Raw genomic sequence first — 72,089 nt, forward strand, 5'->3', positions numbered from 1 at the left:
TCTGAAATTGCCCCCAGCCGAGCAGCGACTGGTGGGTATGTATATGATTCAGCACCTCATTATTCTGTATGAGGGTCAGCACTCTGATCCAGGTCCGTTACATGATATCCTGAACGAGTTACTCCAGTATAGATGGAGAGGTCTAGGTACCGATTTAATTAGTGTAATTCTAGAACAGCGCCACAAATATAGAACATTCTTGAACCCGCATTTTGTTCATGTCTCACCCCCAGAAAGTAAATCATTCTACATAGACAGACAGAATCCGTTACGAGAAGTCCACCCAGTCAGAGGAGCGGGTGGCGAAATGCAACGAGTGTTTGTTTACACCCCGATCACAAAGATGGAACTTCTCGAGATGAAGAAATTAATTCCCTGTCATGACAAAGATCCAGCAGGGTTCCATAGAGAATTAAAAGACATGCTCCGTATGGGAGAATACACATACCCAGATATCATTAAAATGTTAAAGGTCCTGTTGCCCGTAGGGGTGTATGAAAAGCTTAAAGAAAAAGAATGGGAGGTGGGAGAGAAAAAGATAGATTGGGCAGTTCTAGAAGCTGAAGACAAGTCACGTGTACCAGGTACTGGTCTCGGAGATAAATGTAAAGAATTACCAGAATTATTGATTCAAGTTTTACCCAGATTATTAACAACGAAAAAGGAAGACTGGGATGCAATCTCAGCCTGTAAACAGAAACAAGAAGAAGATATTAGTGATTTTTATTCTAGGTTTGAAAAGTGCTTCAGTATCAACAGTGGTCTCAAGACAAGTAGTGAGTCATATCCTCACCTTTTCGTTACTAAATTAGTCGAGAATTCAAGCCCACAAGTTAGAAACCGAGTTCTGAAAGTCGAAAGTACCTGGCAAGCTAATACCCCGTCCCAGATGCTCCAGATGCTCCAGTATCACCAGAATAGAATCAGGGAAGAGCAAGAACACGAGAGAAAACGTATGAAAGACACGAAAATGAAAGTGCTAGTTGCACAATCTGTTCCTCAAGACAGTCAGAAGAGGGGTCCGAATCAAGCCAGTCATCCTGCAGCACCCGTTAAAGGGAACTGCAATTATTGTAAACAGCCAGGTCATTTTATAAATGAGTGTGCAGTTCTGAAACATAACATAGCTACTGGTAAGACTAAAGAAAGACCACGTCCGCCTAGACAGGAACAAGTTTCACAGATTCCTCAGCCACAGAATGCACCACAGACAGTTACAGTACCGCAGCCTATTGCTGCAACACAGCATGTCACATCGCAGATGTACCAGTATGCACAGTCTGAGTATCCAGAGTACCAGCCATATTCATGAAACAGCCTAGAGAGGGAGGTAGGCTTGCCTCTCATCGAGATACCTGTAGATCAAGAAGGTCCCTATGTTCACAGTCAAGTATTAGGGAAAGACAGAAAGTTTTTGATTGATACAGGGGCAAGTAGGACCACAATTAGTCACGCCGAAGTTCCAGGGGCTCCGCTCTCAGGCTCTAGAAATGTTTCCCTTGGATTTTCAGGAAAGCCTATCGTTAATGAGATTTCAAAGCCAGTCACTCTAGAAGTAGGTCCATTGTCCCGCACTACTGATCTGTTACTTACTAAGTCATGTCCAGAAAATCTATTGGGCATTAAAACACTGAAAGAGTTAGGTGCAGTTATATGTTGTTCCCCGGAGGGAATACGTCTGTTCCTACGTGACTTTAAGGGTCACTATGTATTACGAGATTTTGATCCCAGACTGTCTAAAGTTCCGCAGCATTTATGGGCGCAAGGTCCAACTGATGTAGGTTACATGCAAATCACACCCCATCGTGTGACTCTCAAACCAGGTGTAGTGTTACCACGAATCAGACAGTACAGATTGCCACCCGAGGCTGTAGCAGCCTTATCCAAAATTATTGACGAGCTCATGGCTCAAGGAGTAGTTGTAGAAACTGACTCCAACGTATGTAACTCTCCGATCATTCCAGTCATGAAACGTACTGATCCAAATGCACCCCCAGTATATCGATTAGTGATTGATTTACGAGAACTTAACAAATGTATTATTCCTCAGTACCCAGTTGTCCCAGATATCTCTTCCCTGTTAACTGCTATTGATTCCGAAGCCACGTTCTTCACTGTCATAGACCTCAAGAACGCATTTTTTAGTGTTCCCATTCATCCAGACAGCCAGTTTCTTTTCGGATTCTGTTTAAATGGAAGGAGCTATATGTTTACACGCGCTCCTCAAGGTTTCACAGAAAGCCCTAGTATTTACAGTCAAGCACTCAAGAGACAACTAGACAATGTTCACATGCCAACTGACACTGCCCTGCTCCAGTATGTCGATGATCTACTGATCACAGCCCGTTCTGAACGTGACTGCGAGCGAGCGTCACTCACGGTTTTGTATTTCCTAGCCGAGATGGGGCACAAGGTGTCACCTTCGAAGCTTCAATTCTGTGTCCAGCAAGTGGTCTACTTAGGACACTTACTGTCCAAGAGGGGTAGGCAGTTGACACCAGACCGTATCCAGTTGATAGCGAGTCTTCCCCAGCCCAGAACCCAGAAGGAGGTACGTGCCTTTATTGGCCTTACTTCTTATTGCAGACAATGGATTCCTCAGTATGCATTTCTAGCCAAGCCACTGATACAGTTAACGACACAGGAGGCAGCCGTACCGACTGTCCTCCCTTGGACATCTGAACATACACTTAGTTTCAACGAGTTAAAGAAAGCTTTATGTCAAGCTCCAGTTCTAGCAACACCGAACTACAGTAAGCCTTTTACACTTTTCGTTACTGAACGTGAAGGTACAGCATTATCTGTTCTCACACAAGACCAAGCAGGACAATACAAGCCCTGTGCTTATTTTTCTAGCACATTAGATCCAGTGGCCCAGGCTCTGCCTGCGTGCCTCAAGTCAGTTGCAGCCACAGCACTAGCTATCAGACAAAGTGATTCCATAGTCTTAGGACATACCTTGACAGTACAAGTCCCACACTCCGTGGAAGTTCTTTTAAACCGAACACAAACTCAGCACTTGACAATTGCACGTTTAACAGGTTATGAATTGACACTGTTCCAGCCACACATAGAAATCAGACGCTGCAACGTTCTGAATCCTGCTACACTGTTACCATCAGTTAATTCAAATTCTGCCACACACGACTGTGTGGAAGTAGTTAACATTACAACAAAGCCAAGACAAGACCTGACAGACATTCCGTTACCAGATCCCGACCTGACACTTTATGTGGATGGTTCATGTATGAGAACTAGTACAGGAGATCTAGTCGCCGCGTATGCAGTGACTACTGACACCGAAGTTATTAAGACACACCGCATTGATACCCTGTCCGCTCAAGCAGCAGAGCTAGTTGCTCTGACACAAGCCTGCATACACGCCAAGAACCTGAAAGTTAATGTTTACACAGATTCACGTTACGCATTTGGAGTTGTACACGACTTTGGAGTGCTCTGGCAGGAGAGAGGTTTCATGACTTCTCATGGAACCAAGATTCAGCATGGTCTCCTTATTCAAGCTCTGTTAGATGCCATACACTTACCGACATCTATTGCTATTATGAAATGCAAAGCACATACGAAAGTTACTGACACTATTTCTCAAGGTAATGATCTAGCAGATCGCACAGCCAAGCTTACAGCACAGACTCCAGACACTCAAGTTAATCTAACACAGACACATACTCCAGATCTGACTACATGTATGATAGTTAAGGACCCCACCCAGGATGTCATAGATATCCAGTTACATGCTACTCCCGATGAAATCAAGAAATGGTCTGAACAAGGAGGGGTCCCGACAGATCAAGGATGGTTAACAAAGGGTAGAGCCAGAGGAGCCAAGATGGCGACCGGAGCGGACGCGTAGGCTCCCGGCTCCGCCAGCCCTTGAGCCCCGTCAAGCTATCCTGCCTACTATCCTGCCCGACCCGTCGACTGCTTTGACGGGGGCGAAGTGCTGCAATCGCCCGTGTTCCGCCGGACTCTCAGCTCGTCCGGAAGGCTTAGATAGCCGGGTGCCCGTCCCGACGCCATTGCCCCAGCGCTCCTCGCCGCTCACTACCGGACCTCGGCGTGGTGGGGACGAGAAACCTGCCTGCAGAGCGCCCGCATCCTGACAGAGGCAGCTCTCCCTGGAACGTGGTCGACAGCGTTTCGGATGCCGCAGAGTGCCACACATTGTGATCGACAAGCACTACAGGGATGACCGCACGGCACTCCGGCTCCTTTGTTTCGTGCTGAGAGGGGATGACTCGAATCCATTGCGGGACTCTCCCGAATCTGGCTGACCGCCCGTTTGCCCTAACTGCCTGAATCTGCTGACGGGGGCTCCTCATTGGCGACGCTATATTTTAACTCGCAGCGGTGGGAGACGGAGTAATTGCTGCCCCGTGTCGCACCCCCCAGGCTCCTGCTACTGGCTTGTGGGCGCCATGTATGTCCCCGCTGACTTGTGGGACGGGGATGGCCGTCCGCCATTGCCCCTTGCTCGTAATATCGTGGCTGTGCCGGGGATCGCCTTGCCTGCTTCAACCGGTGTTGTGGGCAGTGGGGGCGTGCTGCCTACTCTGTCTTATGGAGATATCCTGTCGGCCCTGTGTGACCTGCGGGCGACGCTACTGCGAGGCTCCCAGGGGTTAAGTGACACGCTCGACGACATTGCCTTGGACCTGGCGCAGATTCGGAGGGGCTGCTCTCGTCAATCACTGATCGCTCCCTTGATGATTCCTGCTAATGACACTGTGTTGCCGAGTGTTTCCAGTTGGACTGAGTTTAGTTCTGCCGTGACTGGCGTTTGCGGACGATCGCACATCGACTCTGCCTTTGATACATTGTTCCCACAGTCTGCTGCGGTTTCATCACCTTCGCTGCTATTACCGGAGATGGGACTGCTATCTATTCTACTCCTGGCCCCCTTGAATACTATCTCTTCAGAGCCTCCGCCTTTCCCCCTGTTGTATTTGCTTTCTCTGAGTACTTTTGTGACTCCTTTTATTGTGACCGATACATTCGTGGATGTGTGGCGCCTTCCATTTTGTATTCGTGAGTCTACCCCCTCCTTTTTGTTTCCATCTTATTCCTTTGTTGTGGAGGGGATCGACACTCATGGAGGGTTATGTACTGGAGGGCGTCTGAAGTCGGGCCAGGGTTAGACGGTCTCTCTGCTGTACTGTTCTCTTACCTGATGGGGGTTGGGTTTGAGATGTTGTACGGGGGGCTGTGTGACCACACGCAGAGTGCGACTTGATTTTCCAGCTGGTTGGATGTTATTGTTTATGGCTCAGCTCTCGCTCGCAGTGCATCCATTCTACCATAGCACTCTTGTCTGCGGCGTAGTCGGCACTACAACAGGCTATCCTGTACCTAGCGAGCCGTCGGCTCTGTTGAAATAATTTTGGGTGCCTGACTTGCCAGCAATGTTCCGTGGGACGGGGGATTGCCTGTACAGGGTGGCGTCCATTTTATTTCTTTTTGTCTCTGCCCTGCCTGGGGCGGCCATCTTAATCTTTGTTCTGGCTGGGGCGGGTTTCGGGCGGGTACCATGATGTAGTTATCGTTTGCGACTGATGTAGAGCTAGGGGGTTCCGACTGTTCACTTGCAATGGCCTATTTTCTGTGGTTCATAACTGTGGCGCCTTTTTGGCGCGTATCAACGCTTCAGCTCCTCACATTTAATTTGCTTCTTGTCTATCCTGACACCTCGACTGTGGTTTGGAGCGGCCCATGTCCTGTTGTCTACTCTACACTTGGGGTGGTGTTTCATGGGTCCGGTTTGTGCTCTTGTGTACCGCATTTGTAACCCCCTTGTTTTTCGGCCTTTGTCCTTTTTCGATTCTACTGGCGTATGGGTCCTTTTTGGCTGGGTGTCCGGGAGTTCTGTTGTTGTATTGGCTCCTCCCCCCCCTTCTTTAATGGGAGTTCTGGGACTGTCCTTCCTTGCTCCCTTTATCACTTGTGAGAGTTTTTTCTTTACCTTTTCTCCTCTTCATGAGTGAGAATCTTTATTTCTTTTCGTTTCTTTCTTTCTCTTCTCTATATTTCGGGTTCTTTAGAGGGCGACAGGCACTTTACCGGGGGGGGGTAGGCCGTAGCCTCCGGATTGTTGTAGGGTGGGGGGATGGATTTAGTTTTTCTTTTTAGTTTCTATGGGCCTTGTTTTTCTATCGTTTCTGCGCTTTCTTGTTCTTTTTCTGCTCTGGGTCTGACATGGGATTAGTGGGGAGTGGGTGGCGCTGTAGGTGGTGCATAAATGTGTACTGATACTCCTGTTGTTTGCATTGTACTGCCATACCATGGGGTGTTTATCTCTATTGTTGATCCTAATTATGCTGCCTACCCGTGTTGTGAAGCTACTGTACGGACTCAGCTCTTCTTGAATCTATTCTTCACTGACTACTATTTAGATCATATTTAAAAAACTTAAACCTCATTGCTCCTATCCTTGGCGACCTGCTCCCGTATAGTGTAACTGCTGCTAATTGATGCTGTATTGTCTGATGCCGCTGGGGAATTGCATTGCTTACATCTGTGCCTACAGTATCGTGGCCGGCCTGCTGGTTGTAGGCCCGTATTTGTTCTCCTTCTCAAGCACAATAAAGGTTTTTGAAAAAAAAAAAAAAAACAAAAAAAAAAAAACAAAGGGTAGAGCCACATGGTTTCTCCCCGACTCTATGGTTCAAGTCCTCATTAATACCGCACATAGTCCAGCACATTTAGGAGAAAAAGCAATGTTAGACAGTATCCAGAACATTTGGTTCAACAAGCATTTACGAGCTGCAGCCAAGCAGAAAGTCCGTACCTGTATGATATGTTGTCAGTTTAATCCAGGTAAAAGTGTCCCCGTGGAACAAGGGGGATTCCAGCCTCCTGACCACCCTTTTGAGGTCCTCCAGATGGATTATATTCAGATGGAGCGATGTCGAGGTTTCAAGTATGTTCTTGTAGTTGTATGCGCTTTGTCCAGGTGGACAGAAGCATATCCAGTTCCAGATTACACAGCCGCGACCACTGCCAAGCAGTTGGTTCGTGAATTTTTCCCTCGATATGGACTCCCTAGAGTCGTATATTCTGATAACGGTCAGCCATTCTCATCTGAGTTGATGAAGCACGTTTCCCTTTTGCTAGGGTACCAGTGGAAGTTCCATTGTGTACGCCATCCTGAAGCAGCCGGTCTCGTTGAGAGACATAATCAGACTCTGAAAATCCGAATTGCCAAAATATGTAAAGATAAGGGTGTGGACTGGCTAGTAGCTCTGCCAGTTGCTTTGTTTTATATGCGCATGGTCGCACATTCCAGATCAGGTCTGTCCCCGTATGAGGTCGTATTCGGCCGCCCCCCTAACATGTGGGGTACTCCTAGACCCCGAAGTATTACTGATGTTTCAAGTAATATGCTGACAGATTACCTAGCTTCCTTGATGTCTGCCCTCAACTCATGTCGTTCACAGGTTGCCGCCGCATTTCCAGACAATACCGAGGTGGCACCGCATGAGATCGTTCCAGGTTCGATGGTGCTCGTACGTAACTTCGACAGATCAAGTCCGCTGGAGCCACGTTGGAAGGAGCCCCGTCAGGTCCTCCTCACCACCCGTACAGCCGTGAAATTGGAAGGACGCCGCGGCTGGGTGCATCTTTCGCACGTCAAGAAATTCTACGGATTAAAGCCGGTCTCCAAGAACATTTCCCAGGATATCAAGACTTGTCAAAACATTGTTCCTAAGGACTGTCCCGCAAATGACATTGACACAACCCCTCCCCTGTTAGAGAAAACTCCGCAGCAGGAGTATAAACAAAAACTCCGGTCTAGTAAAATAAGTCAGTCAGTTTGATTGTCTAAGTCCTCCCCTAGGTGAAACGGTTAGACTGTTTCTGACATGTATAAAATGGACCCCCATAGTGAGAGAGTCAGTCAAAACTCAAACCGATGTATCGTTTTTCTAAGTTTCATATTATTCATCAGCATAATGATTTCCTGCACTAGTTACGCATTTTTCCTGTGTTTTCCAGTTTCACATGTAAATAAGCCTTCTAATGTTACAGTAGAGCACACGTTTAGTGATCTGCCTCCTCACGAATATTCATACCGCCTCGCTATGCGTAACAATACTTTTATCCGCATGTTGCATTATTCACACCAGACCAGCAATGCCACTAATTGTTGGGTGTGTGGTCGACTCCCCCCTTTCCAGACACCGAAGGGAGTTCTGCCACTCTTTCCTTATCCTTTTTCACATAATGGTTCGTGTGGAGCATGGTCCACGTTAACGTCATCCTCAACAGATATGTCTTTTCTTAACAGCACATGTTTCCCAGACAAGCAAGGTTTCCCCCACAGAACAGGTTTAGATCTAGAAAATGAAGTGTACAATTTAGGTAACTATTCGTCGGATTTTATGGTCCTGAATGTTCAGTCTGATACTACTCCAGACTCACCTGCTATTTCAGTACTACCAGTCAAAGGCGAATTATGTGTCCGTAATTATGGTTCTGTACACGTAGGACATAGTGATTGTATTACTATTATCAAGTATAGTGACAGTGGGAAATCTATTTTTAAAGCTTCACGTCATTCTTATTTTGTTTGTGGTCAAACTGCATATGTTCGTCTGCCCCTCGATTGGGAGGGAACCTGTTACATTGCCTTCCTACTGCCACCTGTTTTTCTAGCCCCACCTGATTATCATAGAAATACACATCTAGTACATACTAGACACAAAAGAAACCTACCGATTGTCGATTATACTGAAACTGCTGCAGAGCAATTCATTGATATTGATAAAGGTGTGTTCCCTTATTTAGGTACAGTTGTAAACAGTAAGCTAATTCGTAGGTTAACAAGAACCCTTGAAGCTGTAGTAGATGAGACTGCCTCCGCTCTAGGTAACTTAACCGAAGAACAATCCTTTATGAGAATTGTCGTGCTCCAGAATCGTCTCGTCCTTGACGTCATACTGGCCGATAGGGGTGGGGCCTGTAGACTCATCGGATCTAGTTGCTGCATTTTCATTCCAAATAACGCGCCGTCTGTTTATTTAGCTATAACCAGACTTCATAAAATTGCCCATCTGTTACACCAAGATCCAGGCACCTGGACATGGTCCGGTTGGTTCTGGAACATAATTTCCGCCTGGGGATGGAAAATCCTGTCCTTTCTAGGTATTGCAGTAGCGATCATATTCAGCTGCTGCCTCTGTATACAATGTGGCCCTGCGATTTGCGGCATGTGTGCTACCTCTTGTATTCCTAGTCCCAAGCCCCGTTCTAAATCTCGTTCCAAGACAATTCGAGATGAACAAATGGTACTGTATGAAATGATAGATGGTATCATGAATATTGATGTTTCCTGATGGAAACGTAGTGACAAGGAGGGAATGTGGAAAAGTAAATTTTGCCATGTTCTGTGTCCCTACGTGTCATCCATCATATATTATGTGTGCATGATCAATATGCATATGTTATTCCCTATGTCCGATTCAAGACGCAATTATAGTTGTGTCCACCTCTGGTATGTCATTTCCCAGTCCCCATGAGTAATATGAGTATCAGGCCTATGTAAAGTAATGTTGCTACGTTTCTCAGTGTGCACGTTATTCTATTATAAAGTCCCCGTTTCCAGGCCTCAACAGGGCCCGGACATCAGATTCAGTTCCTGTCTCCTGAAGCCTCGCTGAGGAGCGATACAGCCCCCACCTGTATCCTCGACCTTTCCCTTACTTCCTGCCTCGCAGTGCCCGGTGCAGCTTGGCTCTGCCTCTGAGTCTGCCAAGACTATGTTGTGATTCCAGCTATCAGTTCAGTCCTCCTTCTCTGCATTCCTAAACTACTGAACTGCATCAATAGTTTCCGTCATTGTCTAGCCTATTCGGCTCCATGTTAAGAGAAATACTGTATTTAATGGTCATTTAATATTCTTCATCACGCACTACATGTAAAATAAATGCATGCTCCAGTCTTAGAGTCAGTTAGCTTTTTCCCTCATGACTTCTAGTTTATATCAACATGTTCCCTAAACATTAGATACTAGATAGGGTTTAGGTACATGTCGCTCCGACCCTCCAGACTTTAGTCTCTGCTCCTAGCACAGAGTTCATAGCCCCCAGCTTCTCCTAGTAACACGTCATCCCAGCAGTTTGCGCGCACCACCAGGTTAGAGGTCCCGGCTCCTTAGGTAGCCCCCTCCATGGTTTCCGCCCCATTCAAGACATATTCTGTTACGTTTGCATCACATGTCTATGTATACTCCCAGTTACACCTCCTTCTCACCCTATCTTTCGCGACTGCTACGCGTCACGCCTTCTGTTCCACCCACTGCTACGCCTACTGCAATGTAATGCTATGTGTTTGCGTTATGTATATATGCTCATGTATTGTTATTAAGAGGCGGCGCGCTCATCCCAAACCCAGCCCCAGCAGCTGCTGGGCCCTGTCATCCTATTCCTATGCAGGTTGTCCTGTTCCTGTCCTTATGCTGTATTAAACCTGCAAAACTCCTTCTACCTCGAATCTTGACTCTTATTTTATTGAGCTATCTGTTATTCATTCATTCATTCAAAAATAGATCCGGTATTATTTATTTATATACCACACCTCAAAGAATTCACGACATTCAGGAGATGATTCCTTTATTCTACAATGGAGCGGTTGTTCCGGTCCTGAAGGTCCTTCGTCTGCTCGGTCTGATGGCTTCTTGCATTCTGTTGGTCAGTCATGCACGCTGGCACATGAGGGCACTCCAGTGGTGCCTCCGCAGGCAGTGGTATCAGCACAACGGAGATCTCAGGGAGTCAGTGAAGATCTCCGGAGAAGCTGCAGCGGATCTGTCTTGGTGGAGCGTGGAAGGCAATCTGTCACAAGGAAAGCCTTTTCAACTACCTCCATCCGTGGCCACAGTGATTTCGGATGCATCCACTCTCGGGTGGGGTGCTCATCTGGGAGACCTGGAGGTCAAAGGTCTTTGGTCTCCGGAAGAAAGGTTATCTCACATCAACCTTCTGGAATTAAGGGCGATACGTTTGGCACTCAAGGCCTTCCTCCCTTCCCTTCGCGGTCGTTCGGTTCAAGTCCTAACGGACAACACGACTGCGATGTGGTACATCAACAAGCAGGGAGGAGTAGGGTCGCAGTGTCTCTGCAGAGAGGCTCTGCGTCTCTGGTCCTGGGTTCAGGACCATCAGATTTGTCTGGTGGCAAATCATCTGGCCGGAGTTCTGAACGTTCGTGCAGACAGTCTCAGTCGGCAGTTCTCTGCCGACCACGAGTGGAGGCTTCACCCGGAGGTTGTTCACGACATCTTTCGGATGTGGGGGACTCCTCGGGTGGATCTATTCGCCACTCGCGAGAATGCTCACTGCCTTTCGTTCTGCAGTCTCCAGTATCCGATGCAAGGAGCATTGGGGGACGCGTTTCAGCTGAGTTGGGGAGATCAACTCCTTTACGCGTTTCCTCCCATACCTTTGATTCCTCGGGTTCTGAGGAAGATTCGTCAAGACCGGGCCCAAGTCATATTGGTCGCCCCGGATTGGCCAAGAAGGGTGTGGTACTCAGACCTTCTCCGCCTCTCCTCTCACCCGCCGCTCCGTCTCCCTCACAGGGCAGACCTCCTCTCTCAGATGGAGGGGCAGGTTTTACACCCCCACCTCCAGACATTACACCTTCATGCCTGGAGATTGAACGGGGCAACTTGAGTTCTTTTTCTCTCCCTCACGAGGTGGTGGATGTCATTCTTTCTGCCAGGCGTGACACCACTAAGTCCATTTACTCCTATAGGTGGTCAAAATGTGTTTCTTGGTGCAGGGAGAGAGATGTTGACCCTTTGAAGGCTCATTTGTCTAATATTTTACAATTTGCCCTTTATCTGGCGCAGCAAGGTTTGGCTGTGGCCACGGTCAAGGGGTATCTTTCTGCCTTATCGGCATTTCTATGTTTGCCGGATCAGCCATCTCTCTTTAAATCTCCGGTGGTTTTGAGATTCTTGAGGGGTCTCATAAATATGTTCCCTCCTACTCCTTTTGTTGTTCCTCATTGGGATTTGAATCTTGTGCTGACCTTTTTAATGGGTTCTCCCTTCGAGCCCTTGCATAAGTGTCCATTGAGGCTTCTCTCTTTTAAAACGATCTTCCTCGTTGCAATCACCTCGGCAAGGAGGGTAAGTGAGCTTCAAGCTCTAATTTCCAAACCCCCATTCCTGACCATTCATGCTGAAAGGATGGTTCTCAGGACCAGGGCTGCTTTTCTGCCTAAGGTGGTGACTCCTTTCCATCTTGGGCAGTCCATTACCCTTCCTACCTTCTATCCTCCCCCTCACCCGTCTAAGAGGAAGAGAGACTGCACCGTCTGGACCCTAAGAGGGCGGTGTCGTTCTATCTGGACAGGACTAAAGACTTCCGGATGGATGACCAGCTGTTTGTTGGTTTTGCTGGCTGCAAGAAGGGCAGAGCGGTGCACAAGCGCACACTTTCCAGGTGGATAATCCTGTGCATCAAGATCTGCTACTCTCTTGCTGGTAAGGACCCTCCTGAGGGTATTAGAGCACATTCTACTAGAGCAAAGTCTGCAACATCTGCTTTGTCTAGGGGTGTACCTGTTGAGGATATTTGCAAGGCCGCGACTTGGGCCTCCCTCCACACTTTCGCGAAGCATTACTGCTTGGATACCGAGGTGAGGAGGGATGGCCACTTCGCGCGCTCTGTCCTCCAAGACTTCCTGGTGTAGCAGAGTGGGCACCCTCCTCCGGGAGTGGGGACTGCTGTGGGAATCTATTCACAAGGTGAGGAATCCACACGGCAGATGTATCTATCAGAAGAACAAGTTACTTACCTTCGGTAACGCTTTTTCTGGTAGATACTATATCTGCCTGTGGATTCCTCACTGACCCACCCGCCTCCCCGTTGTCCACTCTGCTATACCTGGTCTTTCTGTATATATGTTTATACTATTGATTTAGTTCTATATGTACTGTGTACATTGTATATTTGCACATTTGCTGTCGTTGGTCCGTCCGTGTGCCTCGAAGGCACGGAAAAAAGGGCGGAACTGACGTCATCACGCCGGCGTGGGCCTGATATGGGGTCGGTGACGTCAGACGGAGTCGCGCGCGATGCAGTGCTCCTGTGACGTCGCCCACGTCGGCGTACTACGAAGAAAATTTCCGAACGTTGCTGGCGCAAGGGGGATATTCACAAGGTGAGGAATCCACAGGCAGATATAGTATCTACCAGAAAAAGCGTTACCGAAGGTAAGTAACTTGTTCGTCATGTCTTTACCATCATTTCCCATGGGGGTCCCTGCTTGTAGTCAATCAACCTCTGCTAGGGTACTCAAAGGGTCAAAACGATTTACGTGATACCATGGTGGAAACTGTGATTGCTGATTTATTTTATTTTGACACTCTATTCCTGTTAAGTTGGATTGCCATATAGGAGGGCGATAAAAGAACCCCAATGGTAGAATCAAGTCTTTTGACTTATCCACGATTTGATTGAACATCCTATCGTTTATAGCTCTCACCTGCCCTGGGGACCTAAAGGTTAAAACTATACAGTCCCCCTCCAATGATTTCTCACCTGGTCCAACCCATCTGACCCTTCGTGCCATCTTGAGTTCCGAAAACAAGACATTAGGTTTTATACCTGTCTAGGCATTTACAAGATACAGTGATTTATTCCTCAAAGACGGCCAGTCTTCCCTTTCCCCTGGGGTTAATGGACGCACATTTACTAAGACAATAATATAAGGTGTAGTTTGAGGTGGTAAATTTAAAATGGAATCTGGACTGTTAACAGGCAAATGGCCTGGGGAACGTTCCGCAGCAGTGATCTTTTGTGGTATACCTTCATTTTGAGGGATTCCTGCCCCTGAGGGTTTGTTCGTATTCATGGGATTTGTTGCTTGATTACCATCCTGGGTCAGGCCATCTACATCCACAGGAGGACTTGTATGACTCTTAGAAATCCCAACCTGTGTCATACTTTGCCCCGGGCAATCTGATATAGCAGCTTCCCCACTTCTGTTTTTACCCATTTGCTTGTTTAAGCTAGATCTTAATTCAGCTTGTGGTACACAGGTGTTTGAGTGTTGGCTCTCTATGCGTGATAACCTATTTTCAATGTCAACCAATTTAAGTAAAATAGGTTGTAAATGAACGTTCATCACTGCTTCCAACTTAGTCCAGAAATTTTCCTCCATACCCTGGTGTGTAATCGGTGCCATCTGTGTGGGTGCTATATCTATCGAGGAAGAATCACAACTTAACTCAGGTACTAGTTCAGATATTATCTCAATGGTCTCTTGCATGCCCTTCTTTACTGGGGGTTTAGATGGATACTGTTTACGTGGTCTTTTAGTTATCTGTCCCTTTCGATTTTTACCCAATGGTGCGGGACAACTTCCATTTATCTGTTTGGATATCTGTGCCCTCGTTACTACAGTGGGTTTATCTCTAATAGTAGGAGAATCTAGGATTTCTTGAAGTTCTTGGGTACTGGGAGAGTCTGGCAGCAACGGGGAGCACCCGTTAAATTGTGACCACCTGACCCTCATCTGAATTTGTACTGGTAATAGCATAGCGACTCTGAAGTAATTGTGAATCTAGAGACAACCTGCGTTCAGTTAGCTTAATTTCATTTATATTTACAGATTCGGCTCTTACTAAAAAAGCGTCCAGGGTACCTACTACCCCTTTCCCTTTGCCTTCCTTTGGTTTTGTCATTGCTAACATTACTTCACAAGACACTATCAGAAAACAGTTCAAAGCTAAAATAAAAGACTCCTACGTATAAAACAATATACGCAAATGTCACTCAACAGACAATAACCAGCACCCAATACAATACAGATGAAAAATATTATCCAGTCCACTATACAATTTAGGGCCAAAGTCTTACTTCATCCGGACAGTCAGATGTTAAAGCCGTGGCCCAGGGCGGGGCGGGAAGGGCTAATTGCTTTTAAACCTTCCAATTACAGGGGGAGGGGTGAGTTGTCTAGTGCCCCACAGCATCCTGGGCCCTGTAGTCCTGCTCTTGCCCCCACGGAGACGCGAGAAGTAAATGTAGCCCCCGATTACAGGGGGCGAGTTGTCCGGTGCCCCACAGCGTCCTGGGCCCTGTAGTCCTGCTCTTGCCCCTACCGGCACAGCAGCAGCAGTGCGAAGCGTCTCCCCTGGTATCAATTTATAGAACAATCCACCCCAGTTTCTGCAGAAGGCTTGTAGCGTGCCAACAGCATCACCAAATGACATACAAACTCCCTCTGCTAGCTTCCTCACCCAGTCTCAACACTCCTTGTCCTGCTCATAGCCTTTCAGCTCCGCTCCCCCAGTCATAGACCGTCATAGACCACTCCAAAGGGTCTCTTACACGGGGCAGCCGCCTCCTGAAACTCCCACTGCTATCATTTGGCAGTGGATCCTTACTACTGAATAGTCCCGGTTATGCCTTAGTTTTTAAGCACATGTACGGTGCTGGGCATCAAAGGGGCATATTGCGCCTCATGAGATTGTGTCAATCAAAGCAGTCGGGATAGAGGCAGCTCACTCCTCGGCCCCCCTCCTCGTTCAGGTATTGCGCTGCCTCAATTTTTAATTTTAATGCCTCGTTTCGTGACGTCTCGATTCCACGGTACCTTTCTTGGTGCCTCTCTGCCTTTCCTCCGCGTTCTGTCTTCAAAGCGGCACAGCCATCTGAGCACAGTCTCTCTCCATCACGGGTGCTTTGGGGGAGTCTCAGTTTGGCGTTCTGCGTACTGCCGCCATTCCTCACCACACGCCACTGCGAAGTTTACTCTGGTGGGCGGGGCCTGGGTCACATCATTCCGAGGGGATGACTGGACGCCTCAAAAGATTGTCTTCCTAGGAGCTCATTTGGACACAGTCTCCTTAAAAGCGAGTCCTGCGGAAGAACGTCAACAGCGACTTCTCAGTCTGGCAAATTCCATCAGAAGAAAAGTCTCTTTCAGTCCGACTTTACAAATCCCTTTTGGGAATTAAGTTGTCATGTATACCACTGGTTCCTTTCTGCTGTCTCAAGATGTGCCCAATTCAAGAAGAGCTGGAGAAGCAGCGGGTACAATCAACAGGATTCTTCGACATCAGCGTAACTCAGCCCGGTGAAAGCCCTAGGGTGGTGGATAGAGAACCATCCGTCAGTGGGACTATTCTTGCAACAAGGAGCAGCACCGCTAGTGGTTACAACGGATGCCTCTGTAGAGGGATGGGAAGCTTACCTCCAGGAACTCCAAGTAAGTGGCAAATGGACTCACTCAACCCTACATAAACGTGCTGGAACTGAAAGCAGTGAATCTAGCCTTACAGGCATTTCTGCTCAGAATTAAAAAATCTGTGCTTGTCCGGATGGACAATACCAATATGATGCACTATATAAACACGCAAGGCGGCACAAAATTTCGTCATCTCCTCAGAGAGGCTCAGGTCTTATGGGAGTGGGCCATAGCTCGCGGAATCAGCTTACGAGCAGAGCATGTCCCGGGACGTCAACACGATTGCAGACACTCTAAGCAGGTTGACAACACCGTGTCCCGAATGGGAGATTCACTACCAATCGCTGCAGGACATATGTCTGATCTGGGGCAGGCCGGACTTGGACCTGTTCGCAGCTCACCAGAACCGCAAATGCCGGTACTATGCAAGATGGCATCCCCAACAGGGGTCATGGGGGAATGCCTTTTCGATTGCATGGTCCGGCATCTTTGTCTATGCCTTTACACCCATTCCTCTTCTCCCAAGAGTTCTGAGGAAGATAAGGACCGAACCATGCAAGTTGATACTCATCCCTCCGGTGTGGCCACGTCAGCACTTGTATACAGAACTGCTGCTTCTATCGCAGGTTCCACACCTTCGACTTCCAGTATTCCCCAATCTTCTGACCAGGGCCAGATCCTTCACCCAGATCTCAAGAACCTGCATTTGTCGGCATGGCTCCTGAATACAATAAGTTCGAACACCTGGGCATTTCTAGTGAGTGTGGAGATGTACTAGCCAAGGCATGGGCAGATAGTACCAACAAGACTTACCGCCTCAAATGGAAGCGCTTCTGCATCTGGTGTCATCAAGAAGGCTTACACCCACTGACCTCTCCAGAGTGAGTCTTATCTTACCTCTTACAACTAGCAATATCTGGTTTGGCTCATAGTTCGATGAAGGTTCATTTAGCGGGCGTTTCCTGATATAGAAGATCACCTTCCTCTCCACCATTGTGGTCCTCTAGAGTTAAAAGAGAATTCCTCAAAGGACTGTTTCGGATGTTTCCTCCGGTAAGGCCTCCACCTCTCAATATGGCAGTTGAACACTGTCCTCTTGCAATTAAGGAAACACCTTTTCGAACCAATTCACACAGCAGATATAAAGGCTCTGTCTTGCAAATTTGCTTTGCTCCTTGCCTTGACATCTTCCAGAAGGGTCCGTGAGATTCAGGCCTTTGTAATAGAGGAACCCTTTTTGCAATTCAAAACGGACGGAGTTCTGCTCTGCACAAATCAGAAGTTCATTCCCAAGCTTCCCTCTGATTTCCACCTAAACGAACCGGTGATACTAAAAACGTTCTTTCCGAATCCAATGACATCAGCAGACAGGGCTCTGCATTCACTGGATGTCTGGCGTTGCTTAAAATTTTATCTACATAGCACACAAGCTTCCCGTAAGACATCTCAATTATTTGTCGCATACAGTACACCAAGGAAATGTTCGCAGCTCTCCAGAGTATATCTAGATGGATTGCAAGTGCCATAAACTTTTGTCATCACAAAGCAGGAAGAACTCTATCTGCAAGAGTCCGAGCCCATTCCACAAGGGTGGTGTCGACGTCTGCAGCTTTATTTGCAGGAATGTCGCTTCCAGAGATTTACGGGGCTGCAACGCGGAAGAGTAGACCCACATTCACCAGGCACTACTGCCTGGACTCAGCAATACTAAATGAGACAGCAATGGGCCAAGCAGTACTTCATTATGTTCCACTAAGGTGAGCCACCCCTGTCTACCCTCCTACCTCTTCTGTATCACATTTCCACCTGTTTAGCTTTTACTATGCTGCAGTTTACATGAATTTTTGTATTAATGATTTTTGTTATTGTATTCTCGTATTTTATTTGCTTACAGGTCTTACTGATGCATATTTCGGTTAAGCTTTAAAGACTATGGTAAATGTGCTACCAACTGCATGCTATTCTGATTCAAGCATGTAAATCTATGAAAGTTCCAATACTGGAGTAGGAAACAAATTACTTACCTGTAACTATAGTTCTTCAGTATTGGAAGCTTTCATAGATTCACATGCGACCCACCCTTCTCCCTGGGGGGAGTCTCATCTCTTTTCTGTGGGCATGATTGTGTTAGCACTTGTGTTAGAAAATCTGAGGTGCTGACCTTCTCTCTGGAGGGCTCTAGGGGTAACTGGTGCTGATTGGTTGAGGCAGAACTTTAGTTCTTCTTTAATAATGACCATGATAGGCTAATAAACTAAGAGATCCAAAAAACTATCGAGGAAGTGTAGAGGCAGTGGTGATAGAAACACCCTCCTAAATTGAATACATAACCAATGAGATTCTATCAACGTGAAGGGAGTGAATAATTTATTGTTTTTTCAATTATTGGTGAAGGTCTTGTATCTAAAGGTGGTGGAAAAGGCTCTTTGCAAATGGCAAAGGGGGAGCACTATGTGCTTTTAAAATACCCCTCACACACTAAGAATCCCTTAGTGTCATGCTTCATCATAGGGGTCTTCCCGTCCCTCTTCGGGGCGGGGCGGGGCGTGCTACGACCTACGAGCTACGCGGGAGCACTTAATTTTTGACAATAGGCTATGTGTGATGTGTAGGACAGTGAAAAGTGATTAGGATAAAGTGTAGGGACCTATATAAGTGAAAGATAGAAAATTAAAAATTCCCTGGCTAGTAGAAAAAATTTAATTTAATGACTTCTCTGGCTGGGAACAGTAAAAAAGGGGAATTTTTAAGTAGGGCGAATTACGCTATCTACTTGGTCGACATGACATGTTTCGTAAGCAGTCCCCTCCTGCTTACTCCTCAGGACCTCTGTTGGTCCCTACTAACAGCACTCAATTCTAATTAAATGTAGTATGCCTAAAGTCCTAAAACCTAAAAGCAAAAATCGGCTTCTTGGTTTTGCTTCTGGGTTTGAGTGGGCCCTCTGTGAAGCGGAATAAAATGAAAGAAAAGACCTAGTATGGTCCCTGTGGAGAGAAAAAAGAAAGAAAATACAGTTTGCAATTTCACTTTAGAAAACATTGCACATAGTTCTCATAGTCCACTTGTTGCGTGAGTCACACTGTGGCATTGTATCCATTAAGTCTGAGATACATGGCATTGTATCCATTGAGTTTTTTAAAAAAAAATTGGTTATTCATAATCACTCTAGAGAATCAACCAGTGATATATTTTTCTCCATAATTTTGGTTTCATGGGTATATTGGCTCTCCAAAATCTCACACACACAATAGGACCCACCTCAATACATTCCACGCACACATCCAGCCAGGATCATATACAATGTCAGTTTTGATCGCAAGAGGAGAGTCGGTTAATAAGGTTCCATTTTAGAGTAAAGAGACGTGATGTTATTAAAAAATGAGTAAAGTCAAGAGTCCGTTTTTTGGAAAAAACGGCAGAAAAACACGTGTTGCACACATAATCATTAGTAGATGCATAGGACATATACATACAGTTATTTCATATATAGTTTGCCCCATGAGCCTGCATCTTAGGGTTTTGTCAGGCGGTATACTGAAAAGAAAAAAATGCATGGTAAAGTCACTCTGGATGCTCGTCTTCCGAGTGTGGTCCATTTTTAACGTCTGACCAGGTTTTTAAAGACCCATGATCGAGGTCTTACTTACATGACCGCTGGCAGAAGTCCGCCTTAATCCTACCCCTCAGCAGCTCCGTGGGATCTGGAGGGGCTGACCGGGACCATCTATTTATCCTAAGTTTGCATCTGCGCTGGAAAAAGTTCGTCATCCTCGCCTCCTCTGTCAGTGGTAGAAAGACTGGTACGCTAACAAAAATGCCCGCTTATTGTGGCAAAAAAGGTGGAAAAAGACGCGGTCATGTAGTCTTTCCACTATTACTATTTCAGATTTTTGGAGGAACAATGTTGACTCCGTAATATTGTTAAATTGTCCTTTGACCATTGGGTGAGTTCCTTATTAGTCTTAACTGCGATAAACTCGTGAATCAGAGATAGATGTATGATTCCTTTCAGGAGAACGAATCATGACAGTGGAACGTTACTTGCCAGGCACTGATGATATGTGTTTGCCATAGGATAGGGCACTTGATAACCTAATTTCACATGAGCGTTGTGGTGGTGTTGTGAGTTACAACTGCAATAATCTCATGAGACAAAGATGAAATAGGAAAAACCATTTTTGTTATAAGGAGAGCAAAACATGGCAAAGGTGCCGTCACTATCCAGGCGCTAATGATATGTATTTTCCTTAGGGCACATTCGGGCCAAATTTTTATAACAACGGTGTGGTAGTATTCTGAGTTCTGATAGTTTGTGTTTGACAAGAGGGACATTTAGCATGACAGCGCTGTGGTAGTGTCATGAGCGTATTGTTCTCAGATGCATGTACAGGCGTTTTTACGCCACTCCTCAGACCTCCAGCTCTGATAGGTGCATTGCTCATGTTGGATAACAGCTCATATCCACATGTTGACCATACTGTTCCCGTGGTGTAGGACATGCCTTTTGTAGCCAGTCACAACTGTCCCCAAGGTATCATCGTTTAAGCCAGTGTTGTTGGTATCCAAACGGAACACCCACCTCTGTTCCTTCTCGAGGAGGTGTTCTTCTCTTGCCACTTGCTCAGTTATGGTCCAAGAGATATCTTCGGGTTTGTTGTCACTTTCCAAGAAATGCGTCATTAATTTGGTACTGGCTCTGCGGCATTTGAAGAGACTCTTGTGTTCCCCTATTCTGGTCTTTATGGCCCTGCTGGTCATGCCTACATACTCAAGGAGGCATGGGCATGTGATTAAATATACCACATTGTGGCTGTTGCATGTTGTAAAACATCTATGTTCCCAGCTTGTGCCATTCCGGAAAGTCAAATTCTTGCCCTTTTTTTTGTTAGACAACAGACTTTGCACTTACCACAAGGGTGGTGACCTTGGACAAAGTTGATATTTTTACTGGGGTTGTTGCTCGAGATTTACGGTCTGGTGTGTACCAGTATGTCTCGTATGCTCCTCCCCTTTCTATGAGAAAACATGGGTCTTGGTATCTGCAGGCCCCCACTGTTCAGAATCCTCTAATGCTTGTTAACAATTTTGGTAACTTGGTTGGAACTCGTGTTATATGTGGTGATACATATTGGTCTCCTTTCCTCATCTTTGGGTATTCTTTCTTCCAAGAGGCTCTCTCTGCAGTTGTTGCGAGCCCTCTTGAAAGCTTGATTTATTATTCTCTCTGGGTACTGGCGGATTTCCAGTTTTCTACGCAGATCTTTGGATTGAAGTTTAAATTTTAAATTTCCGTGCAATTTCGCCTCAAGCGGAGAAATTGCCCATACGGTGGATTGTCCCGTAGATGTTTAGGGTGGAAGCTTCTGTACATAAGTAAACAGTTTTTGGATGTGCTTTTGAAGTGGGTGGTTGTCATTAGTCTCCCATCCTTTGGGAAAATGTTCAGGTCGAGGAATACAAGATTGCTGTTGGAACAGGTACTTGTGAATTTTAAGAAGTCGTCCTGTATATTCAACCACGTCCGAAATTGTTGTGAGGTTTGTTCATCTCCATCCCAGATGATAAGGATATCATCGATGTACCTCTTCCAAGTCCTTATGTTCTTTCTAAAGGGGTTACTTGGATGGAGTATTCTGGTAGTTTCCAGATTGTGCACGTAGAGACCAGCTATGCTGGGAGCAAAGGTGCTCCCCATGCTGGTCCCGTGCTTCTGTAAGTAGAGAGTGCCATCGTATTCGAAAAAATTCTCCTTCAGGGCCAGTGAACAACATTCCATGATCACGTTCCTTGGTGTTTGATATTCCCAATTGTCTTCGAATAAGACGTCTTCGATGATATTGAGGGTCTCATTATGTGGGAGACTGGTATATAGACTCTCCAGGTCGCAGCTCATCAGTAGCTGGGAGTCTGGGTCAAATGTTAAATCCTCTAATAGATTCAGTACGTCCTTGGTGTCTCTGAGGTAGGTAGACGTCCGTTGAACCATAGGTCTTAGGAAAGCGTCAGCAAATTTGGAAACTGGTTCCAAAACTAACCCAATTCCGGATACAATCGGACGTCCCGGGGGGTTATCCAGCTGTTTGTGTATCTTTGGCAGAGTGTACATATAGGGAGTTCTTGGGTTTTTCTGGCACAGGAATTCTCCTTCCTTCTTCGTGATCCAATTATGGGCTAATGCTTCCTCCACCATTGTGTTGATTTTCACTTGAACTCTTTCCGTGGGGTCAGTGTGGAGTACTTCATAGTTGTGCTGGTCCTGTAGGAGTCTTACACACTCGTTGTCATATTGTTGCTTGGTTTGTATCACCATCACACCGCCCTTGTCCGCTGGTTTTATTACTAGTTCACTGTTGCCACTCAGTTCTTGTAGTGCTTTTCGTTCTTCACTGGAGACATTCTGAAACACCCTTCTGCTTGGTGGGTCCAGATTGTTCAAGTCCCTCATGACCGCTTTCTCAAAGGTGAGAAGCTCGATTGGTAGAGTGTTGTCCATTGGAGTAAAATTGGACTTCGGTCTCAGTCCAGTGTCGCCCTGCTGGGTCTCTTTTTCTTTGTCCTTGAAAAAGTCTTGAATCTTCAAGCGTCTCATAAATTCCTGCACTTCCTTGCAGAGTAAGAATTTATCCATATTGGCTGTAGGAACGTAACCTAAGCCTTTTTCTAGTACTGTTTTCTGTGCCTCAGAGAGGTTGAAGTCAGTGAGGTTCACTATGAGGCTCACTTCCGGTTCTTCGATGCCCCCGTCATGCTTCTTGTTGCCATTCTTAGTGGTTCCTCTTCTCCTGTAGTCCAATGGACGGTCGTACCCCTCCGGTTGCGTCCCTTGTTCCTCCCCTGGCGCGACCCTAAAAAAGAGGTCTGGTCAAAGTAGTCGTAATCTTGTTGTTGATATGCCCAGGGAGGATAGGGTCCTTGTGGGTGCTGGAATGGTGGGGGGTCATACTGTTGAGGAGGATACATCGTCGGTAGAGGATGGTTGTTCCATCCTCTTGTTCCATGGTAATTAGGCCGCCGATAGTTCTGGCGTGTGCCCTGGTACCTCGGGTTTCTGCCTCTGCTGGAGTTCGAGCTATTGGATCCAGTGTCGGATGACTCATCATCTGTGATGTTGTTTCTTGAGGATCTGTAGTCATCTTTGATGTAAAGATATGTTTTTTCTTGTGTCCACCGGCCGGTGTCCTTCTTAAATTTAACGTACTTGCTTAATTTTAACGATGTCTCAAAATCATTGAGTGTTTTGTTAAGTTCCTCGAGGTGTTTCTTCAAGCTGGCGGGAGATTCATAGCTCTTTAGTCGTACTTCGATCGCTTGAATCTCTACCTTCAGTTCTGACGCTAGTCTACTGGCGGTTTTTATTATAAGCACAATCCAGTCTCGTGTGCATCGCCAGGAAATCTGAGACCAGTCGATTTTGAATGTTTTATCCTCAAGAAAAATATACGGTTCGTTCCGAACCACCAAACCCGGTGGGGCTGTGTTAACTCTCAGATACTCAGACATGAATAGTCCATGAAGGGCAGTTTTTATCTGTGTCCTCCTTAGTTCTTCTAGTTCGTCCCAATCGTTATTGCTGGTGGATGGTACAGCGGAATTCAGGCCCTCAAAGGTGCCTAGTGATACCATGAGGTTGGAGATCTCATCTACAGTAAAGGCAAGGCCCAGATTGGCCATTTCAAGCTAGTCTCTTTTTGGAACTCCAAGGGATAATGTTTAATGAAATGTAGAGATACAGAACGTACTGTGAAGAGATTGGTTCAGCTCAACTTCCGCAGCTACGCGCTGCCAGTAAAGACCCAAAAAACAATCGAGGAAGTGTAGAGGCAGTGGTGATAGAATCACCCTCCTAAATTAAATACATAACCAATGAGATTCTATCAATGTGAAGGGAGTGAATAATTTATTGGTTTTTCAATAATTGGTGAAGGTCTTATATCTAAAGGTGGTGGAAAAGGCTCTCTTTGCAAATGGCAAAGTGGGAGCACTATGTGCTTTTAAAATACCCCTCACACACTAAGAATCCCTTAGTGTCATGCTTCATCATAGGGGTCTTCCCGTCCCTCTACGGGGCGGGGCGTGGCGTGCTACGACCTACGAACTACGCGGGAGCACTTAATTTTTGACAATAGGCTATGTGTGATGTGTAGGACAGTGAAAAGTGATTAGGATAAAGTGTAGGGACCTATATAAGTGAAAGGTAGAACATTAAAATTAAAAATTCCCTGGCTAGTAGAAAACATTTAATTTAATGACTTCTCTGGCTGGGAACAGTAAAAAACGGACTCTTGACTTTACTCATCTTTTAATAACATCACGTCTCTTTACTCTAAAATAGAACCTTATTAACCGACTCTCCTCTTGCGATCAAAACTGACATTGTATATGATCCTGGCTGGATGAGTGCGTGGAACGTATTGAGGTTGGTCCTATTGTGCGTGTGTGAGATTTTGGAGGGCCAATATACCCATGAAACCAGAATTATGTAGAGAAATATATCACTGGTTGATCCTCTAGAGTGATTATGAATAACCATTTTTTTCCAAAAACTCAATGGATACAATGCCATGTATCTCAGACTTAATGGATACAATGCCACAGTGTGACTCACGCAACAAGTGGAATATGAGAACTATGTGCAATGTTTTCTAAAGTGAAATTACAAACTGTATTTTCTTTCTTTTTTCTCTCCACAGAGACCATAATAGTCTTTTCTTTCATTTTTTTCCGCTTCGCAGAGGGCCCACTCAAGCCCAGAAGCAAAACCAAGTAGCCGATTTTTGCTTTTAGGTCTTTAGGCATACTACATTTAATTAGAATTGAGTGCTGTTAGTAGGGACCAACAGAGGTCCTGAGGAGTAAGCAGGAGGGTACTGCTTACGAAACATGTCATGTTGACCAAGTAGATAGCGTAATTCGCCCTACTTAAAAATCCCCCTTTTTTACTGTTCCCAGCCAGAGAAGTCATTCAATTAAATTTTTTCTACTAGCCAGGGAATTTTTAATTTTAATTTTCTACCTTTCACTTATATAGGTCCCTACACTTTATCCTAATCACTTTTCACTGTCCTACACATCACACATAGCCTATTGTCAAAAATTAAGTGCTCCCGCGTAGTTCGTAGGTCGTAGCACGCCCCGCCCCGTAGAGGGACGGGAAGACCCCTATGATGAAGCATGACACTAAGGGATTCTTAGTGGGTGAGGGGTATTTTAAAAGCACATAGTGCTCCCCCTTTGCCATTTGCAAAGAGAGCCTTTTCCACCACCTTTAGATATAAGACCGTCACTAATAATTGAAAAAACCAATACATTATTCACTCCCTTCACATTGATAGAATCTCATTAATAAACTAAGAGACCTAGGCCTTTTGTAGTCTATACCTATCAGTGTAAGTCTATTAGTACTATTTTAAATACCGGTGACTCCCATCATGATGCCGGGGAATGATTCAAGCATGTGAATCTATGAAAGCTTGCAATACTGGGGAACTATAATTACAGGTAACTAACTTGCTTCTTAGTTCATCTAAGGACTGTGGGTGGATAGATGTCCATTACAGACCCACATTCAATTGGTGGTGTTTAGAATCGGACAATAATTCTGTTCCTGTCACTCATGCATGCATCCTAAAGCCGTCAAGGAGCGAGAGGACAGCTGCTAATGGCCAGAGGCTGTGATGTCAGGCAGAGTCAATGGTAGTCAAGGTCCCAGTCCAGAGCCTTCTCCTTGCATACCTCAGGAACGAAGAAAAAGAAGCACCAGAAACGTGAAGGAGTCACTTCTCCCACAGATACTTAATCCTTGGAGCCGGAGTTAGTCATGCTGGAGCACACTGGTCTGGCTCCTGGTGGCTATGCACTTTTCTCAGAAGGACTGACCTTCAAGCAGACTCCACTGATGCCATCACCTCCCATCCCGGATCCAGTAGCGCTAACCTCGCCGTCTCTACCCTAGTTCCAAACACCAGGTATGGATCCACCTGCATTTATGTACGCAGTGTTTGGGATGTTCATCGGGGCATCATGCCCTTTGGTACTAGGAGCACAATTAGGTCTCTATGTTCATACCTATCGCCCCATATGGCTCCGGACCAGACACCATGTGGCTCAGGAAGGCTAAAGGCCCAGCCTTCACGCCAGTGCTTAGTTGCACTGCTCCACCTCTGGCATTGTGCCTGGCGGCGCCAACTGAGCCACCAATGCTGCCACCTCCTCCATAGTCACCCTCTGAGTCATCACCACTACATCAACCTCCCATAAAGCCTCCTCCAAAAACAAAATGCAGAAGGGAGACAGAAAGAGTCATTGAAGAGGATGAGCATAGAAATTAATGACCTCTGACCCTCTTTATCTATATGGCTGTGATGATGCAGAAAACCTCTACAATGTGGCAGGTTTACCTAACGGGGGAACCTCATCAGTGGTCATAAACTGTGGATATTCCCGCCCATGTGCAGGAACCCTGGAAATATATATATATATATATATATATATATATATATATATATATATATATACACATATATATACACATATATATACACATACATATACACTGACGTTTAGTGAGCAAGGTGACTGAGTTCGCCGAAACGCGTCTTGTCTTTTAGCACATGCAGTTCACTTAAAAAAAATCAAAAAATAAAATACCTGCAACTTGAAACCAGAGAAGTGTCCGTTTCTCCGTTCGTGCTGGAATGCAGTTGGGATTTTAACGTGAGATATATATCTATCCGAACAGTCACTTTAACTTCAGACCTGAGCCGCTTCGTGGCGGCGGTCCGCGGTGGGGTAGCGAGCTCCTATAAATCCAGGAAAAGCTTCCTCTGTTCCTCATACAAAACAACACACAGTGGCCCAAACTGCTTACAAGTGTGTTTTATTTCTTTAGAACAAGATCCCCGGCATCAACATATAAAATCACCAAATTTCTCTCCCAAGGAAGATGCTAGCTCATGAAAACATGCAATAGAAAATTCAACTTTACTCTGTAACAATGTGTCTTCCTTGGGGAGAGGAATTTGGAAATATATATATACAGGGCTCGACAAATCCACTCGACCGCTCGCATTTGCGAGGTAAATTTTATGAGGTCGAGCTATTTTTAGGTCCTACTCGCCCTATCTGGCGAGTAGGAAAATGTACTAACTTTTGTGCTCCGTCTTTGAAAACGGAGCAAATGTGACAAGATAACAAGATTTAAAGGCCTTTTATTGCTCACAAAGCAAATGAGCATTAAAGATACCTTTAAATCTTGTTATCTTGTCACATTTGCTCCGCTTTCAGAGACTGAGGTCAAGTAGGTTACTGTTAGGTCAAGGAGATTTTTCAAGGTACTAGACCTGCAGGACTAGTACAATTTTTCAGATTTGTTGAGCCCTGATATATATATATATATGTGTGTATTACCTACTGGCGGTCGCCAGTAGGTATATATAGTTAGGATTTTTTCTCTATGGGTTTTTTGAAAATTCTATGTCTAATAACTTTGGCGTTTGTGGACGGAATTGGCTGAAATTTTCAGGAAAATGGCACATTTTGTTTCTGAGCAGCCCTTGAAAATTTGGGGGGGGTTCGTCCAGTGGGGGGCGAGAAAAAAGGGGGGTCCCAAAACGTGTTTTTAACATTGAGTTTTCCATAGGGCGGTTGGCCTCACTTTTAGCCCGAACGGCTGAATGGATTTGCACGAAACTTGGCAAAATTGTAGGGACTGGTAGCCCGATGTGCCTTTTGTAGGTCTCAATATATGTGCTCCAGTGGATTTTGAGAAATTAACGTTTAAAAAAAGATATATATCTGTAACAGCGGACCAGTTAGCGCACTGGTTCGCGGACTTTTCGCGCAACGGAGCTTTGTGAAGCGAAGCTGATTGGTTCTCTGGCGTCTGTCAACATTCCAAAAAGTCCGTAGCGGCCGCCATCTTGTCTCTCGGTAGGATCGAGAGACAAGAGGAGGCCAAAGCGAAGGGGCAAATGACCATAAGGGGGAATAGTAGATCCTCGCTGACCCCCTAGGTTTGATGTGGAGGTTTTAAAAGGGCCCCGCGGGGCAAAAAAAAAAAATTATAATAATAATCTTACGGCTGAATGGATTTGCACGAAACTTGGCAAAATTGTAGGGACTGGTAGCCCGATGTGCCTTTGCTAGGTCTCAATATATGTGCTTCAGTGGATTTTGAGAAATTAACGTTCAAAAAAAGATATATATCTGTAACAGCGGACCGCTTCGCGTACTTTTCGCGTTACGGAGCTTTGCGAAGCGAAGCTGATTGGCTCTCCGGTGTCTGTAAACATTCCAAACAGTCCGTAGCGGCCGCCATCTTGTCTCTCGGTAGGATCGAGAGACAAGAGGAGGCCAAAGCGAAGGGGCAAATGACCATAAGGGGGCATAGTAGATCCTCGCTGATCCCCTAGGTTTGATGTGGAGGTTTTAAAAGGGCCCCGCGGGGCAAAAAAAATAAATAATAATAATAATCGAACGGCTGAATGGATTTGCACGAAACTTGGTAAAATATTAGGGACTGGTAGCCCGATGTGCCTTTGCTAGGTCTCAATATATGTGCTTCAGTGCATTTTGAGAAATTAACGTTCAAAAACAAGATATATATCTGTAACAGCGCTCCGCTTCGCGGAGATAAAATTATATCTGTATTACGTAGCTGTTGCTAACACCAGTTAGCGACGGCTAGTAGGAGATAGCGACCATCTTGGGCCCCACTTTGCATGTGAGTGATATTTATCACTAATGACATGCAAAGTGGGCATGCCAAGATGTTAGCGACTGGAAACAGTCGCTAACATCGCTATCTCCTATTATCAACTTTTGGAAATATTCGAGATAAGCGCGAATATCTCCAAAAAGTAACAGCTGCCCTGAGCAGTTCTTAGCCATGTTATCCAATGGGAGGTGGATAACATGGCTAAGAGCATTAGCTCGGTAATGCATGAATATCGCAGAGTTTTCAGCGATATTAATGCATTGCGCTCGTTTTTTATCGTATTTGCGATAAACCTTGATAATAGCAAGGTTTATCTGCGATAATTTCTGACGGTAAAAAAATCTTTGCAATGCATCGTTAGGGATAAATATCGCTTAACTTTGGTAATATGCCCCAACGTCTGTTAACGTTCGATTCGAAGGAAATCAGGAATTGTTGAAAAACATTGTGTGCGCCATCTTGTCTTTTTTCAAATGCCACACTTTTGTCGTGCACGGCAGCCATTTTAGATGCCTTGACCAGATCCACTCTGTGCACGCTGTCGATCCTTAGCATGGCTCCCCACCCTCGCAAGCATCTCCCCCAGGCAGTGGTCACCCCCGCTCTCTGTTTTATGCATGGGTAATAAACCTCCCCCCATCTGCGCTGTTCTTCCCTGAGAATCACACCCTGTGCCCGCCCGACACCTCCCTTTCGCCCTATTCACTACCGCACCCTCTGACACTCCTTTTCCTCTGTGTCCGATTGTCCAGGCCGGTCCTAGGCTATCAGCTAGCCCTGCAGATGTAGTTTATAGCCACAGCTGTAAAGAATCACCCGTCTTCAAAGGAGTTATAGTAGATCAAGGCCCACACTCGATGAGATCCGTCACAGCAGAAGCGTTGCTATTATCTGAAAACCATCCTGTATTGTGATTGGGGAGGGGACCGAGCGTGAAGCGGAAGATTCCAGGGATGACTCTTTGTACATCAAAGTTTTTACAATTATGTGTCACATTAAAAATATATAGCACTCCGACAAAGTAGTAAGATTATAAAACTTTAATAATTTATAAATATATACAAGAAAACAAAAATAGTAATAACATATAAACATTTTTAGAGAAAAACAACGAAGTAGCGGTCGGCTGTGCGAATAGTCCCAACGCAGCACAACGTCCAGATTTCCGGTGTGGGGCGTCGCGGGGGGTGGGCGATCAGTAGCAAACTGTTGTGCGAATAGTTCCAAGGCAGCAGAACGCGCCGAAATCTAGATGACACAAAAGTGATGTCTAGTAAGTTGCCACCCAGCAAATAACGGCGTGGGGCGTCGCGGGGGGTGGGTCATCAGTAGCAAACTGTTGTGCGAATAGTTCCAAGGCAGCAGAACGATGGCACCAAGGTGATGTCCAGTAAGTTGCCGCACTGGTTTTGGTATCCTACAATGCTGCTCCGAATAACGGCGTGGAGCGCCCCGGGGGAGGCGGCGTGAACGGGCCTCTCCAGGTGGAGTCTCGTCTGTTGTAGTGGGGCGCCCCTTTACCGTTTCAGTTGCCATTCCGTCCGCTTTTGGTCCACTGTGTCAAAATCCGCCATTCAGCTGAGTTGCGCCCACTCTTGCGGTGCAGCGATAGGCGGCTGTCACAGGACTCTCAAAATGGCGGCAGGCTGTTTCCTTTTTGGGCCTGGTCCACTGAAATGGCCCTGGGACACCTTGGAAATCGGACGCTTGTCTGCTAGGTCTTGGACCCCATTCTCGAAAGCGTCCCCTCCGCCTTGAGAATTCATCAAAAGTTTTGGGGGCCCCGACTCCTGCAGGCTTCTGGTGGGGAGCGGCTGCCATGATTGCTCGCGGAATGACCACGACGGAGCTACGAGATGGTGGTGCTCTCATGGTGACGCCAGCTTCAGTCTGAAACATCCAGAAACAAGGTGGGGCTTTCATCGTTTGGGGGAAAAAAAAAGTTTTCATCCAATGAAAAGTGTTGTTTTTAGGTCATATGATCAAGCCTTCCATCATTAGGAAACCAAAAGTAAAATGAACCAATGAAAAGTTTTATAAACAAGTCACATGACCTGTTATGCGGCATAGGGTATAAAATGCGGAGAAAATACGTTGGCACGTGAGGCGGCGTCAGTAGCGGACCGATGTGCGAATAGGCCGAAGGCAACACAACGCGCCAAGATCCGGATGGCATCGAGGTGGTGTCATAGTTGAGAGTTCTGAGCAGCGGTTGTAACACTGTCTGAAGCTTATTTGCAGCTGCTGCAGCTTCACTACGCGCCAAGATCCGGATGGCACCGAGGTGGTGTGTAGGAAGTTGCCGCACTGGTGTGGCCATCCTACAATGCTGAAAGTCGGCGTGGGGCGCCCCGTTGGCCTGTGAGTTTGCGTCAGTAGCGGACCGATGTGCGAATAGGCCGAAGGCAGCACAACGCGCCAAGATCCGGATGGCACCGAGGTGGTGTCTAGTAAGTTGTCGCACTTCTGTGGCCATCCTACAATGTTGAAAGTCGGCGTGGGGCGCCCCGTTGGCCTGTGAGATGGTGTCAGTAGCGGACTGATGTGTGAATGGGGCCAAAGGCAGCGCAACAATATTTTCTACTATATTTCCGGTGTAGAAGAGACCACAAGGCGCTGAGATGCCAAGATCCGGATGGCACCGAGGTGGTGTGTAGCAAGTTGCCGCACTGGTGTGGCCATCCTACAATGCTGAAAGTCGGCGTGGGGCGCCCCGTTGGCCTGTGAGATGGCGTCAGTAGCGGACCGATGTGCGAATAGGCCGAAGGCAGCACAACAATATTTTCTGACTGACACCACAAGGCGCTGAGATGCCAAGATCCGGATGGCACCGAGGTGATGTCTAAGTTGCGGACTGATGTGCGAATGGGGCCAAAGGCAGCGTAACAATATTTTTTGTATGGAAGATACCACTAGGCGTTGAGATGCCAAGATTCGGATGGCACTGAGGTGATGTCTAGCAAGTTGGTGTGGTCATCCTACAATGCTGAAACTCGGCGTGGGTCACCCCATTAGCCTGTGAGATGGCGTCAGTAGCGGACCGATGTGCGAATAGGCCGAAGGCAGCACAACGCGCCAAGATCCGGATGTCACCGTGGTGGTTTCATAGTTGAGAGGCACTTCATCTGCAGTGGGGCGCCGAGATCCGGATGGCACCGAGGTGATGTCTAGCAAGTTGCTGTACTGGTGTGGTCATCCTACAATGCTGAAACTCGGCGTGGGTCGCCCCATTAGCCTGTGAGATGGCGTCAGTAGCGGACCGATGTGCGAATAGGCCGAAGGCAGCACAACGCGCCAAGATCCGGATGTCACCGTGGTGGTTTCATAGTTGAGAGGCACTTCATCTGCAGTGGGGCGCCGAGATCCGGATGGCACCGAGGTGATGTCTAGCAAGTTGCTGTACTGGTGTGGTCATCCTACAATGCTGAAACTCGGCGTGGGTCGCCCCATTAGCCTGTGAGATGGCGTCAGTAGCGGACCGATGTGCGAATAGGCCGAAGGCAGCACAACGCGCCAAGATCCGGATGTCACCGTGGTGGTTTCATAGTTGAGAGGCACTTCATCTGCAGTGGGGCGCCGAGATCCGGATGGCACCGAGGTGATGTCTAGCAAGTTGCTGTACTTGTGTGGTCATCCTACAATGCTGAAACTCGGCGTGGGTCGCCCCATTAGCCTGTGAGATGGCGTCAGTAGCGGACCGATGTGCGAATAGGCCGAAGGCAGCACAACGCGCCAAGATCCGGATGTCACCGTGGTGGTTTCATAGTTGAGAGGCACTTCATCTGCAGTGGGGCGCCGAGATCCGGATGGCACCGAGGTGATGTCTAGCAAGTTGCTGTACTTGTGTGGTCATCCTACAATGCTGAAACTCGGCGTGGGTCGCCCCATTAGCCTGTGAGATAGCTGTTCTTTGGATTTGGGCCTGGCTCGTCTGCTGTAGTGGGGCGCCCCTTTACCGTTTCAGTTGCCATTCAGCTGAGTTTCGGCTGCTCTTGATGCTACAGCGACAGGCGGCTGCAACAGGACTCTCAAAATGGCGGCCTGTTCTTTGGATTTGGGCCTGGTCCACTAAAATGGCCCTGGGACACCTTAGAACTCGGACGCTCGATTTTTTTTTCCTTTCCTGTACATGCAAAAAAAGGTAAATGCCCGGTACGTTACACGCTTCATCTGCCACGATGAACTCTCCAGAGGAACCGAAAAAAAATATAGTTGTGGTAACTATACCATGCATCGTCATATGGAGAGGTGGCACCAATTAATTATAGTGCTGCATAAAAGAGAGATTTGGAGGAGAACCCCTGACCTGCTAGTATATTCATCAAAGAAGTGGCACTGAGAGCTTCAGAGGCAAGGGAAACGGTCCCAAATATTTAGAAGAACTTTGGAAAGATTAAAATGACATGTTTAGATTGTGGCAAATTAATTTCATGTGGACAGATGAGTGTTACTCTAATAAATACAGCATATGAACATCATCATAGTCGATGGTTGGTAGAGACATTTTGACTATATCCTGGACCTGCCCGTCCTCGCCCAAAATGGCGCCAGAATAAATGGGACTCGTAACTCCTTGTTGTGTACTGGTTGCAGAACCTTGAAATCACGAGATACGTATGCAGTTTTGAAGCAAATGGCGGGCGGGGACGAGAATTGATTGAATATTTCGACATCCCTATTGATATTAAGTTCTGATGTGTTATTGATTACTGTACTGTTGAAAGTTCGAATTAACGTCACCCATGGTACTTGCCCGCAAATGTATATCTAGATAATTTTATTGTAACTGGCCCTGTCGTATTTTAATTATAAAATGTACGTCCACCGATTCCGTAACTGTTAGACACCTTAGTTCTTGCAACGTAATGGCCCGCCCGTTACGTTCCTCTACAGTGTAAATGTCTATTCATCATATACGATTACAGTTTGCTCCGTGGCCGGCCCACGTGGTTATAGGCTCGTATTTGTATAATGAAATTTTCACAATAAAGGTTTTTAAAAGAAAACATGGTAGTAGTATATACATTGGTAAAGTTTTTAATAATAGTCACTGTTTTAGAATCATTAAAAGGCAAGTGAAATAAAGCAGACCAATTACATGAAGGGTAAAAGGTATAATACGAAGGAACGCAGTAAAGATAAATGGTCAAGGGCTGTTGTGTTTTCTATTCCTGCAACATAAAGTGATCGATAAGAATCTCATATTCAGGCGTATCGGCGACTAAGACAGCAGGTCGACCCTCTTTTGCTCAACGGCTCCGTCATGGGACGAAGAAACGCTCTTTTTCTCGAAAAAAGAATATATTTTACTTGCAGGACAGTTGTAAAATTTCCGGGAAAGTACATTAGCCTGGAACATTATAACATATATTTAAGAAAAAATAATGTTCGGAAGTAATGAAAAGCGTAATTTTTAGGTCATATGACCAAGCCTTTCATCATTACAATAAGAAAAGTAAAATGAACCAATGAAAAGTTTTATTAACAAGTCACATGACTTGTTATGCTTACGTTACGCGCTGCGCGCCCCGGATGACTTCCGGATGCGCTAACGCGGCGCGTCATATGACGCATTACGCGACAACGCAGGTACAGAATATAGTCAAAATGTCTCCACCAACCAGCGGTCGGAACACAACCCCTTTCAGCAGGCTAAATAGTTCTGTTAAATGACAACAGAAGGGACAGGCAACAAGAACCATCAGTCAAAGAGGGGAGGGCTAGTTCTTCTCTACCGGGTTACATTGGGGCGCTACCGGAACTGATCGAATTGGTAGTCTACAGTGTTTCTGGATGTTTCAGACTGAAGCTGGGGTTAGCATGAGAGCAGCACCATTTCGTAGCTCCGTCGTGGTCATTCCGCAACCAATCATGGCAGCCGTTCTTTATCGTTATTTTGGGCGGGGTGGGTGGCGGAGCCGAGCTGTTTTGCAGCCATCATTGTGTGGAGTTCAGTTCATCTCACTAGTTTTGTATTTATCATGAGGGGTTGTTCCTAATGTTTCTATTTTAGCGAGGTCAAAAAGAGATCCCATTAGTGGCCTACTGATTTTGCTCGATTCCTTTTCTTTTTTTTTTACACGATTTTTCGTTATCTGCAAAGACTAAACAGAGTATTGCGACTCTGTGTTTGTTTGTAAATAGAGAATGAACCAAAGAGAACTAATTCTAAAACAGTAAATACTTGGATAACAATGAATCAAATGGAGAGAGAAGCAGGCACGACGGATTACAATGGGGGCAAAGACCTGCGTTAACTACCTTTCACTATCTGCAAAGAGAGAGTACTCCTAATAGAAATGAGGGGGGGGGGCACCATTCAAAGCAGATCAGTGTGCATAAACACGAAAATGTTTTCACTTACCACGTACTTGACATTCGACAGCTTATGATATTTGCTATTAAAAAACCATTGAAATTCACTGAAAAAACCATAGGTTATAGACCATATATAGTTAGGAATTAGCATTTACAAAACCTTGAAAATTCACTGAAAAAACCATAGGTTATAGACCATATATAGTTAGGAATTAGCATTTAAAAAACCTTATTTTACTCACACAAAACCATTGAAATTCCATATATAGTTAGTTGCACTAACTATATATCGCGCACCTGCAATCCACTGCTGATGATGTCACATATTACATCATTCATGACATGGTCAGTGACATCACTGATGACATCACTGATGACATCTCAAATGACATCACTGATGACATCACTGATGACAACATCCAGTGACTGTATGTTTCTGTAAAGTTAAAATGTGTCTTACATATTGAAGAATGAGTGGAAGTATAAGTGTCTGGACAAAGGATTTAGTAGGTGCATGACTGAATGCATGAGTGAGTGATTAAATGTGTCTCACTGAGTGCATGGGTTAGTGACTAAAGTGTCTTAATTTGTGCATCATTATGTCTGTTGTTCTGTAAACTGCTGCATGTTTTGATCAGTAGCTATATGATTAACTATATGGGTTACTGATTGATTGTCCAAGTATTTGTATGGGAGACTGAGTGTGTGTGTGGCTGGCTGGGAGGTGTGTGACTCTGTGCAGATCAATGTGTACTTGTATCAATGATTGTATAACAAGGTAAGTATGTGTTAGTATATGTTTGAAAATGTAAGGTGCTCTATGTTTAACTGTATAGACAAGAAAATGGAAGTGTCATTGATTCTTTACAGGACTGACTAGGTGTGTGAGTAACTCCATGGATGAGTGGCAGACTGTGAGTGTCTGTATAGGTGTATGAGTGCATATGATAGTGTTGTAAAGATGAGTGATTGTATGTATGAATGATAGTATGGGTGAATGAGTGAAGGTGTGTGTAGACGTAGGAATCAGTGAGTGCGTATGTAGTAACTAGTATTGGTGTGTCAATGGTTTCAAAAATTATATTCTGTATTTAACACTGGGTGAAACAGAGGTTATATTAAAATGTGAGGAGATGCATTGTATTGTCACATGAATGATATCATCAGTGATGTGGTCATTGTTGTCAAATGAGATGTCATCAGTGATGTCATCAGTGATGTCATTTGAGATGTCATCAGTGATGTCATCAGTGATGTCACTGACCATGTCATGAATGATGTAATATGTGACATCATCAGCAGTGGATTGCAGGTGCGCGATATATAGTTAGTGCAACTAACTATATATGGAATTTCAATGGTTTTGTGTGAGTAAAATAAGGTTTTTTAAATGCTAATTCCTAACTATATATGGTCTATAACCTATGGTTTTTTCAGTGAATATATATATATATATATATATATATATTCACTGAAAAAACCATAGGTTATAGACCATATATAGTTAGGAATTAGCATTTAAAAAACCTTATTTTACTCACACAAAACCATTGAAATTCCATATATAGTTAGTTGCACTAACTATATATCGCGCACCCGCAATCCACTGCTGATCATGTCACATATTACATCATTCATGACATGGTCAGTGACATCACTGATGACATCACTGATGACATCTCAAATGACATCACTGATGACATCACTGATGACAACATCCAGTGACTGTATGTTTCTGTAAAGTTAAAATATGTCTTACATATTGAAGAATGAGTGGATGTATAAGTGTCTGGATGAAGGATTTAGTAGGTGCGTGACTGACTGTATGAGTGAGTGATTAAATATGTCTCACTGAATGCATGGGTTAGTGACTAAACTGTCTTAATTTGTGCATCATTATGTCTGTTGTGATGTAAACTGCTGCATGTGTTGATCATTAGCTATACGAGAGGCTATATGTGTTATTAATTGGTTGCCCAAGTATTTCTATGGGAGATTGAGTTTGTGTGGGGGTGGCTGTAAGGTGTGTGACTCTGTGCATAGATGTGTGAGCAGTTTATTCACTAGGTGTATGAGTTCAAGAGTGCATGTGGAAACAGCTACATGGGCAGTTGACTGTGTGCATGAGTGTATTGATGAGTGAATGGATATCTCAATGCTACATGTCATACTAAATACATATGTAAAACACAGTACATGTGAGAGTTGGCATATATAAATAACTGTGCATGAGAGCCACTGAATGAGTGAGTGGTTGTATCGATCATTGTGAACTTGTATCAGGGATTGTATAAGAGAGTAAATATGTGTTAGTATATGTTTCAATAAGTAAGGTGTGTTTAACTGTATAGTTGAAGAAATGGAGGTGAGATTGTTTCTTTGCATGACTGACTGGGTGTGTGAGTAACTCCATGGATGAGTGGCAGTGTGTGAGTGTCTGTATACACTGAGTGTATCTAAGGTTATATTAGAGTCTGAAGAGGTTTATCGTATTAGCACAAGAATGATGTCAAATGAGATGTCATCAGTGATGTCATCAGTGATGTCATTTGAGATGTCATCAGTGATGTCATCAGTGATGTCACTGACCATGTCATGAATGATGTAATATGTGACATGATCAGCAGTGGATTGCGGGTGCGCGATATATAGTTAGTGCAACTAACTATATATGGAATTTCAATGGTTTTGTGTGAGTAAAATAAGGTTTTTTAAATGCTAATTCCTAACTATATATGGTCTATAACCTATGGTTTTTTCAGTGAATTTCAATGTTTTTTTAATAGCAAATATCATAAGCTGTCGAATGTCAAGTACGTGGTAAGTAAAAACATTTTCGTGTTTATGCACACTGATCTGCTTTGAATGCTGCCCCCCACCCCTCATTTCTATTAGGAGTACTCTCTCTTTGCAGATAGTGAAGGGTAGTTAACGCAGGCCTTTGCCCCCGTTGTAATCCGTCGTGCCTGCTTCTCTCTCCATTTGATTGATTGTTCTCTTTGGTTCATTCTCTATTTACAAACAAGCACAGAGTCGCAATACTCTGTTTAGTCTTTGCAGATAGCGAAAAATCGTGTAAAAAAAGAAAAGGAATCGAGCAAAATCAGTAGGCCACTAATGGGATCTCTTTTTGACCTCCCTAAAATAGAAACATTAGGAACAACCTGTTGATAATACCAATGTGTATGTACATAAGCGGCGTTCATTTGTGTTCACAGTACCCCTTCTTGATTGTTTGAATCGAGCATTGAATTGTTCGAAGTTGGTTCTCTTAAGAATCTTCTCTGCCTGCAAACGAGGAAGAATAGGAATATTCTCTCTCCCTTTGCAGATAGTGAAGGGTAGGTAACGCAAACCTTTAACACGTCGTGCCTATTTCGTTCCTCATTGATTGATTGTTTCCCCAAACATTGACTGTTTGGGAATTGGTTCTTTTTGGAGGTATTCCCTGTTTGCAAATATACGTAGGAAAATCTTTGCAAATAGTGAAAGGGTACGTAATGCGGACCTTTCTCCCCCGTTGTAATCTGTCATGCCTATCTACTCCCCACTGATTGATGCACCTGTTTCACCCGGACCATTTACTAGAGATACGTCATCTGGCCCGACCAGAGAGCACCCCTAGTGAAAAGGACATATGCAATAATAACGAAGTGATCACTGTATCCTGTTAACAGAAACTTTAGCATGAAACAACCTGGAAAGAAAAGAATAGGAAAACGAAAATCAGTAGGCCACTGATGAACATAAACTTTTATTAAACAACGAACAAAGAAACGATAACATAACGTAATGATAAAACCTATTAATGTCCTAGAAACAAGAAAACGTTAGAAATATGCCAGTGGTGAGAGACCAGAAAAACAGTAAGAGAAACCAAATCACCCCTCGCTGTCCCACCGCCTGCCACGCCAAAAAAATCGATAGACTAGGGAAAATGCAAGTCAGTAGAACATCCGCCCCCCCTCTGGAAACTTCCAAGGTGGGGCAGGGTTGCGGCTACGCCCAGCCGGGAGCAGCCCATATAAGGCGGATCCTGCTGCCACGCCTCGGCCAGGAGATCCTAACGTAGGGTGTAGCCGGAGGAGAGGCCGAGGCCAGCGGGACCCGGCCAGGGGATTGCCTTTACAACGCTGAAGAGTTTCAGGGGGAGGGAATGTCTCCTCGACCCTCCCCTCTCTCTCCCAGTCCGGCCGCGGTGGCCCTTGAGAGTTGCAGGTAGTCCCGCCACATGCTCTTCCGGTCCGGCCACCAACGGTCGGGGGGCCGAGGCCGACGGGATCCGGCTGCAGCCGATAAACCAAGAAACCCGTTCATGGGGCCAGAGCCAGGGGCGTCCGGCCGACATCCACCGGAAGCCCGGCCCGAAGACGGACGGGACACTTCTTCTCTCTTGAATAATGGCTGCGACAACACTGGGGGGGGATGTCTTGCACATGCCTCCGACCCCCCCCCCCCCCCCCCTCGTCCTCATCGCCTGGTCCGGCCATAACAAATCTCAAGCGAGACGCCGTGGGATGCACTGGGAGGGAGAGACGATGCGAACAGGCCTCTCCCGCCTCCCCAGTGGAGGCTTCCCACCTGCACCCTCAGCGCTCCAAGCGCCCGGAAAAGGGTTCTTCCACTGTGGCGATGCTGCAACGTCTCGCCCGGCAGGGTGGAGCCCGTCCGCTCATTTGACCCCGCGATCGCCAGTAGCTACCGAACTCTCAAAATGGCGGTCGACCTGGCAAGAGCGGGCCCAGCATAAAGAAATGGCCCGGTCACTGGTTGACTCCACCACCGTAGTCCTCCACGACCTTGAAGATTCTACAGGAGCCGCGGGAGTCTCCGACCCCCGCAGACACCCCCGATGGGGAATGACTGCCATGATCGCCCGTGGAGTGACGAAACTGTATCCGCGGGACGTCGGCGCTCCCATGCTGACGCCAGCCTCACTTTGAATTACTAGAATCCTGCAGACCTCAGTTCCGGTGAAAGCACAGTGTGACCCGGTAGGAAAAATGTTGCACCCCCTCCCCTTTTTGACTGATAGTTCAAACCACCGATCCTTTCCTTTGCCCTTTTAACGGAACTTTGGACTGCCTCCCCCTCTTTTACATTTTCTAGAGAAAACAAAACATTAACCACTACATTAGCATAGCAATTGACACCAGAACTGTTTTCAAATTGAAAACCAACAACATCTTCAACAGAATCCTTTTTGTTTCTGCTGTGACCCTGCTACAGCACAGGCATTGTCCCCAGCAGTAATTCTGCAATGCCGGTAAGAATAGCTGTGGTGCCTACTGGACTCACTCACCCCCGCGGCGCCCCACGCCGTTATTTGCTGGGCGGCAACTTACTAGACATCACCTTCGTGACATCCAGATTTCAGCGCTTTCTGCTGCCTTGGAACTATTCGCACAACAGACCGCTACTGACAATCCACCCCCCGCGGCGCCCCACGCCGTTATTTGCTGGGCGGCAACTTACTAGACATCACTTTCGTGCCATCTAGATTTCAGCGCGTTCTGCTGCCTTGGAACTATTCGCACAACAGACTGCTACTGACGACCCACCCCCAGGCAACATCTTCTGAATTTTCATAATTTGAAAGAACTAGTAACATGTCCTCATCAGGAATTCAAAAGAAATTGCCACGGTCTCTTCGTTGTTTAAATGTTTTTACTGTTTTTGTTTTGTTGTATATATTTATATGTTATTAAAGTTTTATATTCCTACTACTTTGTTGGAGTGCTATATATTTTTAATGTGACACATAATTGTAAAAACTTTGATGTACAAAGAGTCATTCCTGGAATCTTCCGCTTCAGGCTCGGTCCCCTCCCCAATCACAATACAGGATGGTTTTCAGATAGTAGGAACACGTGTGGTGTGACGGATCTCATCGGGTGTGGGCCTTGATCTACTATAACTCCTTTAAAGAGGGGTGATTCTTTACAGCTGGAGCCATAAACTACATCTGCAGGGCTAGCTGATAGCCTGGACAATCGGACACAGAGGAAGAGGAGTGTCAGAGGGTGCGGTAGTGAATAGGGCGAAAGGGAGGTGTCGGGCGGGCACAGAGTGTGATTCTCAGGGAAGAGCAGCGCAGATGGGGGGAGGTTTATTGCCCATGCATAAGACAGAGAGCGGGGGTGACCAGTGCCTGGGGAAGATGCTTGCGAGGGTGGGGAGCCATGCTACGAATCGACAGCGTGCAGAGAGTGGGTCTGGTCAAGGCATCTAAAATGGCTGCCGTGCACGACAAAAGTGTGGCATTTCAAAAAAGGCAAGATGGCGCAAACAATGTTTTTCAACACTTCCTCATTTCCTTCGAATCGAACGTTAACAGACGTTGGTGCATATTACCAAAGTTAAGCGATATTTATCGCTAACGATGCTTACCAACGAATTTTTTACCGCTAAGCATCGTCAGAAATTATCGAAGATAAACCTTGCTATTATCAAGGTTTATCGCAAATGCGATAAAAAACGGCCGCAATGTTTAGCGCGAATATCTCCAAAAGTTGGTAATAGGAGATAGATATCTTGCATGTTGTAATGCAAATTATTGTGGTATATGGAACTCATACCATAATCTCTCAGGAAAGCAGAAACTGATCCTTTTGGGACCGCCTGAAAAGGCCTACGGGGTGAGGGGTACTCTACTTTGCCCCCTTTTCACGTTCCGAACTATTTTATTTTACTCTCTTCTGTAATTACACAAAATAGCAGCGATAAGATGCATCGGAGACACACAGTGAGAGAAAGGAGGCCGGAGATGAAGAAGAGATGTCAAATACACATTGGAGATAATATAGTGGCAGAAGGGAAGTAAATATGAGTAAACTTACCATGTAACATAAAAATGTTGCACTCTATACTATAAGTCTCATTTTATACTACAATCACTTCGCTACAACCTCATAAATTAAAAATAAAAATGAATAATGTCTCAAACAATTTTTGATTTCTAAATATAAATTTATTCTTCAGAATTTTCTAAATTTGAAAGAACTAGTAACATGTCCTCATCAGCAATTTCCTCATGAAAAGTCTGCAATGATGATTCTTGTAACTCTATGGTCTCCAAACATTCGATAAATTCGCCATCAACAGATTGATCAAAAAAATCATTCAAGTCATCTCCTCCTTGTGACAATATTTCATTATTGGTGCTGTCAATTTCAATCAATGTAGTGGAATCATTCAAGTCATCTCCTCCTTGTGACAATATTTCATTATTGGTGCTGTCAATTTCAATCAATGTAGTGGAATCATTCAAGTCATCTCCTCGTGACAATATTTCATTATTGGTGCTCTCAATTTCAATCAATGTAGTGGAATCATTCAAGTCATCTCCTCCTTGTGACAATATTTCATTATTGGTGCTGTCCATTTCAATCAATCTAATGGAATCATACAAGTCATCTCCTCCTTGTGACAATATTTCATTATTGGTGCTCTCAATTTCAATCAATGTAGTGGAATCATTCAAGTCATCTCCCCCTTGTGACAATATTTCATTATTGGTGCTGTCCATTTCAATCAATCTAATGGAATCATACAAGTCATCTCCTCCATGTGACAATATTTCATTATTGGTGCTCTCAATTTCAATCAATGTAGTGGACAATTCAAAAGAAATTGCCACGGTCTCTTCATTGTGAGCCATTTTATTTTGAAATTGCTTGCTGTAAATTGCAGAAAAAAATAATCACTTTCATTTATCGTTTTTAGTAATACATAATATAAAACTAACTTTATCAAGTATTTAGTATAACAGAAAGGACTGCAAATAAATAACAGAAAACATTTTTCAAATTATCTTCAAGTGTACAACATAGTTCCCCTTACAAATTAACAACTCACCTTTTTAAAAGTAGGAGAAGTGTTAGTACTGTGTAAATCAAAAACCAGAAATTCACCACCAAAAATTCCTCACAAATGTACCTCAGACAGTAGTATCACAAAATGGCTGTGGTTTCCTCTCATTTGACATATATACATAACCAATTAACTTTCATCACACACAAATACAAAACCAAAGTAACATTTTAATTGGTTCTAAATTTCAACACTTTCAAATGTGTTTTCCCCATGCAATTTTCCATAGGACATTTACATACGTCTACAGCCTGAATGGCTGAACGGAATTACACCAAACTTGGCAAAATGGTACATCAAACCTAAGAGGTCAGGAAGGATCTACTATGCCCCCTTATGGTCATTTCCCCCTTCGCTTTGGCCTCCTCTTGTCTCTCGATCCTACCGAGAGACAAGATGGCGGCCGCTACGGACTGTTTGGAATGTTGACAGACGCCGGAGAACCAATCAGCTTCGCTTCACAAAGCTCCGTTGCGCGAAAAGTACGCGAACTGGAGCGCTGCCCGGTCCGCTGTTACAGATATATATCTTTTTTTAAACGTTAATTTCTCAAAATCCACTGGAGCACATATATTGAGACCTACAAAAGGCACATCGGGCTACCAGTCCCTACAATTTTGCCAAGTTTCGTGCAAATCCATTCAGCCGTTCGGGATAAAAGTGAGGCCAACCGCCCTATGGAAAACTCAATGTTAAAAACACGTTTTGGGACCCCCCTTTTTTCTCGACCCCCCCTGGACGAACCCCCCCCCAATTTTCAGGGGCTGCTCAGAAACAAAATGTGCCATTTTCCTGAAAATGTCAGCCAATTCCGTCCACAAACGCCAAAGTTATTAGACATATAATTTTCAAAAAACCCATAGAGAAAAAATCCTAACTATATATACCTACTGGCGACCGCCAGTAGGTAATATATATATATATATATATATATATATATATATATATATATATATCCAGCTCAGTGGGGTGTCCGGCAATTAGGCAGCACACAGACGCAAGGAGCTTTTCCCCAAAAGCTTTATTAAGTACAGCAGTCACGTGAAGCCAGTCATTAAAAGCAGCGGTCCGCAACCTGATGCATTTCGAACTTATTCTTCCTCAGTGGGTGATTATAGGACAAAGCGCAACAATGCCACACCTTCCCAGGCATTTTTAAATCGTATTGTGAGTTAGCCCACCAGGAACCTCCAGTGCCATAATCGGCCCTGGGGACCCCATCCCCCGGGGCATGGCCTTTTTTAAAAATGTATTTTAATGGAGGGGGCTGTGTGGCCCCCTTCCTGGGCCACTTATGGCCCCGGGGACCCCATCCCCCGGGGCCGGCCCTATATGTTGGGGACCGTGAGAGGGGTCCCCAATCCCCCTACGTTCCCGCCGCCTCCTGCTGGAGCCAACATTGCTTTTCCACACAGGAAGATGCTAAGATGCAGCTCCCCGTGTGAAAAAGCAATCTGCTTTGGTATTTGGAAGAGAGAGCAGGTTTCCTGCCCCCTCTTCCAAATACCAAAGCAGAGTTTGCTATGGCAGGGCGGGAGCCGCGTCGCTCCTGCCCTACCATAGCAAACTGCAGTGTCCCAGGGGTGGGCACCCCGGAACACTGCAGGAGCTGGTCTTTGGCGGTGACGGTCCCCAAGGGCCATCAGGGCTCCAGGAGGGGGCCCCCCCTCCCACCATTTACAAAGCCCCAGGGGGTAATGGTCCCCGGGGCTTGGGGGTCTGTCACAGACCCCCCCAATTGTAATATTTAGAGCCCTGGGGCGTGTGGGGGGGGTCAAGCCCCCCCACAGGTTTTATTTTATTTTTATTAAAAAAAAAAAACGCCGGGTGGCGGTCCCCGGGGCTGGTGGGGGGCTGTGAGCCCCCCCCGTAATTATGTTTTAAAAGCCCTGGGGGGTGGCGGTCCCCGGGGCTGGGGAACCCTTTGGGCCCCCATTACAATAAAAAGATTGCCCCTGGGATTTGGCCCACCCGGGGGCTAAATATTAACGAAGCGTGGGAGCCTTGGTTTTTTTTTTTTTGCGTCCGGATCCGCCGATTTTGCCGATATAAATAAATGAAAATTTAGGGGCCCTGGGGGTCCTTGTGGAACCATCTGAACAGGCCTAGGGGGTCAGGGTTTTTCTACCCTTCCTCTTTTCTTTTTTTGGTGTTTGTTTTCCTGATTTCTTGTGCCTCGTTTCTACTGAGGCACAAGATGGCTGCCAACACTTCCTGGTTTGGGGTGTTGACAGCCAATTAGAATAAAGCTCGTGGTGAACGGATTTACACCATTTAACAAATAGGTCGTTTTCTGAACCAAGGGCTATCTTTTTTGCCAAATTTGGTGTAATTCTGTTCAGCAGTTTGGGCTGTAGCCGTGTCTAAAGTTTCCTACGGAAAATTGCATGGGGAAAACACGTTTTGGGGCCCCCCTTTTTTCTCAGCCCTCACTTGGCGAATCACCCCGAAACTTTCAAGATAGGAGCGGACCGGAGCGCCCTACGAGTTTTGAAAATTTCGCAAAGATTCCTCATCCGGCACCAACGTTATTGGGAATAGAATATTGCGATTTTCCTATGGATAATAGGTCCTAACTATAACTAACTACTGGTGACCTCCAGTAGGTAGAAAAAAAAAAATATATATATATATATATATATACACACACACACACTCACCCACCCCCTACCCCTCCCCGCTTCACAGGAAAGGGGAACACAGACTCCACTTCGTGCTGCTTGAATATATTTATTATAGATAATATGGCAGGATGCATTTCTCCCACCTCACTGGGCTTGTTCACATAACGAGGCACACCAGTTCTGACATTTAAAGTGCAATAAACACCATGTGATTGAAAATAGGCACAGTCATGGAAAACAGACATGATGATTAATCAGCTTAGCTGTAAATGTAAGTATAAAACTTTACATAGTTCTACATAAAAAATATTAAGATTTTGATTTGAGAAAGCACACCCTGAAACTAAAGTCTAGGAACTGCTAGTCTTGCACATATTTTTAAACTGAAAACTTGCTTAAATGCATTGTCATATTCATCTCAAAAGCATTAGCTACTTATACTGTAGTACAATCACCTCATCAGATCATGCAATAATGCAAAATGCATATATTTCCTGAGTAGACGTTGTACCTCACTCATATTGGAAAAATACTAAAGTGCATAGTGCAGGTATACCTTATCTATTTTTATTTATTTTAAAGTTTTATAGAGTGCAAACCAGACCCGTGAGGGTATCGGAGCACTTTACAGGATTAAGGGGTGGTATGCAAAGCGTAAGGATGGGAGGGATCAAATTGGGAAAGATAGGGGATACATTATACAGGAAAAGCACGCAATCGAAAGTCCAAGCTACATGTGGGATCAAAATTAAAACAGGTAGATATATTATACAAGAAGGCACGCAGTCTCAGCTCTTGGGGGGTATGCCCAGGAGTGCAGAATAGGTATCATCCGTAGAGGCCGTGGATATGCAGAGGTGGAGGGTGGAACATGTCGATGAGGTGATTGTAAAGTATTCATTAGACGAGGTATTTTCCCATTAAGGTTTTGGTCTACTCCTTAAAGTGTGCCAAGGACGGAAGTCTGCTGATCACGGGTGGGAGAGAGTTCCAAATTCTTTGCGCGGCCCCAGAGAAGGCCCGATTGTAGATTTTTTTTCTTCCGGAAGCGTGCTGGTTGCAGCAACAGGTCTTTGGCAGATCGGGAGTTTCTGGCTCCTTCGGATACCACAAGTTTTTGTGCGAGAAATGTAGGGGAATTGGAGTAAAGAGCTTTGTGAGTAATGCAGGCCAGTTTAAATTGGATTCTGGCCTCTAGGGGAAGCCAGTTCAGAACTTTGAGGTGGGGAGAGATGTGGTTGAATTTGTTTGAGCCAATTAGGAGTCTGGCGGCGGTGTTGAGGCAGGCTTTCAATGGGGCCAGAGTTCTTTGGGAGCCCTGCGAGAGTAGAGCACCATTTTCTAGTCTGGAAACAACTGGTGCCTGGGTTGCTCTTTTAAGGTTGGATTCAATAGTGCCATGGTCCATATTTATATATATATATATATATATATATATATATATATATATATTCACTGAAAAAACCATAGGTTTCACACATGTTATAGTTAGGAATTAGCATTTAAAAAACCTTAGTAATGCAAAGTAGTGTATTTATAATACATATTTAAATATCAAAGCAAACCACATTCACTGGATGATGTCATCAGTGATGTCATTTGAGATGTCATCAGAGATGTCACTGACCATGTCATGAATGATGTAATATGTGACATCATCAGCAGTGGATTGCGGGCGCGCGAGTTATAGTGAGTTATAGTGAGTACAACTAACTATAACGGGGGAATTTCAATGGTTTTGTATGAGTAAAATGACCAGCTAACTATAACTGGTGTAAAACCTATGTTTTTTACCGGTGAATATATATATATATATATATATATATATATATATATATATATATATATATATATATATTACCTACTGGCGGTCGTCAGTAGGTAGTTATAGTTAGGATTGATTTCCATAGGAAATCTGCAACATTCTATTGGGAATAACTTTGGCGCCGGTGGACGAATCTTCGCAAATTTCTCAGAGAAGATGGCCCGCTCCGCTCTGCTCCTTCCCTGAAAGATTGGGGGGGGGGAATTCGTCAAGTGGGGGCCGAGATAAAAGGGGGGTCCCAAAACGTGTTTTCCCCATGTTAATTTCCATAGGGCGGTTGGACTCACTTTTAGCCCGAACAGCTGAATGGATTTCTACAAAACTTGGCAAAATTGTAGGGACTGGTAGCCCGATGTGCCTTTGCTATGTCTCAAGATATGTGCTCCAGTGGATTTTGAGTAATTTAGGTTCAAAAAAATATATATATCTGGGCGGAGCCTAACCACACATCTGATCTGATTGGCTGTCAGCACTTCATCCAAGAAGTGTTGGCAGCCATCTTGGGACCAATATACATGATAGCACCTCATTAAAAAGCATTGTAGTTAATAGAGGGTTTTAGGACTTTAGTTACATTATAAATCATTTGTTGATGGTACCATACTCATTTTAGGAATTGTGGTGTGTTCTAAGGTGATTTTACCATGTGAAAAAGCCTTCTGCTGTGATATCATGAATCATGTTTGAAAAAAAACTAATATCTCATGATTTTCCCACAGTGGTTTGGAAGGGGATCTATAAGCTAAACTGAAAGCATATTTTCTGTAAATTCACATTATCTTTCTCAGTCATGTGAGAATGAAGTCTGACATTCTCAGTAAAACATGTACATCCAACAAGGACAGAGACTGTCAGTTGATTCCTTTGTGTTCTACTGCAGCCTCCTAGAGTGTTCTAAAGAACAACTAGAGCGCTAACAGTCCTACTTATTACAAAGGTATAGCACACCTGAAGCCATCATGATGGGAATAAAGTGGTAACTCTTAAAACATTTAATTTAAAAAGGAACAAAATGAGGGGGTATATTATGCCATAGAAAGTATTATCCTCTTCTATTTCATTAAAAAATTCTGACATGCAGTCTCCCAAGATGGCCACCAGAGGCAAAAGAGCCCAAATGTAGCCCAAATATCACCCAGATGTAGCCCAAGTATAGCCCAATGACAGAATGTCCCAGAGTGTTCTAAAGAACAACTAGAGCGCTAACAGTCCTACTTATTACAAAGGTATGGCACACCTGAAGCCATCTTGATTGGAATAAAGGGGTAACTCTTAAAACATTTAATTTAAAAAGGAACAAAATGAGGGGGTATATTTTGCCATAGAAAGTATGATTAGTGCTGCAGAAAGAAAAATTAGGGCACATTTTGAGTGACTTCTCAAATCCTCTTCAATTTCATTAAAACATTCTGACATACAGTCTCCCAAGATGTCCACCAGAGACAAAAGAGCCTAAATGTAGCCCAAATATCACCCAGATGTAGCCCAAGTATAGCCCAATGACAGAATGTCCCAGAGTGTTCTAAAGAACAACTAGAGCGCTAACAGTCTTACTTATGACAAAAGTATGGCACACCAGAAGCCATCTTGATTGGAATGAAGTGGTAAGTCTGAAAACATTTAATTTAAAAAGGAACAAAATGAGGGGGTTCATTTTGCCATAGAAAGTATGATTAGTGCTTCAGAAAGAAAAATTAGGGATCATTTTGAGTGACTTCTCAAATCCTCTTCTATTTCATTAAAGAAATTCTGACATGCAGACTGAAACATGCACTTTGAATACCAGCAGCAGACTTCCCTGGTGAGCAGTAGCTTTACTACAGTGATCTAATGAGCAACTAGAGTGCTAACATTCAGAATTTATGGCAAATGTGTGACACATCTGAATGCCTTCTTGATGGAACCAAAGTAAACAAGCATTGAAAATGCAATAGATCTCGCCCTCGTTTAAGTTAAAGCCATTCTGTTTGTAATGAGGTGGCTTTTTAGCTTTGCTTTTATTAGTGTTTTTTAAACTTTCATGTAAATAACATGCATCTGTATGCATATATGTATATGTATGCATGCATTTATATTTGTAGTTGTATAGATATACACATTATATATGTTTATGTATATATATATATACACATACATATATATAAATGCATATGCATATATATATATGTGTATATGTGTGCGTGTAGAGAGAGGTAGAGGTAGAGGTAGAGGTAGAGAGGTAGCGGTAGAGAGGTAGAGACTAGTAGAGAGAGAAGTAGAGAGAGGTAGAGAGTAGAGAGTGAGTAATAGAGAGTAGAGAGTGAGTAGTAGAGAGAGTAGCAGAGAGTGAGTAGTAGAGTGAGTAGTAGAGAGTGAGTAGTAGAGAGTAAGTAGTAGAGTGAGTAGTAGAGAGCAGTAGAGAGTGAGTAGTAGAGAGTAGTAAAGAGTGAGTAGTAGAGAGTGAGTAGTAGAGAGTTAGTAGAGAGTAGTAGAGAGTGAGAGAGAGAATAGTAGAGAGTGAGAGAGAATAGTAGAGAGTAGTAGAGAGTGGGTAGTAGAGTGAGTAGTAGAGAGTAGTAGAGAGTGAGTAGTAGAGAGTGAGTAGTAGAGAGTGAGTAGTAGAGAGTTAGTAGAGAGTGAGAAGTAGAGAGTGAGTAGTAAAGAGTGAGTAGTAGAGAGTGAGTAGTAGAGAGTAGTAGATAGTGAGTAGTAGAGAGTGAGTATTTGAGAGTAGTGGAGTAGGAGAGAGAAGGAATAGAGAGTAGTGGAGAATATTCCAAAGTTTGGCACAGCACCACTTGCACAATAAGTCCAATCAAATCATATCACTTAGAGTCCTTATTGAAGCGCTGAATCTTGGTGTATATTCAAATGCTTTTATTTTCCTTAAGTTTATGTACCACAGCCAGCCGAAACGTTTCGTTCTGTACAACAGAACTTCTTCAGGGCGTTCTTATTTCCTTCAAGTTATGTTGGTATCCTGTTGTCATATAACTAGATATTTCTTCCAAATGTTAGACGAGACGTAAGTACATTCTTATTCAAAGTGACTAGGTATCAATTTTACCCACACAATTCGGGCAGACTTGAGTAATTTATAGCATCCTCAAAGTAAGTCTTTCAAAAATTCCAAAGTATAGGACATGATAATCCAAATGTTTCTCAAGAAAAGTCATTTTCAATCGTTCGGAATATCGGTGTTTGGGCAGATATGACCCAGGGACCCCCAGTATGCAAGGGGAATTAGTCCCCCCTCTGCAAACGCGCCAGTGGCCTGCGTTGCAGAGAGGTGTAAAAAGGGGCATAGCCTCATTACACCTCTGTGCAATGCAGCCCCCTGGCGCATACTGGAGGTTCCAGGTGGGCTAGTTCGCCCCCAGGTACCCCTAGTATGCAAGGGGAATTAGTTCCCCCCTCTTCAAACATGCACGGGGGCTGCGTTGCAGAGAGGTGTAAAAAAGGGTGTGGCCTCATTACACCTCTCTGCAATGCAGCCCCCTGGCGCATACTGGAGGCTCCTGGTGGGCTAGTTGGCCCCCAGGGACCCCCAGTATGCAAGGGGAATTAGTTCCCCCTCTGCAAACGCGGCAGGGGGCCTGCGATGCAGAGAGGTGTAACAAGGGGCATAGCCTCATTACACCTCTGCAATGCAGCCCCCTGGCGAATACTGGAGGTTCCAGGTGGGCTAGTTGGCCCCCAGGGGCCCCCAGTATGCAAGGGGAATTATGCACAGGGGCTGCGTTGCAGGGAGGTGTAAAAAGGTGCGTGGCTTCATTACACCTCTCTGCAATGCAGTCCCCTGGCGCATACTGGAGATTCCTGGTGGGCTTTCAGGTCTTATATAGTTAGGAATTAGCATTAAAAAAAACTTTGAAATTCACTGGAAAAAATATATATATTATATATATATATATATATATTCACTGAAAAAACCATAGGTTTCACACCAGTTATAGTTAGGAATTAGCATTTAAAAACCTATTAAATTCACTGAAAAAACCATAGGTTTCACACCAGTTATAGTTAGCTGGAAATTTTACTCGCATAAAACCATTGAAATTCCCACGTTATAGTTAGTTGGATTCACTATAACCTGCGCGTGCAATGCACTGCTGATGACGTCACATATTACATCACTCATGACATGGTCAGTGACATCACTCATGACATCACTGATGACACCATCCAGTGAATGTGTGTATTTTTTTAAAATAAATATGTGTTATATATGTATATGTAAAAGTTAATGGAAGAATAAATGTTTAAATAAGGGTTTACATGGATTTTTTTTTAAATTGATTGGTTCACTGGCTTATTAAGTGTATCTTAGTGTATACATATATTAGTGAGTAATGTTTAAATATTTAAATATAAGGATTAGTGTTTCACTTTGTATATAAGTGGCTGCATGGGTTGGTGAGTAGCTACATGTGTATGTATATGGGTTATTAGATGTTTTTTTTAATATCAATATGAGTGTCTATATGTTTGGTGGGGGTATTACTTAGAACATAGATGCATGAGTGACTGACTCTCTGTTTGTATGTGTTTTGAAGACAGCATATGTGCAGGACTGTATGGGTGGATGACTGTGTATATGTGTGTATTACTGACTGAATGACTGTCTCACTAGTGTCTTTATCAGTAACTACATGTGTTTTAATGTAGTATATGTGAATATTGATGTATATAAGTGAGTATATGTAAGAGTAAGGGATTGTAAGAGTTCCTGTTTAAATTAGTATGTGTTTCTATAAGTGATTGTTAAAGAGAGTAAGTATGTGTAAGGTTCCTTAGAAGTAAGGTGGTAGTGTGTGTATAGCTGTATATGCAAATAAATGGATGTTCAATAGTTTATTTGCATGTGTGAGTATGTGTGAGAGTAACTTTTGGATGACTGTCGGTGTGTAACAGGATGTATAGGTGTATCACTACATATGATGAGTGAGTATACGTATGAGTGATTATATAGAACTGTTGGTGAATGAGTGGATGTGTATATAGATGGTGGAATTATTGAATTGGTTGTTGTAACTGGTATGGGTATCTCCATTTTTTTGTAAATTTTAGTTTCTATTTTTGAATATGTGTTTTAAGGGTTACATTACAGTGAAAGGAGGTCTGTCACTGTATCACAAGGATGGTGATATCATGAGTGATGTCACTGACCATGTCATGAGTGATGTAATATGTGACGTCATCAGCAGTGCATTGCACGCACAAGTTATAGTGAGTCCAACTAACTATAACGTGGGAATTTCAATGGTTTTATGCGAGTAAAATTTCCAGCTAACTATAACTGGTGTGAAACCTATGGTTTTTTCAGTGAATTTAATAGGTTTTTTAAATGCTAATTCCTAACTATAACTGGTGTGAAACCTATGGTTTTTTTCAGTGAATTTCATAGGTTTTTTAATATAAAAAATATTACATTTCATACCTATAGAGATTTTCTAACGAATTTTATATTGTATAATGTAATATTTTTATTTATTTTTTTTGCCTCGGAGCGCTCCCGGGGCGCGTACCGGTGCGCTCACTGGTAAGCGTAGTGCTACGGCGCGCCCCGGGGCGCGTACCGGTGAGCGTCCCATTAGCGCTATTCCCGCGAACGAAAACAACATCGTGACGTATCGCGTAGCCGCGTGATGCGTCATATGATGCACAGCGTAAGCGCACCCGGAAGCACGCGAGCGCATACGATCGCGAAACGTCCTGAGGTAGATCAACATAAGTGAACATAACACAAGGAGAGTGAGGGACTGAGGACATAGAGGTAGTGAACGGAAAATAGAGAGAAGAGGTCAAAAAAAGGAGCAAACAAAGATAAGCGAGGGAGAGTGGGTGATTTATATTGATAGAGTGCGACAATACTGCTGAGTGAGTAAAGAGGAATTACTAAAAGAGCAAGGAGGTAAAGACGGAAAAGGGAAGTAAAGCAGAGAGACTGAAAGCTGAATAGTTATGCAAGGGAGAGAGGGGATGCAGACAGTTGAAATGAGAATGAGGGGTTGTGAAAGAAGTGGAGTAAAGGAACGGGGCTCAAAGAAAGACATTATAAGTGAGTAAAAAGAGCTGAAAGAGGGTGGAAAAAGGAAAGTGAGTGTGAGACAATGGGAATACAATTTAAATTACACAATAAAAACTATAGAATAACTTGTACAACATGTTGCATAGTTTATTTTTGCTGTTCTCAGAATATATTGAATTTCACTTAAAAAAGTGAGTTCAAACTACTCGTCATATGACAGCGGGGAAAAAAAACACAATCAAAAAGATTGTTTTAAAAAAAAAATCTAAACTTAAAAATCACAAATGTACACTAATCTTTGATTCGCTTACTTTTCTTTTAGGCCAAATAGTATCTCATGAAGGTCCTTTTCGTTGGAAAGTACTCTGCTGTTCACTAAAAAATCAATTTCATCGACTTTCTAGAAGAAAAGCTCCAAGAACATCTGAAATATTTTCATTATTTTCATATACTCCTTTTTTTCAGTCATGACTCTTTGCTCATTCCTTCACTTTTCCTTAAGGCCAAATAGTGTCAGATGTATCATTATATGTTCAAATTAATTAAAAGAAACTCTGAAATTACCGTTTTTCCGACGTTCTGAAAGAAAGGCTCATACAACATTTTCACAATATTTAAACATTCGTAATTCCATGTCTGACTCACTCATGTTCATCATTTCCTATAATACTGATATCACTTACTATGAGATCCACTTACAGTACCTATATGACAACTTTATATTATCTTGATCACTTTTACTCAGAATATAATTTTAAACAGCAAACTAACCTTTATTAACTGCTCCCGTCTTCATAGGCCAATTACCTTTACTTAAATTTTGGTTCTAAAACCACTAGGTATGAATTTTTTAAGTCAAAAGGCAAACGTTGTTTGAAAGTCAAATGAGTGTCATTACAGTGGGTCCAACCTTTACGACTTTTTAAATAGCATGTGTAATGCCCTGATGTTGTTGAAGGATCGTCATGATAGCTACAGTTGCAAAGGTTATTCCTGAAATTGATAACTGAGAAGCCACAAAATTTTTAATAGAAGTTGACAATTTACTTCCATCAGGTCTACATCGTTGGAACATTAAAATCACATATTTACCATAAGTTTGTAAAAATAATGTGGACAGCATTTCAGACTTACATTGGGTACACACCATATTGTGATCAGCTGCTTTAACTAGATTATTAAAAGGCACTGATTTGCAGTCTGGTAAACTCAAATATATAAATCTTTTAGTGTCTATTCTAGTACTACTTGATAAACTACAGTTGTCGCAGTCATGCTGCCATTGATAAGAAAGGCTAAAAAGATTTTTTATATCTACACCTTCATCTTCCAAAACATCAAACATATACATTAAAAATTCCTGACAATCCTGCTGAATAATGTGTGAAATTGATTTTGACCAGAACATATGTCTAGAAGATTTCTAATTTCTGAAACACTTTCTATTTTTGCTCTATCACTGCTACATTTCTCAAACACAGAATTCAATAAACAGCAGAATGTTTGATCCCGATTTTCAACAATCTGTTCTTGTAAATTTTGAAGAAAAAAAACAACATTAACCACTACATTAGCATAGCAGTTGACACCAGAACTGTTTTCAAACTGAAATCCAACATCTTCAACAGAATCCTTTTTCTTTCTGCTTACAATTACAGTTTCATCTACTTTTTGTCTTTTTGCTACTACCTCACTGCAATTATTCTCATTTCTTCTTTTTTGGCCTACCACATGTTTTTCAAACAGAGGATATTGAGGCAAATGTGGAGCATACTCTCTTCTTAACCTATTGTATTCTTTAACACAATCTAGATAAGCACAAATCTTTGTTTCATCACACTCAATCAAGTACAATCCTGATAAAGTTCTGACTCGTGATAATGCCACATATGCCATACCCTCTTTAAACACAGAACTTCCAATGTTCACCAAAGCACTATCTACACTTAAACCTTGAGATTTATGAATTGTCACTGCATATGCCAAACTAACAGGAAACTGTTTTCGGCGAACATATAAGTCTTTCACAAGCAAAAATCTAGCTGAACGACAAATTTGTTCTATTTCGTCAATGCCATCAAATTTAATTTTTTTAATTTCAATTCCATCTCTATTTTTGTAATTCACAAAACCAACAACATGACCCATTGCTCCATTTACCAGACCTCTTTCAACATTTAAATTCCTTCTCAAAATGATACGACAATTTAAACACACATTCAGAGTCTTTTCAAAACCAGCAGTTTTAGATATAGTCTTCTCTAATGAATCCAATTTTGATTTCAAATTTTCAGACAAAATAATTGTTGCTCCCATATGCTCTATTTTATCTATAGCTTCCAGTTTCACTATCTCTTCATTTTCTAACTTTAACATTTTGTTGTTGAACATGGAACCTTCTTTCAGAGTTGGCATCAAACATATGCCAGATTTCTTCTCGTTAATTTTCTTAAAAATATTCTCTGGAAGAATGTTTTCATTTGGGTACAAATTTGAAATTAATCGTGCATGTAATGCTTCTTTTTTTTTTTTTTTAAATCCAACATGTTTGTCTTCAAAATATCTGTACTTTCTGGTTCTTTCTCCGCCAAATACTCTATTTCTTGTACAGATTTCAAAACTCGGTTTCGTGTTGCAGCAAGACCTAGACTCACCTAAATGATGGTTCTAGATTTGGCATATAGACTTGCTGATGACAATCGATCAGAACATTCATATGCTCCAATTTCTCGATGTGACAACATCTTCAGACTATAACTGTATAATTTCTTGCTTAGACTCTTTTCATGTGAAATATCCTCCCACATTTCCTTCAGTTCTGTCTTTTCTTTTTTTGTGATGTAAGACGTCACATATCGAGCCACAGCAATAGAGTTGTCAGCAACTAATTGAATAGCCATGTTAGCATTCCACATGGAGAAAATCACTGGGTTGTAGTCGTTGATGTACTTGGATTCTTCGTTTCTTTTTAAATTGTATGTATTTTTGGGTGATTTCCTCGTCACAGTATGTCGTAGAGAAGACATCAAATTATTTACTCTTCCTTTAGAAATCACTGGTCGTGGAAAGCAGAAACGACATTTTGTGTAGAACTTTTCCTTGTTTTTGAATTTTCTACGACAATACTTCCCACAACGATGGAATTGAAAACGTAAAACTTGTTGTCTTAAACTTTTTTCCTCTGTAGTTTTCAGAACAGCACATGTTGAATACTCTTCAATGAAACTCATCACGGTTTCATCCGAATCTGTTCCAAATTTGGGTGCATCTTTAATCCACAACAACATATGTATGTGAGGAGCACCTCTCGCTTGATACTCCTTTCTCCAAAAGAAATCCAAAACCTCTCCAAGGGGAGGATTTTTTTTGTTGGAAATGAAAGACATCATAGCGTCAAATCTATGATTAAAATATCTGCATACATTTACTGGATCCAAAGAACACAGTTCTACAGGTGTTTTGAATTCTATATTTTGTATATTTGCATTTGCCTCTCGTAGAAATTGAAGTAAGTCGTCCCATGCATACTCAGCACAGCTAAGAGTGAGGAACCATGTAGAAGTTCCTAAGTTTCTTAGCATACATTTCAATTCCCCATGACGACGGTACCAATACTCATTTGTACCACGCTGACATGCCATGAGATTGATTAGATGAGATTCCAAAATATTATCTTGCAGATTGACTTTCTCCATAAAGTCCCTCGCCGAAACATTTTGCAGATGTGCTCCACTGTTCAGTGTATGGTTTACTGCATAAGAAAGCCCATACAAGTCACTTTCATACAGTAGATGAAACAAATATGGGATGCATTGACGAAACCTTGGATCTTCAGCATATAATCTTAAAGTCCGGTATTCAGATGCTGGAATTTGAAGTGGTCGATCGTCATAAAGTCCACCTCGACCTGTTGGAAATAGCTGTGGAAAACAACGAGCTTCCAAACTTTCTTCCCATACACTAATGGGACTTCCTTTTGCTGATTTCATTTGAAACAATTCAATTGCATTCCCCATTACTTCTTTGGAATGCAAAGGATGAACAGTATAATGTTCATATATTTCTTCACTTGTAGACACATCAACTTTTTCAATTTGGCCAGCTGAACAATCACTGTCTTCATCTGCAGCTGTTTCCTCTGCTCCAACACATACATGTTTGTAGTACTCATTGTTTTTGACCAAATACAACGTTGCCTTTTTGACTTTCCTAACATCCACTAAATCTTGCCAGATTTTCTTACTCTTTGTCGGAACCCCATTAACTAGAATAACCAGAGGTTCCTCTTCCACTTTTTCTACACCAATTGTATCAATATTTTTCTTGAAATCTAGAGGCAAATAAACAACTCTTCCATTTAATCCTCTCTGTAAATCTGAAGGAGGCAATTTCCCTATCTTAGGCTCCATGCGAACAATTGCCTGAAAAGGATGGACACATTGAATCAAAATATACTCATATGTATTTAAATCCATCAATTCAGGAGGAATGTCTACCAACTCCAGATTATTATGAACAGCTCTAGCAGGCATTCTGTTTTTATTTAATTTATCATAACAATATTAACAAATACGCTGATCAGAACTCAAATCAAAACAATTCTCCACCCACAAATAAGTTGCAAAATCCTTCCACTCATAATTATTTATCTTTTCACTTTTTACGTATAAATCAACTAATCTAGTTTGATGCTTATAATGAGTTCGTCGACAACACACACAAGTAAAATTCGGCCTTTCACTTGATTTCACCTTAAACCTGGTAATTTCCTGGTCAAACTTTTCTGTACTTGAAATCTGTACATTGTCTTCCACATTACCCTGAATTTCTGTGTCAATTTCTACACTGTCCTCTTTATCACCAAAATAACAAATCTCAATTTCTTCACAAATCTTCTTCACATCTAATTCAGTTCCATGCAAAAGAGCACTGTTTAATTGTTTAAGTTTAAGTGCTGGACTTTTTGCATAATACAACCTTCTCACTAATTTCCTCATTTTGTTATGATGCACTGCTAACATCCTAAAATGATGAAAAACACTCTGACAGACAGACAAGCCAGTGAATGCCCTTGCAAACCTGTGTTTTCTCTCACTCTAAAGGATCTAAGTCTTGCAACATCTTCATTTTCTGTTTTAGACTTTTCTTACTATATGTACGTAAGAAATTACAAAACAAATCGATTGATTCCTGTCGCACACTACAAATACTACTACACTTCCAAGTGTACACTGGACCCTTAGTACGTCTCCCTAAAACTTCATCAGTTAACACCTCTTCTGGTTCTCTAGGCACAAGTTTCTCTTTTTCAATCGGACAACCGTCTTTCACCTCATATGCTCGATCGCTCCCCCCGCGAAAATGTAATTATTTTTTCTTTGGCCTATATGGGCCTCCTAAGACCCCCTCAGAAAACCTAGGGGGTCAGGGGGTGTCTACCGTACCCCCTTTTACCCATTCCCAACGTTGTTTGTCCTCCATCTTGTGTCTCAATTCTTCCGAAACACAAGATGGAGGACTCCTGTTGGGCTCACCGGTAAGCGCTCCCAAAAAAATTTAAAAGTTAATTTACATAAAAACCTCTGTAGAGATGTTCACCAAATATAGAATAGGCCATACTACATACCAGTCCCTACCATTTTCCCAAATTTGATGGAATTACATCGAGCCATTTGGCCTGTAGCCCTGTCTAAATATCCTGAGGTAAATTACATGACAAAAACACATCTGAAGTGTTAGAATTTACAACTAATTAAAATGTTACTTTCAATTTCTAGTATTATTTCCTGACATTTGATTGGTTATGTACATGAATATAAATGAAAAAAGAGGGAAACACAGCCATTTAGACTACAACTACCTGAGGTACATCTTGAAAGGATTTTCACATTGTTTCTTCTTCACCTCTCTCAAAAGTAAGTTGTTAATTTGTAAGGAGCACTTTAAATTAATTAGTAAAAACGTTTTCTGATAGTTATTTATTGTCCCTCTGTTATAGTTATAGCTTGAGATACGCTTCTCTGTTATATTTATGGATTAAGTTAGGCTTCTCTAGTATAATTATGATTTTACTTAGGCTTCATCACATGCACTGCCCAAAGATAACTTCACTGTTAAAAACTCAGAAGTACCTGTCTGAACTTAAACCTAACAGTGCCCTATCTCTACTGATATATTTATTTTTTATGCAATTTACAGCAACAAAATGGAAGAACAAAAGAAATGTAATATTTCATTCGAAATTGATCTCGAGAACAACCCAGAGGAAGAGATTGATGATTTAGACTTTTTGGATCAGTCTCTTGATCCAGAGTTTCTTAAATATGTAGAAGAAATGGAATCCAAATGAGGACATTCCTGACGAAATAATGTTGGAAGTGTTATTAAATTTTGAAAAATCAGAGAAATAATTTTTATTTAATAATTAAAAATTGTTCCAGACATTATTCTTTTTTATATGTAATTAATGAAATAGTACCAAAATGAATATAATATAATGTCAGACTTATAGTATACTGTGCAACTTTTTTTGTTACATAGTAATTTTGCTCATAGTTACTTCCTTTCTCCCACTATATTATCTCCAATGTGTATTTGACATCTCTTTTTCATCTCCTGCCTCCATGTTGTTTCTACTTTCCTGACAAACTATGGTATGGATTCCATATACCACAATAACTTCTGTAACAACATGCAAATTATCTACAGAGGAGACAATCTACATTGAATTTAAAACTCTGCATTGGTACCTACATGCTGGTACTTATATCACCCACACAACACAACAACTCTATGCAGAGCTACCCTACCTCTAAGCACTTTAAATTATTATTTTACTGTTTCACTGGGTTTGCCTTTTGGTACGCTCCCCGGTAAGCTCCCCCGTGCGTGTACCGGGCGCTCCCCCTGCGAAAATCAAAAAAAAATTAAAACTTTTTATGTCCCGCGGGACCCTTTTATGGCCCACACATCAAACCTAGGGGGTCAGGGGGGGTCTACCCTGCCCCCTTTTGGTCATTTCCCCCTTTGTTTTTGCCACCTCTTGTGTCTCGATCCTACCGAGACACAAGATGGCGGCCGCTCCGGACTGTTTGGTATGTTTACAGACACCCGAGAGCCAATCAGCTTTCCGCGCGCGAACTCGCGTTGCGCGCTGGTACGCTCCCCGGTGCGCGTACCGGGGCGCGATTATAGATATATATTTTTTTTAACCTAAATTACTCAAAATCCTCTGGAGCACATATCTTGAGACATAGCAAAGGCACATCGGGCTACCAGTCCCTACAATTTTGCCATGTTTGGTGAAAATCCATTCAGCCGTTCGAGCTAAAAGTGAGTCCAACCGCCCTATGGAAATTAACATGGGGAAAACACGTTTTGGGACCCCCCTTTTATCTCGCCCCCGCTTGACAAATCCCCCCCAAACTTTCAGGAAAGGAGCGCAGAGAGGCAAATTTGAGGAAAATTACAGGCAGATCCATCAATCTGCGCCAAAGTTATTCCCAATAGAATGTTGCGGATTTCCTATGGAAAACAATCCTAACTATAACTACCTACTGGCAACCGCCAGTAGGTTTTTTATATATATATATATATATATATATATATATATATATATATATATATATATATATATATTTTCACGAGTGATCCTGTCGCAGAGGGAACAGCTACACAAGTTGGTGCTGGGTTCGGGACCAGGACCGGATCCCGTGAATTATTTTTCACGAACAGAAAACCAGCACTCCGCACTTCAGAATTAAAGGTTTATTTCAGACACTGTTTAAAGCCTACGCGTTTCGAACCAGATGGTTCCTTTTCACGGCAGTGTTAGCAGTTGTCCTACTTCACTTACAATTATATAGCTTTTAATGCTCATCCTGGTGCATTATGGGACATGCAGTTTAGCATTCATTATGCATTGTTATCTACATTTTTTTACATTTATAACATTTTTGCATTATTAGCGTTTTAATGCGTTTCAATTGGGGGCTAAGTGCCCTACATTCAACTTTTTAGCACGAGGACAGAGTGTCATGGCAGTGTGGTGGACTGCACAAGTGATTAAATTGTCCTTCTCGTTAAAGCCATGCGGTCATCAGTCCGGCTGTGCAGTCATGTGCTATTTACTCGGGCTGAGTGCCCTTGGCACTGCCATATCTGCAGACACTTTCATGTGCATGTGCATTAGTTTGAGAAAGCAAAATGTTCTTTCCAATGATTGTTTGACAATGGCTAGTAAGTTTATTATTTTTCATTTTTTCCAGATATCCTTTTTGGCAATTTACACAGAACAATATTTGTTCCACTTTTATCCGTTTTTCATTTTTCAGAGGTGGAAATAAAGTTCCTCGTTTTCGTTCAGTCCCATCGGCTGTCTCGTTTTGAAGCGTATTATTAATCTTGATTCCATTCTTCTTAGGTTTTGCTTCCTGTTACCACCCCGTTCATGTTGTTTTACCGTGGTCAAACCAAAGAAATGAGTATCTTTCCATGTTTTGTTTGTGTGGGTCATTAGATGTTTGGCCATGGCATACGTGGAGTCTTTATTTTGAATTGCGCGAATGTGCTCCAACATTCTTTTCTTTAGGGTGCATGTGGTACTGCCAATGTATTGTTTTCCACAGTAACATTGTAGCATATACACTACAAAACTTGTTTCACATGTGATGTGTTCTCTTATGGTAAAAGTCTTGCCTTTTGGATCATTAATTGTTTTCATGTTCTTTCCTATCTTGCATGCTTTACAGGTATTGCATCTGATGAAGCCTTTCTTTTTCTCGGTGAGCCAGTCGATCTGTTTCCTCTCTTCGTAATGGCTATGCACCAAATGGTTGGCTAGGTTTGGAGGTCTTCTGTAAGTTATTGAAGGTCTATCTCCAATGTTTTTGCCTATATCAGGGTCTTTCTGTATTAGATGCCAGTACTTGTTTAGTATTTTGCGAATTTTGTAACATTCCTTGCTGTAGGTGACGATCATTCTTGGGGGCTCAGCCTTAGTTGGTTCTTTACCCTGGGCGGTACTTGATGGTTTGGGTAACAGTATTTCTGCTCTGGTTTTTATCCTGGCTTTCACTTCTCCCTGGTGAATGTCTTGGTATTTGTAACCGCGTTGTTCGAATCTCTTCTTGGTGTCTTTGAAGTTTTTCTCCATTTCTTTTTCTTCTGAGCAATTTCTCCGCATTCTTAGTAGTTCGCCATACGGGATGCTTTTCTTGAGGGTTTCAGGGTGGAAACTTTGTCCATGCAGGATGCTGTTTGTGGCTGTCTTCTTCCTGAAGGTTGTAGTATGTATTTGGTTGTCTTGAACATATACTTTCGTATCCAGGAATTCCACTTCCTTACTGCTTATATTGTGGGTGAATTTTAAGCCGACCTCGTTGTTGTTCAGTTCATCAAAGAAGATCAAGAATTCAGATTTGGTTCCTTTCCATAACAAGAAGAGATCGTCAATGTAGCGTAGCCATAACGCTACATTGCCCATATGATGGTCGTTTTCTTCTCTCCAAGCTATGCTCCTCTCCCACCACCCCATCATGAGGTTCGCATAGCCTGGAGAGAAGGAAACTCCCATTGCGGTACCGCACTTTTGCCTGTATACTTTCCCAAGGTCCACAAAACCCTCAACAAACCGCCAGGAAGACCGATTATCTCAAGCTGTGGCAGCCTATATGAACATATATCAGAATATGTTGATCATTTCCTTGCCCCGATAGTACCAACTCTCAGTTCCTACATCAAGGACACCGGGGATTTTCTGCGTATCTTACAAGACACCCAATGGCAACCTACGTACATGCTCGTGACCATCGATGTCATTTCATTATACACATCGATAGAACACGAAACAGGTATCAAAGCAGTACAATATTTCTTGATGCAACGACCAATCACAGAAAGAGAACATTCCAAGATGCTTATAGACATGATTAGAACGTGTCTATACAACAATGTTTTCCTTTTCAACAGGAAAGTATACAGGCAAAAGTGCGGTACCGCAATGGGAGTTTCCTTCTCTCCAGGCTATGCGAACCTCATGATGGGGTGGTGGGAGAGGAGCATAGCTTGGAGAGAAGAAAACGACCATCATATGGGCAATGTAGCGTTATGGCTACGCTACATTGACGATCTCTTCTTGTTATGGAAAGGAACCAAATCTGAATTCTTGATCTTCTTTGATGAACTGAACAACAACGAGGTCGGCTTAAAATTCACCCACAATATAAGCAGTAAGGAAGTGGAATTCCTGGATACGAAAGTATATGTTCAAGACAACCAAATACATACTACAACCTTCAGGAAGAAGACAGCCACAAACAGCATCCTGCATGGACAAAGTTTCCACCCTGAAACCCTCAAGAAAAGCATCCCGTATGGCGAACTACTAAGAATGCGGAGAAATTGCTCAGAAGAAAAAGAAATGGAGAAAAACTTCAAAGACACCAAGAAGAGATTCGAACAACGCGGTTACAAATACCAAGACATTCACCAGGGAGAAGTGAAAGCCAGGATAAAAACCAGAGCAGAAATACTGTTACCCAAACCATCAAGTACCGCCCAGGGTAAAGAACCAACTAAGGCTGAGCCCCCAAGAATGATCGTCACCTACAGCAAGGAATGTTACAAAATTCGCAAAATACTAAACAAGTACTGGCATCTAATACAGAAAGACCCTGATATAGGCAAAAACATTGGAGATAGACCTTCAATAACTTACAGAAGACCTCCAAACCTAGCCAACCATTTGGTGCATAGCCATTACGAAGAGAGGAAACAGATCGACTGGCTCACCGAGAAAAAGAAAGGCTTCATCAGATGCAATACCTGTAAAGCATGCAAGATAGGAAAGAACATGAAAACAATTAATGATCCAAAAGGCAAGACTTTTACCATAAGAGAACACATCACATGTGAAACAAGTTTTGTAGTGTATATGCTACAATGTTACTGTGGAAAACAATACATTGGCAGTACCACATGCACCCTAAAGAAAAGAATGTTGGAGCACATTCGCGCAATTCAAAATAAAGACTCCACGTATGCCATGGCCAAACATCTAATGACCCACACAAACAAAACATGGAAAGATACTCATTTCTTTGGTTTGACCACGGTAAAACAACATGAACGGGGTGGTAACAGGAAGCAAAACCTAAGAAGAATGGAATCAAGATTAATAATACGCTTCAAAACGAGACAGCCGATGGGACTGAACGAAAACGAGGAACTTTATTTCCACCTCTGAAAAATGAAAAACGGATAAAAGTGGAACAAATATTGTTCTGTGTAAATTGCCAAAAAGGATATCTGGAAAAAATGAAAAATAATAAACTTACTAGCCATTGTCAAACAATCATTGGAAAGAACATTTTGCTTTCTCAAACTAATGCACATGCACATGAAAGTGTCTGCAGATATGGCAGTGCCAAGGGCACTCAGCCCGAGTAAATAGCACATGACTGCACAGCCGGACTGATGACCGCATGGCTTTAACGAGAAGGACAATTTAATCACTTGTGCAGTCCACCACACTGCCATGACACTCTGTCCTCGTGCTAAAAAGTTGAATGTAGGGCACTTAGCCCCCAATTGAAACGCATTAAAACGCTAATAATGCAAAAATTTTATAAATGTAAAAAAATGTAGATAACAATGCATAATGAATGCTAAACTGCATGTCCCATAATGCACCAGGATGAGCATTAAAAGCTATATAATTGTAAGTGAAGTAGGACAACTGCTAACACTGCCGTGAAAAGGAACCATCTGGTTCGAAACGCGTAGGCTTTAAACAGTGTCTGAAATAAACCTTTAATTCTGAAGTGCGGAGTGCTGGTTTTCTGTTCGTGAAAAATATATATATATATATATATATTCTCTCTCTCTCTCTCTCTCTCTCTCTCTCTCTGTCTCTCTCTCTCTGTCTCTCTCTCTCTCTCCCTCCCTCCCTCCCTCCCGTAGGTTTTTATAGTTAAGACCTAGTTTCCATAGGAAGAGCGTTTTTTGTTTTGACGCAGCTTCATATATCTTTACGAAATTTTCAAAACTTTAGTTTGTTCAGCTGGTTTGTTGAGTGAAACATCAAGCGGGCCCGAGGAAAAAGGGGGGTCCCAAAACGCATTATTCTCATCCATTCTTCCCTATGGATTTTGAACAAGTCTACAGCCCGAACCGCTGAACGGTTTTCCAGCAAATTTGCCAGAAAGGTAGATGTTTGGCCAGAAAGCGTGCTTTTTGTGATTTGGTGTAAAGCCGTTCAGTAGTCTTAGAGATATTCCAGGTTAAAAAATACAATTATCTAGAGATTTATTCCTTGCAGCGTATTCGCGTATTCACAGTCCCCGTGCTGAAATTTGATTGGCTGCCAACACTTCAACCAGGAATAGTTGCCAACCATCTTGGGACGTGGCTTGCAGCAGAGTCCCTCATAAAATGTTAAAAATAAAAGGGGGCAGGGTAGGAATAACCTGATCCCCTAGATGTGATGCTGGGGTCCCTGAGGCTAAAAGCAAGGTTTTTAGAATTCTATATTGTTGCACATTCGGGGGGGGGGGGGGCGTGCGCGGCGCCTTCTTAGGAATCCCTCAGGTGGGCCAAATCCCAGGGACATGTAAAAAAATAAAGGAGGGGCGCATACAGGGCCTCCTTCCTAGGGTTTATAAAACCCCAGGGACCACCACCAGCAAGCTAGAACATTAAGGATGCTCTCGCTTGCTGGAAGCGGAGCACTGGCTTTAACAGAGAGGAGCTGCATGTTCAGCAGCTCCCTGTCTGTGAAAGCAATTCCGGCTCCCACAGGAGGTGGGGAACCGGCATGGACCACAGGTACCTTTAGCACCCGCGGTCCCCAACAACAGTAACTGGGTGGCACCGGCATCCAGAAAAGAGGCTGGACGCCAGGGGATGGGGTACCCGGGGTTGAAACCTGTCTGGGAGGGGGGCTACACAACCCCCTCAAATTAAAAATACTAATTTAAAAAAAAGGCCAGACCATGGGGAATAGAGTCCTGGGGGGGCGTCCTCGTGGCCCCCATTGCAGAAAGGCCTGCCCCCAGGGGCTATGGTCCGCGGGGCTCAAATCATTCTGGGGAAGGGGGTAGCAACACGGCCATATTTCAAAACAATTTTTTTAAAGTGTTTTCATTAAATAAACAGCATGGTGAGTTGCCAGAGGACCCGCCGCCTTTCACCACCACTCTGCAAATGCACCTCCTGGCACATTACTAGTTTAGGGTTGAAGTCCCCTCAAATGCTAAGGGTCCTTGGGGTCCAATGAGCCCTCCTGTTACCTCCAATAAGTTCAAAAGTGGGAATCCTGAAAGCTTGTCGGAAGCCCACACCCACTTTCTCCACCACTCTGCAAACGCAACTAATAGTTAAAAATCATAGAGATTCACTCAAACAAACAAAGGTTCCAGGGACGTTCTAGTTGGATCACATTTCTCCTGAACAAAACCAGTGGAATTCATTAGCTATAGTTACCTGAACTAACTATAACTTACGCCATCGTAATGACCTCACATATTACATCATTCACAACATAGTATTTCTAAACATCTAAAATAGTGGCGCACCATCACCAAAGACCAATGGGTCTTAAATATTGTATTGAATGAGTACTCACTTTGTTTTCGGTACCCTCCCCTTCTGTTCCACCATCAAAAACCAATTTCCTTCTACATGATGAAATCTCTACTCTTCCTCACAGAGGCGCAATAGAGGAGGTACCTCTCTTGCAGCAGGGAAAAGGGATTTGCTCCAGATATTTCCTTGTAAGGAAAAGGTCCAACAGCACAATTAAGACCTATTCTGGACCTGCATCTACTAAACAAAGGTACCCGCAAGGAGAAATTCAGAAACCACAGCAAACAAAGGAGCACTACCATACTTACACTGAGACACTTCAATCTCTAGGTCGCCGCATCAACATTGAGAAATCCATACTGGTTCCAACCCACAGGATCCATTACCTTAGTGCGACCCTGGACACCAAGGTTGTTAAAGTGTATCCTTAGGGGGGGTGAGGCTGTCATCCATATCTCAGAAGCGTACCAAACTCCTGCATGCCTCTGCCAGACAGCATCCCTTCTGGGTTCGAAAGCATCCTAAATTTTTCTGGTTCTCAATGCCAGACTGCAGATTAGACCTTTACACCAGAATCAAATCACAGATCCCTGCTCTCATGCAGCAGGAGCATCCATTTTGTGGTGGTCTCGTCATTCCAACTCAGACACTCAAATAGGCACGCTTCTCTCCACAGATGGGGTGCTCACATGGGTACCCTACAGACACAAGGACTGTGGTCGACCAAGGAGCAAAGTTACCATATCTTCATGCTGGAGCTGCGGGCAGTCTATCTAGTCCTCAAGTCCTTTTACCCATCCATTCAGAACAGCTCTCTCCTGGCTCAAACAACACGACCACAATGTACTATTTGAAGAATCAAGGGGGAACCCGCTCCCGTCCTCTAGCTGTGAAAGCAGTATGGCATTGGCTACTAGCAAGGGACCTAACAATCTCAGCGGTACACCTGCAAGGAGTCCATAACCCACAAGTGTACTCCCTAAGCCATCTCTTCGAAGTAAGGCAGGACTGGGTTATGCACGATGATGTCGTAAGACGTTTTTAGCGAATGAGGTCATCTGTAGATAGACCTTTTTGCGGACGAAGGCAACTAAAAATGCACAGACTTCACAATCCGATACTACCGACCAGGGGCAAACGGTAATGCCTTTTTGATAGGCTGGTCTGGGACATATATTTCTGTACGCATTTTCTTCCTTTCTGAAGGCGATCACCAAACTGTTCCAATCTGGGATCAGAATGATCCTAATCGCTCTGGAATGGCCTCACCAGTGGTGATACCCGTATCCCCTCCATCTGGCCAAATGACCACACAGGAGGCTTCCATGCAGACCGGCTCTCCTCTATAAGCTAGGTGGGAAGATTTTCCATCCCTCGCTGAGCTTGACAGCATGTCTCCTGAATTCTTGCAATATGGACATTTAGGACTCTCTCAGGACTGCATGGACCTACTGAGGGAATCAAAACATCCATCCACTCCGCTCGTGGAAGAAAGTTTACATGTGGTGTGTTTAGAATAATTTTCATCCTATTCTGGGACAGGAACAGATATTACTATTGTACCTTGTTAACAAATCGGGCCAGCAAATCTATAGCAGGACTCGAGGCTAGGATTATGCTCTACTTTCTTTATTTTCCATGTTCACCTTTAATATAAAGAACTATCCCATGGATCCTTGGGAAAAGTCAACAACCAGGTGAACCAATCAACTGTCCTGAATGCCCTGAAAGGCATGGGGCTTCTGGGATACGTCCTCTTTCTTTTCCTGCTCCTCCAGCAGTTAAGTCCCAAATTTCCTTCTACCTCAATGTAATGGTTATTAGCTTATTTTTCTCTCCTGATTGATTTTTGCTGTTATTGTTGCACACAGCGATTTTGCCGCAATACCTTGTGCCGCGGGAGTGCCTCATCGCTCCACTCGACTCGGGCCAACGCGGTAGCGGCCGGGAGCCACTAGAGGACGCGCGTACAGCGTGAACCGTGTTTCGCTGCTCAGCGAGGGACGCAAGTCTTTCCTGTCCGATTCAAATCTGACAGCAGTGCGCCCCGCCGAGCCTCTGTCCGAGCCGCCTGAAAGTTGTGACGCCCGTATTAATGGGTCTTTATTGTAAATCAGGCAGCCTGACGCCTGTTTTGGAGCAGGTCAGTAGTTTTCCCTAGAACAACCCGCATTTGTTATTAAAGAAAGACGCTACCAGGAGGACAGCACCTTACTCCCGTAGGCTGCCATAGGGGCCCAGCCCAGGCATCCAGGATACCCACATTAACTGGATTAGTCCGCTCGGAGGAGTTTTGTGTCCAAGTATTCGTGCTTGCTTGACCAAAATACAGGGCCTTTTACAGCCGCCAAACATCTAAGGACCTGAGGTTCACGAGATTAGTGGGGCAGTGAGGCCATTATTAATATCCCATTCTCCTGTCATGTATCTACCTTGTAAGGCCCTTTGCTATCATGGATGGGAATTATGTTGAGGAGGAGTCCCTATAGGTCCTCCCCTCTCTGAGACGGTGGATGCCTCCATCCATCAAGCGATTGTGGCGGCCATGGGCCCCTTCAAATGATGCCTCATGGAAATAGTCTATGCCTCCTCTGACAACCCCCCATGGAAATTGTCTATGCCTACGCTGACAACCCCCTTCAAGGGGTACCCCCCCCATTACCCGCATCCCTAAGCGCAAACCTGAATTAGCCATTTAGCTTGGTGCCTTTGAATGCCTTAAAAAGGCCTTAAAAGGCCTTCCTAGCCCGCCCTTCCCTTGACCTCCCCCTACCCCCACTCGATGCATTGGACGAGGTGGTCTCCTTGTCACTGTAAGGCAGGGGACGAAGGGTATGAGTTTCTCCAGTGAATCTACAAAAGAAGTGAGCCCTTTAAGACCATGGCACCCCCGTGCGGGTGGCACGGAAGCCCTTTCAACATGCAGTACCTTCTGCACCCATGTTCCACAGAATGGGTCACTGGGGATAAGGTCGCCCAATTTGTAGCGAGTCGTCTTAGAAAGCCTCTGGAGAAAGAGGTTAGGGCCTGCCTTAAAGCAATGCTCACGTCTTGCCCTAGCAGGTAAGGGGGCAGTCACTCCTGAGATAGATACCAGAATGGCCACTTTTCTGCAAAAATATATCCGTGACCACAAGAAAGGGATAGATAGATCCTGGAGGGCATGCCTGTATAAACTCTTGAACACTTGTGGCCCACTCACCAAGATCCTGGACCTTGCAGAGGAGGTTAAGGCTTCCAATTCCCCACTCTCTCTCTCCTGAGCCTGTCAGGCTTAGCTCAGCATGCCATAGTGTTTCTGGGCAACGCTAAATGCGCCCCTCAACTGAGAGGTGACGTTCCCTCCTGTTAAAGGTTGGCCCCAAACTTGGGGACCTCGCTTCCTCAGAGGTGCAGTGGCTCACGGGGGCTCTTCGTTTGTCAAGGAATTGAGCTAATTCGTGGCAACATTTACCACCTTGGACAAAGTGCAAGCCTCCATGGAGAAAGTCTTTTACCTGAAGGTTTTTGGTGTGGCAGGGGGTGCTTGGCCGGCTGTGGCAGGGGGTGCTTGGCCGGCTGCTTCTACACCCAAGCCCTTTCCAGGAGCTTCAAGAAAATGCAGGAGCAGCCCAGGCAAGGAGAGTTGTTCCAGTCCAGAAGAAACTACAGGGGCACTGCCAAAGGTCACTTTCAGGCCCAATCAGGTAAGAATTTGCCATTCCCCCAAGTTGCATGTAGGGGGCAGGTTGGCTTTATCCACATACAATTGGGAGGCTATTACCTCAGATTCATGGGTTCTCCAAACCATCAGGGGGTTCCACATAGACTTCTACGGCTGCCCGGTTCAGGAGTTTTGCCCACACCCTCTCGTCTTTGCCAAAGCCCAACCGCCCTGGTAGACAAGGAGGTGGCAGATCTGCTAGGCAAAGGGTTGATAATCCACGCCTGCCTCCACCCACAGGGTTTCCTAAGCAACATTTTTTTGATGGACAAGACCGATGGGGGTCAGCACCCAGCCATAAACTAAAGGAGTTCAACAGCTGGTTGGTTTACTGCCATTTTATAATGGAGGGAATCCACCTGCTGCGCGACCTGCGCACTATTGACTGGATGGTGCATCTAGATCTAAAGGACGCATACTCAGCGGTCCTAATCTCTCCCCCACAACCCCCTCCTCCAGTTTCTTCAATTCCAGTGGAAGGTCAGGTGTACGAGTTGACTACCCTCCCTTTCGGGCTATCCTCTGCGCCTTGATGCTTCACCAAGGTCCTCCAGCTAGTGGTAGAGTACCTCAGGGCTCGGGGTTTCTACCTCATCATATACCTCGACGACCTTCTCCTCTTGGCTCAATCCCAGATGTTGCTGGCAGAGCAACTTTATACAGCTGTGGCCTTGTTGCAAGGCCTGGGCTTCGTCATCAATGAAAATGAGTCCCTCCTCACGCCGGAAAGGCAGATTACCTTCCTTGGGTTTGTCAGACTCCGTGAGCAGAACCTTAAGTTTACCAGCCAGGAAGATTTCAAAGATTTGACGGGAGCCCAAGAGAACCCTAGCCAGGCCTACTACTACTCTGCGGCAGATCACCGGAATAGTGGGTCTCCTGTTGTCCTCTATACAGCCCATTTTCCCGGGCCCTCTGCACTACAGGGCCCTCCAATGACTTAAAGCCTCCCACCTGAGGAAGGGTCTGCAATATGCAGAGCAGGTCCCACTCACAGAGGAAGTGAGGCTAGAGATGCATAGGTGGTTAGACCATTTGGAAGCCTGGAACGGGTGGGCCATCTTCGGCTCGGCTCTGGACATGGTTATAGAGTTGGATGCCAGCAAATCCGGCTGGGAAGCTCACTGCAGGGACTCCTCTACAGGAGGAAAGTGGTCTGCAGACGAGCAACTTCTCCATATCAACTGCCTAGAGTTATTGGCGGGCTCCTTCGCCAT

Source organism: Lissotriton helveticus, chromosome 11, assembly GCF_964261635.1.
Source record: "Lissotriton helveticus chromosome 11, aLisHel1.1, whole genome shotgun sequence".
In the NCBI taxonomy this organism is placed as follows: Eukaryota; Metazoa; Chordata; class Amphibia; order Caudata; family Salamandridae; genus Lissotriton; species Lissotriton helveticus.